General features: G+C 45.9%; 1 protein-coding gene and 1 long non-coding RNA gene across 3 annotated transcripts in view; one reads left to right on the top strand and one right to left on the bottom strand.

The window, feature by feature from the left end:
• Window positions 1–6142, top strand: part of LOC138791216 (uncharacterized) — a 9225-nt gene extending 3083 nt beyond the window's left edge. The window contains exons 2-3 of the long non-coding RNA XR_011363104.1: window positions 4802–4887; window positions 5474–6142. This is a non-coding gene — a long non-coding RNA (uncharacterized lncRNA). The remainder of the gene's footprint in view (window positions 1–4801; window positions 4888–5473) is intronic.
• A 13644-nt stretch (window positions 6143–19786) lies between these two features.
• LOC138767820 (G protein-coupled receptor kinase 5-like) lies at window positions 19787–65528 on the bottom strand. 2 transcript variants are annotated; one of them, XM_069945637.1, is made up of 16 exons: window positions 65019–65528; window positions 40538–40633; window positions 36924–37036; window positions 36603–36680; window positions 34306–34406; window positions 32719–32811; window positions 31675–31738; window positions 31356–31496; window positions 30978–31168; window positions 28344–28381; window positions 24797–24886; window positions 24510–24718; window positions 24010–24147; window positions 22745–22882; window positions 21323–21454; window positions 19787–20133 (listed from the first exon to the last, which is right to left on the bottom strand). In XM_069945637.1, the coding sequence occupies exons 1-16, from the start codon at window positions 65068–65070 to the stop codon at window positions 20029–20031; spliced, it is 1779 nt and encodes a 592-aa protein (XP_069801738.1). In that variant the 5' UTR covers window positions 65071–65528; the 3' UTR covers window positions 19787–20028. The 2 variants fall into 2 exon arrangements, with proteins under 2 accessions (XP_069801738.1, XP_069801732.1); XM_069945631.1 differs by lacking the exons at window positions 31675–31738; window positions 32719–32811; window positions 34306–34406; ... (2 more) ...; window positions 40538–40633; window positions 65019–65528 and having other exon boundaries at window positions 19787–20130; window positions 31356–31541.
• Between the last annotated feature and the right edge of the window lie 6561 nt (window positions 65529–72089).

The raw sequence follows: 72089 nt of genomic DNA, 5'->3' as shown, positions 1-72089 counted from the left end.
AATCCAGTGCATCGGTAACCCCTTAAAGGGATATTCCCTTTAAGGGGTTAACTTTTCATACATTGCTGTCCATAGTGAGACTAACAATTCATTCTATACTTATTATCTATTCAGTCTCCTTCCCCTAGTTCTCAACTGCTGCTTTCTGCTGAAGACACAAAAAACTGTTTCATTACGTCTCCCCCTCCCCCTCCCTTCTGAGATCACTAGTACTATGCGGAGCATTTTTTTTTTTTTTTTTACAGTTACACTTTAAATTCATCTCTGTATATTCCTCAGCCAGGATTCAGTCATTTATAGCGAATATCTTTTTGATATACAGTATACTATTGTAGAGTATGTTTGATTATCCACCAGCTGCCTCCATTACTGGTGATTGTGACTATCTAGTAATACCAGCAGCCCATAGCCCCACCCCCACCTTACCGCAAACCACGTAGATGGGAGCCCAAACCCAAACAAAGCCTTGTTATCTGTGTACGGCCGCCTGGCCTAATGCGCTCCATCCAGTTCTCAGAATTCATCCTGCTGCAGCAGAACATTCCTCACATTACAGAATAACCCAGAACCGTCACATTATTTGCCTGGAGAGAAGACTGAGCGGGTTATCAGGCTATATAATGTAAGTGCGCTGCCATAGGAAGGGGAGGGAGGATTTATTATTCCTTGTGCAAGTGGAGAGCCACAATATTATAAACTAGAGAGTAGTGCTGCAGGCTGAGGGAATCCCGGCCGGAGTGTATACACATGATATATACTCCGGCCGGGATCCCTAGCGGTGCTGTAGAAAACTGACATATCAGTTTTCTGCAGCCGCTATTCAGTGAATGGCGGACGCAGAAAACCCACGGGTCACGGAACGGCGGGTCTCATACTACATGTGGCCATAGCCTAAAGGAGTAAACATACAGGCCCCCTTTCTGGGGAGTTTTATACATGGCAATACAGGTGTAAGGTAATTAACTAGTTAACTAGTGTGCTCACACCAAATACTATGAAGTGCAAACCATGCATATAAGCAGGGCCGCCATCAGGGCAGTATTGGCAGTACAGCTATAAGGGGCCCAGGGACAAACCAGAATCCAGGGGGCCCTCTGAAGCTGACAGCTGTACTGCACACACACACTGCTCTTTCCTGCCGGTCAGCCTGCTCACTGTGACAAGCAGGGCCCCCTCCTCACTCCCCCGGGCCCCTCCCCAGTCACCTCACTACCTTCTCTGGCTGCTTTCTCCCTGTTGGGACAAAAGGGGAGGGTGAGGTTCTCCCTGCAAAGAGTGTACTGGTGTGTGTGTTTTAGTGAGTTAAGACCCTGTTCCACCGGACGATTATCGTTCGCATAATCGTTAACGATCTCAAACGACCGCTATTGCGAAAGACCTGAAAACGTTCACTCATTTCCATGGAACGATAATCGTTACTTATGATCGTATTTGCAATCGTTTTGTCTTCGCTATTTCTTCGCTATTGCGTTTGGTCGATACTGCCAACGACCAAACGATGTCTTATTCAATGCGAACAATTTGCAAACGTTTTGCGAACGAGCAACGATAAAAATAGGTCCAGGTCTTATAAAGCGATCAACGATTTCTCGTTCGGTCGTTAATCGTTAACTGCATTTCAACCGAACGATTATCGTTTAGATTCAAACGATTTAACGATAATCTGAACGATAATCGTCCGGTGGAATAGGGCCCTTAGGTTGGGGTGTCGACAATTAGGAGCATCGTCTGGCGAGGATTGCAGAAAATTGGAGGGGGGGGGGAGTAGTCTGGAGTGGGGGGCAGGCTGCCACCCTGTGCACACCAGGTAGTAATGGACACAGCTCTGGATCCAGCTTTCAGCCCCTCTGTGCTATATGCTGGAACTTGTAGTACAATTACAGTTAAAAGATGATGTCTGGTTCTTTATAAAGTAACCTTATGAGGTTCTGCAGCAGCTGAGGTGTATATCGAGGTTCTGCAGCAGCTCCTAGGTGCTATCTGCAGCTGGGGAGCGCTTCTATTTGCCGACGTGGGTCCCGTTGCCGCATCGGCTAATTAAGCATTTAAATGCAGCTGTCAAACCTAACAGCTGCATTTAAATGGTCTCTCCTGCATGTTTCCCGTTAGCTGGGGATATTACAAACATAAACACAACGGGCTGGCCGCTTCAGTACAGAGAGGTGTTTGCTGCTGTCCTTGCTCCATTTCTGCTCACAGCACCGTGTTATTACATAAAAGGTGGCGGCATCTAAGTGTATTGCTCCTCAGAGATGCATCATTTGTATAGACAGATTGAAGAACACTGCGGGAGGCGGCACCGAGCACAAAATGAAAAAGTACGGACTCCAGCAGCGCAAAGCCGGCACAGCTAGATTACCACTAAAAGGAGCAAAGATTTAGTGTGCGGCGTAGTAATGTATGGATTATGTAACGCTGCGATCATCAATGTAATACAAAGAGCTCATCCTGCCGTGTGGGATTCTGCAGACATTGCTTCTTAGTTCATGCGGAATCCTATGGGGAAGCTTTCCTTCTGCTAGAGTCCATAGAGTACAATAAAAGAACCACCATAAACAAGGGGCTCCAGGAACCCTCTTATGTAAGGAGGGAACCCGACAGCTGCAGAGGGACATGCTCTTGGTCTGGTTGTGATTTGATGTGTGTTATACTATTGTGCCTTTCATTGCAGGTTGGCGAGCATGTGGTGAGGTCGATGATGATGGATATATATATATATAGTAAAATGAAGAAGGTAGACGGCACTCCAATAAAGTAAATAAGTGCAGGTTTATTCACCCGTATACGTACAGCGACGTTTCGACTCACCAGTTGAGTCTTTCTCAACTGGTGAGTCGAAACGTCGCTGTACGTATACGGGTGAATAAACCTGCACTTATTTACTTTATTGGAGTGCCGTCTACCTTCTTCATTTTACTGCATTATCTGTGGAGTCGGGGGTCGACTGCCAAGGACGTGCACCCATCGGCTGGAAGCCATTTGACTTTAAGTCTGCACAGTGCCGTTCAACCCAATCATTTTTCTTTTATATATATATATATATATGGTACCGCTCAGCCAGACATGGTTTTGTTGTGATGCCAGTGCTTGTCCAGCACCAGGTGTGATGTTGGTACCTGCTTTGTGTTGTGGCTGGCTGTAATCCCCAGAAATGGTCTTTGACCTGCTGGGTTGTGATGGGTGCCTTGGGCTCTTGTCACAGTAGTCCTTAGTGACAATTGACCCAGCCGGACTATCGGTACCGCCATCCACAGAAAGGGGAAAAATAATCCAAGGTGTGCAGTTAGTGTGTATAGGTGCTGGTGCGTATAAAGGATGACTGAGTCCCAGTGATATCAAAAATAGAACGGCTACACTGTGCAGTCTTTTAGTAGTACAATACACTTTGGTAGAATAGACTTTAGTCCTTAATTCGGTTGTGCTTGAGGAGGTGCTTGAAGTAGTAGAGGAGAGGTAGCTGTATCAGTGCTTGAAGAATTGATAGAAGCGTAGAGAAGAGTTTGTTGAGGGAGTCCCAACCCAATGTAGCAATGTACTCTGCTGGAACTTTAGAGAATACTTGTGGAGTGAGAAGTTTACTTGTACATGTGTTTAGACTGTGTCTGACCACCTTGTGCCCTACAGTGTTAAGTGACCCGTCCTAATAGGGTGATACAAGCCCCAGTCATGGTTATCTGGGTGAAGCTACGTTTTTGGGGGTGTCCCAGTTACCTGCACTGTGAGATAGGAGATACGAAGACCTTCCTGGGTAGCTTTGTCTTATCCAGGCTAATTCCTCTGGTGTTTAGGATACTGCCCTGCACTTTTTAGACTGGTTCACTGTGTGGGTTAGGATGTTCCTAGACTGTTCTCTCTTTTTAGTTCAAATCAAAAGAAGAGACGACACACAGGAAGTCCAACTTCTTTGCCTTCACACAAGGAAAGTCACCTGTTTAGTTATACACAACCTGCATGGCAATTAACTTAGGCTAATTATGTTTGAGTGGAATACCTCTTTCATAATATAATGTTTGATATGTTGCTGCCCATTGTAAGACTAACAATTCCTTCCATACTTGTTATTATCTATTTAGTCTCCTTCCCCCAGTTCTCTGCTGCTTTCTAATGAAGCCAAAAAATCTGTGTATGAGCTTTTCTCTCTGTCTCCCCCTCCTCCCTCCTGAGACAGCTGATGTAAACAAGCTGATGTAAACAAGCCCTGACTGGCTTTATCTGCAACTTTGTAGCTTCTTTGTAATGCTGAGAGGATTATTCTGAGGTCAAGTTGCCAGCAAACTCACTGATTAATCCTCCCAGCATTGCAAAGAAGCTACAATGTTGCAGATAAAGCTAGTCAGGGGCTTGTTTACATCAGCTGTTTCAGAACGAGTGGGAGACAAAGAGAAGGGCTGACACACATATTTGTGTCTTCAGCAAAAAAGCAGTAGCTCAGAACTGGGGGAAGAAGACTGAATAGATAATAACATCTATGGAAGGAATTGTTAATCTTAACATGGGCAGCAACATATCAAGTTATATTTGAAGCAACATATCAAGTTATATTTGAGTGGAATACCCCTTTAATAATAAAATTAGCCTAACAATTTCATCACTGTCACACTGGAAAAAATACATCACTTCCTGCAAGACATACAGCAGCTGATAAGCATTGGAAGAATGTAGATTTTTGTATAGAAATAAATTACAAATCTATATAACTTTCTGAAACCAGTTGATTTGAAAGAAAAAAAAAAATAGCCGGAGTTCCCCTTTAAGTTTGTATCTATTCTAACCTATGCTTGTCTTTTTCACTATTTTTCAGGCATCAGTTTAGACTGAACAGCTACAGATGGAGGAAGAGAAAGAGACACAGCTGAAGGGATATGAGTGAAGAGAGAAGCATGACTGGTAAGATGGAGCTGACTCCCAGCAATACAGAACTTATCTCCGTTAAGGTTTACATGGTTGCTGAGTCATGAGGGCGGTCCCTGGTGTCTTCTCCCCAACCTACCAGCCTTGATTATGAAGCTCCTTTGCCCAAATAGAGAGAGAGCAATCACATCGTCTTAAAGGAGTTGTCCAGTGGAAAACTTTTTCTTTCAAATCAACTGGTGTCAGAAAGTTATATAGATTTGTAATTTACTTCTATTAAAAAATCTCAAGTATTCCCATACTTATTAGCTGCTGTATGTCATGCAGGAAATGTTGTTTTATTTTCAGTCTGACACAGTGCTCTCTGCTGCCACCTCTGTCTGTGTCAGGAACTGTCCTGAGCAGTAGAGGTTTTCCATGGGGATTTGCCACTGCTCTGGACAGTTCCTGACATGAACAGAGGTGGCAGCAGAGAGCACTGTGTCAGCCTGGGAAGAATACACCACTTCCTGCAGGACATACATCAGCTAATAAGTACTGGAAGACATGCGAGGCACTGTTACATACTGATTGTGAGATACTTTGTTCCTCACTGCTCACACGTGGATATCTGTCTTCTCAGGACGCATCATTAACAGACGAATTTCACGTTTTTAAGCTTTATCATCGATATGAATTTCCCACCTGCCAACCATGTGACCAGGGGAAACGTTACCCTCCTGCCAATGGAGGAGGCCGCAGCCCCCGAGCTATGGGAGCCGCACACAGTCATTGTTGTGGTCATCTTCGGACTTGTCTGTGTCCTTCACCTGACGGCGTTCCTGTACACGGTCTGCCTGCAGAGTTACGTCAATGCCGGCGTCCACGCCTTCCCACACCCCGTCCACTGCGGAAGAGAGGAGAAGAGGAGCAACAGGTTTTATGGATTCGTGTCCCCGTTATTTCTTGACCACAAAGTCGTTCAACAAAAAGAGAGAGCCCCAATAATGATCGACATGTGATACCGAAATCATCCACAGGACTGAAGATCTGGACCTTCAAAAAGAAGACACACCTGAAAAATGGGGGTTTGTGGGCTAAACTGGGTTTTGATCTGATAATTAACGAAAAAAATATTGATGACCTGAAGTCCAGTATCCCAACTGGTCGGCTGTTATACAGAGGCACAGCGAACAGAGCCAGAAGCACACAGCGCCATACACTGTGCAGTGGCCATGTTGGGTTACTGCAGCTCAGCCCACATTCACTACACTTGTAGCAGACAAGCACCGTGCATAGTGTAGTGGCTGAAAAGGGGGCAAAAAAAAAACAAAAAAAAACCTTTAATGTTTAATTTTTATAACTTTGATCAAAATGAACAACCCCTTTCGAGGTTTGAATTGTGATTGATCATACTTATGTTTGGACAGAGATGATCATGTTCCGCTCATCAAGCCGCCGCCTTTCAGCGCTCGTCCGCTCCCTGCTGCTTCACCCCGAGTGCTGGGAAAAGCTGGATCCAATCTTGGAAAACTGGGAGAAATTTCCCAGGATTGGATCCAGCTTTCCTCGGCATCCTGGGAGGAGCGTCAGGGAGCGGAGCAGTGCTGAAAGGCCGTCGGCTTAATGAGCCGAGTGCAGATCAAACGAAGTGCTTCAATGAGCGATTCACTCATCTCTAATATCAAAATATCTTAGAGCTGATCATTGGAGATCGCAAGATTCAAAGGGATTTCCAGGAATAGAATAATCTTTCTTGCAAAAACAGCGCCACCCCTGTCCTCAGGTTGTGTGCAGTATTACAATTCAGCTTCATTCACTACAATGGAACTGAGCTGCAAAATCCCACACCTAAACCATTGTTTCTGGAGAAAAGCAGCCATGTTTTTATAAGCCCAGATAACCCCTTTAAGCTGTGGAACTTAGAAGCAAAGGTGCGACTCCATCTTTAAAGGTAGTTCTTCAGTTTGTGTTTGGAATTACAACTCCACTCCATTTACTTTAATGGAACTGAAATACCACACAGACACTGAAGGAACCATCCCATCAGGACACCTATTTATAAATAGATGACCGTGTGTAGCTATCTTATGATGTGTTGCAGCCAAGTATATATTGTAAGGTGTACCGGGTCTTCTCTTTATATGCTTTAATAACAACCCCCCACCACCACCACCAAAAAAAAAAGATACTGTTTTTGCCATGTGACTGAGGACTGTTCATTGTATCTCTGATTGTGAAGCTGTGAGTGGAGTTTGTTCTTTAACGCTATTTGCCATTGACTGTTTTGCTTCCTTTGATTCTTGTCTCTGTAGATATGACCCCACTATATGGCCATGGCCGCCATGTGCTATGACTAAAGGGAATCTGTAATAGAGGGAACTGGGGCAAGAAGGCCAAAACCTGTAATAAAGCTTTTCATACGTCATACTTACCAGTCACTTATACTGACTAAGGGTGGGTTCACACTACAGAATTCTTGCGGATAAACTCAGAGGAATTCCTCGGCTGTCCGCGCGCCTTTCCGCCGGCTCCATAGACACCATTCTATAGGCCGGCGTATGCCGCTATCCGCCGAAAGAAGTGACATGTCACTTCTTTCGGCGGATAGCAGAATACGCCGGCCCATAGAATGGTGTCTATGGATCCAGCGGAAAGGCGCGCGGATAGACAGCAGAATTCCGTGGACATTTTCCGCGAGAATTCCGTAGTGTGAACCCACCCTAGAGGCCCTATTACACGGAACGATTATCGGCCTTTACGGCTGAATTCCAGGCAGTACTCAGGCCATCACCTCCTTCCCCAAGGACCGGGAATCAAATGCGGAAGGTTCAATTTCGATAGAGCTTAAGATTTTCCGCTGTTTGATCATCTCTAGTGGTGACATCACCTTGTTATGCAGTAGTAAGTGCAGGGAAAAAAGCCCTTTATAAGCATTTCCCGTAATAAGTGTATAATGGGGATTTGTATGACTTTTAGGGGGCAATACAATACTTTATAAAAAAAATTTCGCCAGACTTCTCCTTTAATAGTCTTCTGGTTGTAGGTGACCTCCTGAAAGACCAAAGTTCTCATTGGTTAAATCGTCTTCTGGTTGTAGGTGACCTCCTGAAAGACCAAAGTTCTCATTGGTTAAATCAGAGACACAGTAGGAGCACCGCACACTTCTATGGGACTCTCATAACCAAAAGTTTTGAGAATGCAAAAATTAATATTTGTATCAAAGTCTACTGGTTCAGTTTTTAAAATGGCAATTTGCATTTACTCCAGAATGCTATAAAGAGTGATCAGCTTAACAGCAATTACTTGCAAAGTCAATATGTGCCTAGAAAATGAAGGCTGCAATGATGTTGAAATGTGTTTTGGGGGATAAAGTTCAAAGGACCAGCTAACATCGTTTCAGTGATTGCTCCATTAACACAGGTGTGGGTGTTGATGAGGACAGGGCTAGAGATCAATCTGTCATGATTAAGTAAGAATGACACCACTGGACACTTTAAAAGCAGACTGGTGCTTGGCATCATTGTTTCTCTTCTGTTAACCATGGTTATCTGTAAAGAAACACGTGGAGTCATCATTTCCCTGTTAGATTGTTGACTGAGGTGCAATCTTTCTAGCTGCGATACTCTGCACTGCACAAAAATGGCCTATCGCATCATCAAAAACTGCAAGGAGAGAGGTTCCATTGTTGCCAAAAAGGCTCCAGGGCGCCCAAGAAAGACCATGAAGCGCCAGGACCATCTCTTAAAAGTGTTTCATCTGTGGGATCGGGCTACCAGCAGTGCAGAGCTTGCTCAGTAATGGCAGCAGGCAGGTGTGAGTGCATCTGCACGCAATGTGAGGCGGAGACTCTTGGAGCAAGGCCTGGTCTCAAGGAGGGCAGCAAAGAAGCCACTTCTCTCCAGAAAAAAACATCAGGGACAGACTGATATTCTGCAAAAGGTACAGGGAGTGGACTGCTGAGGATTGGGGTAAAGTCGTTTTCTCTGATGAATCCCCTTTCCGATTGTTTGGGAAATCTGGACAACAGCTTATTCGGAGAAGAGGAGGTGAGCGCTACCACCAGTCTTGTCTCATGCCAACTGTAAAGCATCCTGAAACCATTCATGTGCGGGGTTGCTTCTCAGCCAAGGGAATCGGCTCTCTCACAGTCTTGCCTAAAAACACAGCCATAAATAAAGAATGGTACCAGAATGTCCTCCAAGAGCAACTTCTCCCAACCGTCCAAGAGCAGTTTGGCGATCAACAATGCCTTTTCCAGCATGATGGAGCACCTTGCCATAAAGCAAAGGTGATAACTAAATGGCCCAGGAACAAAACATAGAAATTTTGGGTCCATGGCCTGGAAGCTCCCCAGACCTTAATCCCATTGAGAACTTGTGGTCAATCATCAAGAGACGGGTGAACAAACAAAAACCAACAAATTCTGACAAAATGCAAGCATTGATTGTGCAAGAATGGACGGCTATCAGTCAGGATTTGGCCCAGAAGTTGATTGCAGAGGTCCTGAAGAAGAAGGGTCAACGCTGCAAATATTGACAAATATTTGAAATCCCAGAAATAGGGTGTGTCTTTTTTTTTTAAAGGGAAAATAGCAGCAGGTTAGAAGTTTCTAACCACCTACCTACTAGGTCTCTATAGCACAATGGGAGCTGAGGATGAAGGTAAATGTCATACTTTAATCCTCAAGGCCATTTCTTTGTACTTTATAGTTTAATCCATATGCTAATGAGGTGGTTTGTTGCAGTGGGGGCGGGGCTACCACTCCTCGGGCACAGGTTAAACTACAGTACACAAAACCAGTACCAAGGATAACAGGTAGGAAACTTACCTTAAAGGGGTTTATCCAACAAATCAACTGGTTTTAGAAAGTTATATAAAAGTAAATTACAAGTCAGCTGCTGTATGTCCTGCAGGAAGTAGTGAATTCTTTCCAGTATGACACAGTGCTCTCTGCTGCCACCTCTGTCCATGGCAGGAACTGTCCAGAGCAGCAGCAAATCCCCATAGAAAACCTCTCCTGCTCTAGACAGAGGTGGCAGCAGAGAGCACTGCATCAGACTGAAAAGAATACACCTCTTCCTGCAGGACATACAGCAGCTGATAAGTACTGGGAGATTGTAGTTTACTACTTTTTGAAAATCTCCAAATAACTTTCTGAGTCAATTTGAAAAGAGGTTTTTGCCAGAGTACACCTTTAATGGTCAGTATGTTAGATGCTTTTAACCTGCTTTTAACCTGCAGATAGTTTCCCTTTAAGTGTAGTCACAATAGGGCAGCACCATGTCAGAAGTCTGCTACTATGTTTTTACAGTTGACAATAACCTAATCAATGTACTTATGGAGATACTTAGCAGTCCAAGCAAGCTGTGTCCTAACCTCCTTCCCAAGGTGTGATACAGCTAAAAATACTTCTCTGAAGGATTTATCGGAACATTGGGTTATTCTGAGGCGAGATCCATGTGAATCTGTGGTCTGACAAGCTAAATGTGACCAAGATGACCTGTCTGACTCCAATGGAGGCCTCAGTGTCTTACCCTCATATTATAGACACACCATGGGTCTCCAAACTGCGGCCCCCCAGCTGTTTGCTATACTACATTTCCCATCATGCCTGGACAGCCAAATCCAAAGCTTTACCTGTCCGAGAATGATGGGAATTATGGTTTTTCATGGTTTAGAGACTCGTGCCATACACAGTAGGGCCTTATTCACACGATCCGGAGAAGGATGGCGGCACGGATCTCCCACCAGCAGATATGACAGATGCAATGATGAGCGCACATCATACACTCCTACTACTCACCTATTGCTGCCGTGCAGGCCACTTACACACACTCCAGGCCAGTTCTGGTGAACATGAAGCCGGCCAGCCGGGGGGGGATAGGCGAGTAGTAGATACAATAACAGGAGCGCACACCATGCTGTCCTGCCGGGCAGCGGGGGGTGATCCGTGCAGTGATCCGCACTAGGACTTGTCCTATTTTTGCAGCACGGATCATGTTATTGGCTTCATTCACTTCAATGGTCCCTAAATTGTCTGTGGTCGCGGATCCAGACAATTTCACGGGGCGTATGAATGCAGCCTAAAAGTATTTTATCTCCACTTCAGGAGGGAACCCAGAGCCAGGATGCATGGAGAGACTTTAAAATATTCCACAAATAAGCCCTCATTACAGTAAAATATAAAAAATAAAGCATACAAGCAGCTATACATGTAATAGTATATAGCAAGACATAGACCCCTTATCAAGTAGAGCAAAGACCCCCAAAAGAACCAGTATATAGCAAGACATAGACCCCTTACAAAGACCTAGGTTCAGGGACACATGTAAGCAGCACTATCACGAGGTGCATAGAGAAGATGCAGGTGATGTCTACTGTCCAGAGAGGAGATCACATGTCCTGTGACTACAAAGTAAGGGGGGGGGGGGGGGGAGGGAGCAGTGTGGTGTCAGAGTGGACACAGAAGAGGATTTTAGACATCCAGAGCGGGGAAGCAAAAAAAAAAAAAAAACATGGCACAAAATAGGTTATACGTGTATATTAGGCTGGGTTCACACTACATTTTTCCTGTCCATTTAACATATCCGTTTTTATTTGGTTACTTTTAACGGACAGAAAAACCAGAATTACTTACGGTAATGATGTTTCCGTAAGCCCATGACAGCACCCCTGGAGAGGACCTCCTACCGCATGACAGGAAACCTGAGAAGATAAAAGAAGACACACCTCTCCACACCTTCAAGACACACCTCTCCACACCTTCAGTTCATACAAGTACTCCAGCGGAGAAAAAGGGAGAAAGAAAAATTTGAACAAAAGAAGAGAGAAAAAATAGTGTAGGGTGGGTATACCGGAGGGGTGCTGTGATGGGCTTATGGGCTCATTACCGTAAGTAATTCTGGTTTTACCCAGACGCCCTATGACAGCACCCCTGGAGGATAACCGAGTAATTGTACTAGGGAGGGACAACAGCTGAAAGGACCTTGTGGCCGAAGGACAGGTCAGAAAGAGGGTTCAGTTGAAGCCTATAGTGACGGAGAAATGTATGAGGGGAAGACCATGTTGCAGCCCTACACATCTAGTCTAGTGATGCATCTGCCTTCTCGGCCCAAGATGTAGCTACTGTCCTAGTAGAGTGTGCCGAGAAGTATGTAGGCGGGTCTTTCCCCTGAGAAGTGTAAGCTAAACTGAGAAGTGTAAGCTAAACAGATTGCAAGCTGAACTAAGAGATTTTCTGATTTCCTAAAGTCTTTGGTGGAATCTAAATATTAGCATCTCCTCACATCTAAGTTTCCTTATCGTTTTTAGGGTTGTTACAAAAGGAAGGAAGGATAATACTCTGGTTTTTGTGGAACTCAGAGACAACCTTTGGAAGAAAGGATGGCAACCTTTGGAAGAAAGGATGGCAAAGTCTTCATTACCACCCTATCCTCCAAGATAATGGTATGAGGAGGGAAGGCCAATAACGCCTGAAGCTCACTCACTCTCCTTGCCGAGGTAATGGCTAGTAAGAAGGTGAGCTTAATGGTCAGCATCTTTAGGGATAGCAAGTCTAAGGGTTCAAAAGGAGGTTTGGTTAACGCCTCCAGGACCAGATTTAAATCCCAGGGGGGTATAGTGACTCTAACTGCCCCGGTGATAATCTTCTTGGATTATCTGCTAGCTTTACATTTAGGGTACCCTATATTGGGCTTTAGATTTTTATCCAACCCGGCCTGTAAAAAACTGAGAATTAGCGGGATATTTGGTTCTCCCAGGGGGTTCAGCTGTCCCTGCGAGAATCTCAGGAAGGCCCTTCAAGTTCTTAGATAGAGGAGGTGACCTCCTTCCTACTTGCTATCTAACATTGTATTAATGACATCGTCTGAAAGACCCCTACCTCTTAGGATCAGCCTCTCAGCATCCATGCAGTCAAGTGCAAGTGTGGACAAACTGGGTGCTGTACTGGGCCCTGGAATAGGGGATCTTTCTCTGGCAGGATCCACGGCTGGGAGACTGACAGTCTTTTCAGTAGCGTGAACCACGGTCTCTTTGGCCAGAACGGAGCTATGAGGATTACTCGAGCCTTGTCTTCCATTATTTTCCTCAGAACTCTGGGAATCAGAGGGAGAGGAGGAAAGGCATAACCCAGTCCTCCCTTCCAATTCTGGGACAGGGCGTCCACTGCTGCTGGATAGTCGTTTGGATTGAGAGAGTAGAATTTGTTCACCTTCCTGTTGGCTCTGGTTGCGAACATGTCTACTGCGGGTATGCCGAATCTCCTCACTATCTGTAAGAACACCCCATTGTTGAGGGTCCATTCTGACTGGCTTATCTTCGTTCTGCTCAAGAAGTCTGCCTTGATGTTCATGTCTCCTTTGAGATGAACTGCTGGTAGAGAGAGAAGGTGTTGTTTGGCATACAAAAAGATTTGAGTCGATAGTTGGAGAAGGGAATGGCAGCATGTCCACCTCACTCCCTTTAAATTTTTGCGATCCATCCACCACAGCAGACTTAGGGCCCTATTCCACCGGACGATTATCGTTAGCATAATCGTTAACGATTAACGATCTCAAACGTCCGCTATTGCGAAAGACCTGAAAACGTTCACTCATTTCCATGGAACGATAATCGTTACTTATGATCATAATTGCGATCGTTTCTTCTTCCGTATTTCTTCGCTATTGCGTTCGTATCTATTGCGAACGACCGAACGATGTCTTATTCAATGCGAACGATTTGCGAACGAGCAACGATAAAAATAGGTCCAGGTAATATAAAGTGATCAACGATTTCTCGTTCGGTCGTTAATCATTACTGCATTTCAACCGAACGATTATCGTTTAGATTCGAACGATTTACCGATAATTTGAACGATAATCGTCCGGTGGAATAGGGCCCTTACTCTGGCCCTTGAAGACAACTGAACACTGTGGTGTAAAGGTTGTCTGCCACCTGACCAGGCTTGAAGGATGTCCCATTGCAAGGCTCTGGATCTGGACTGGGCCCAGCTGATGGATTGGATGCAGGAGGTGAGGAGACCTAACACTGACATAGTCTCTCTTAACACTGGTTGGTGGCAGTGAAACAGGTCTCGCGTTCTTTGGATAACCACTTCCCTCTTTAGTCTCTCTTAACACTGGTTGGTGGCAGTGAAACAGGTCTCGCGTTCTTTGGATAACCACTTCCCTCTTTAGATGAGGAAGTAGCGACAGCTGCTTTTCTGAGTCCAAGAGAGTACTCAGGAAGATGCACTGCTTGGAAGGGCATAGATTCGACTTTTTTTGATTTATGTTCCACCCCAGCCTGTTGATTATGTCTGTCACCAAATGGATCTGGGCCTGAAGACGATGCACCAAATGGATCTGGGCCTGAAGACGATGCACTGAGTCGGCTATGAGCAGGAAATCGTCCAGGTATGGCACTAACAGAATATCCTGTTTCCTGATGTATGAGGCCATATCCGCTACTATTTTGGTGAAGGCTCTGGGAGCCTGGGAAACCCCAAAGGGCAGAGCCTTGTATTGTAAGTGGGACCATTTTCCTGCTATGCATACAGCCACTCTCAGGAATTTTTGATGCATCGGGTGGATGGGAACATGATAATATGCATCCTCCAGGTCTATGGAGGCCATGACACAGTGAGGGAAGAGAAGATTTATCATGGATTTTAACGTTTCCATGCGGAATCTTTTGTATTGCAAATATTTGTTGAGACCCTTCAAATTTATTATGACTCGGTAGGAGCCGTTTAGCTTCTTTACAGGAAATAGAAGCAGAAGTTTTGTCTATGATAAAGAAAGATGTTTTAGTTCCAGTTCCCCCATCACAACATCAGCAGGGGTTCTACTCCCCTCTATCACTGACTGTTTTGTCTGATCTGACAGGATCCTGGTAGGGAAAAAACCTGTCCCCCGGAGTGGATTTGAACTCCAGGAGCAGGCCAAAGGTAATGGATTTCAGAACCCAGGGACTGGGGGAAATTTCTTCCCAAGCCTGGGCAAAGGAGGACAGGCGACCTCCCACCGGGATGCCGTCATCTTTATGAACGGGGGGGGGGGGGGGGGGGGTTGGGAACTTCAGTGTTGGACTCCCTTTTAGAAAAGGCGTCCGATAAAAAGGACTGAATAATATTGCGGCAAAAGGGAAGCTTTGTGCCTTACCCTGTACTGGCGACTTATCTCCTTTCCAAGCCTTGAGCCAGAGAGCTCTTCTTGAGGAATTGGAAAGTGCCATGGCCTTTGCCGACATCTTTGTCCGCAGAGGCATCAGCCAAGAAATCAGCTGCTTTAGCTACTACCGGCCAATCTTCAAGGATCTTAGTTGGGTCCTGATTGTTAGATAGCTTGGTTTTTAGCTTTGACAACCATAGCCGCATGGATCTTGCTTGCAACACGGGAGGCAACAACAGGGGCCTTGAGAACCAATGTGGCAGCAACCTAAGTCCTTTTGAGTAGTAGTCCGCCTTTCTGTCCATGGGATCAGAAAGAGAACCAGCATCCCCTTTGAGGATCTTGGAACCTTTTAGCTATCTTGGATACAGAAGCATCGATAGCAGGGGCCTTCTTCCTGAAAAGGATACTTCCTCTTGAAATAACGGGGAATGAAGAACTTGCAGTCAGGATTCTGCCATTTGTTATTAATAAGGGTTTTAATGCTTTTAAGCAATGAAAAGGTGCGCCCATTTTTGGGGGTTAGCCTCATACAAAGCATCCTCAGCCGACAATGAAACTCTCTTCTTCTAAATTCATGGAAGCTCTAATAGCCTTAATTAGTTCTTCAGTGTCCTCTGTGGGAAAGAGGGCCTTTGAAAGTAGAGGCTGGTGCTTGCTCTTCTTTATTAGAAGAAACAAGCGGAATTCCTTCACCTGTTTGATCCTCATCAAAGGTAACAGGTGGCCCCGAGGAAAAGGAAAAAATTGGAGCGGAGATTGTAAATTCTGCCACTGTTGTAGCCACCGCTTATAATATTGAAGGTGTTATCCGGGTAACAAAAAAACAACACTCTGTGTGGGGACGAGAGAGTACACTGTCCCCACACATACACAGCTCTGCTACAAAAAGACACAGGCAAAAGACAGATTGTCCCTACCTAGAATATCTGTACCACTTCTCACAGTCATGTGACTAATCACATGACAGCCAGAACAGAGCTGAAGGACCTTCATTGAAGTTCGGGGGGCTTTCACTTTCTAGAAGTGATGCACATCAGGGGCCTATTCCACGGAGCGTTAATCGGACGATTATCGCTCCGTGGAATAGAGAGAACGATCAGCCGATGAACCTAGAATCATCGATTACAAAAAAATCATACATTACCTGTCCAGGCGCAGGTCTTCTCCTGCTTCGGAGCGGCCTGTCGGAGCTGACAGACTGCTCAGCCAATCACTGGCCAGGACTGCTGCGGCCAGTGATTGGCTGAGCAGTTTGTCAGTTCAGACAGGCCGCTCCGAAGCGGGACCGGGAGAAGACCTTCTTGCTACCCTTGTTTCATACATTACCTGTCCGGGCGCAGGACATTGGTAACGATGTCCCTGCAGCCCTCGCTAACTATTGTCAGGCTGTGGAATAGGCCCCGTAAACGAGCGCCAATGTAGCAGATCGGCGCTCGTTGATCAGGCCCTCCTAGGCTCATGGAATAGGAGGACCCTTACTCTCCTGGCCGACACTAATCTCATTGATCACCCAGCAGTCGGGCACATCGCTAACCCAGCCCTGTGACGACCCATTAGGAAATCAGTCAGGGTGGTCACTGTCTGTTTTCTTGCTAAAAAAGTGCAATTTAAGAATTTTTTGTGACATTTCTCATTTTCCATAACATAATCCAGAGTGCTTGCAGTTTCGATTCTCGCCTCTAGGCCTTAACCTAAGCTGAGAGAGAGTCTGTCTATGGGAAAGAGAAGACGGATAGAAAGTGATCTGAAAGTATGGTATTACAACAAAAGGCCACACCAGTAGATTGTGATTATATTAAAGTCACAGCTCAGCTCGGAATGAACTTTGTATGGGACACACTTGTGGGCATGCTCTATGATCTGTGCAAAGAATAGGGCCAGGAGATGTTCATTGTGTCTAAGTGTCAAGAGGTTTGCTGTAAAGCATATCAATCACCAAATGCTGTTAAAAACAAGCAAGATGGCTGCCCCCATAATGTACTAATAAGAAAATGCAGAAAATAGTAACAGATTAAAAAAAACAACCTGGATCTAAATCTGTAAAAACAACAACCTGGATCTAAATCTGTAAAAACAAATCTAGGCCCAACCCCTTTAAGGAAATAAAAAGCCCCTGTAATGGATCCACAATCTGACTATAGCAGTGACGGGGAACCTTCGGTCCTTCAGCTGTTGTGAAACTACAATTCCCATCATACCTGGACAGCCAAAGCTTTAGCCATCCAGCATGATGAAAATTTTACTTTTACAACAGCTGAAGGGCTGCAAGTTTAACACCTTAATGGTGTGTTCACACCTACAGGATCTGCAGCTGATTTTCTGCAGCAGATTTCATTTAAATAACTGAACACAGCATCAAATCTGCTGCAGATCCTGTAGGTGTGAACGCACCCTAAGGCTGCATTCCCATGTTCCGTGATCCTGACTCATCACGGACGTGGAATGCATGTACCGGAGTCCCCCCGCGCCCGGACAGTATCTGTAATTAGATGCTGGGAGCGGGGGAGACTGTATTCATAAGCGCCGCGCTTTAGTAACAGCACCGCGCGGCTGATTCATTACAGCGCGGCGCTTATGAATACAGTCTCCCCCGCTCCCAGCATCTAATTACAGATACTGCCCGGGCGCGGGGGGGGGGTCCCGGTACATTCCACGTCTGTGATCCGTTATGCAGCCTAAGAGTAAGTGGATCACTTAAGTCTCTTATCACTAACAATGGAAATCTTCCTAACCCCTCATCTTCTTTTCCAGCATTCCTTTTCAGTTCCAATATCCAGCTCCTTTGGCTGATGTGTTTTATGGAGTGCTATAGTGATGTCACGATACCTGAATTTTGAGTTCGATACCAATAACAACTTTATTTTTAAAGTAATAAAATGACAGGAACCTGACAGTGGGGGGGGGGGGGGAGCATTGAAAAAAAAAAAAAAAAAAGTCCCCATTATTTAAAATAAATGTTTTTTTAAAAATTGCCCTATTCTGACCTCAGCTATCAGGGGGGATAATGGGGGCTGTAGTTTTACTATTCCTGCTGTCAGGGAATGCAGACCGCTGACCTAGCAGGGTGACCTGGATTTGGGCGGCAGGGTAATCTGCTGGCTACAGCCCCCCTTCCTGGTCAGAATCAGGCCGACTGTTCACCCTCCGGCCCTACCTCACAGTCCCATCCAGATCTAGTGGCCGCATGTCCTCCTGCCTCCCCCTCCTCTCCCGGACCGCAGCGCTGCTCTTTTCCCTCTCTGCAGCCGCCGACCCTGCTCTGATCCCTGAGCTATGCAAGGCTATATATATTATTGCTATAGCATAGCATCAGTAAAATCAGGGCTCTACTAGTAGAATGTGGCTGAGCCAGACTCTATTAGCAAAGACACTGGGAGCGTGAGTGTGGACCTCGGGCTGTGAGGTGACCCATCAGCCCCCCACACTCACATTGTGGGGGTGCCGATCGGACACTTCAAAGCCACCTCAAGGAGAAAGACAGTACAGGGGAGGCGCAGAAGACATGACAGGCACTCGGCTCGCTGCCCGCCATGTCTCCTGCTGTGTACTCTATGATAAGCTGTGCGCTTATCATAAAGTATCGAATACCAGGAAATCCTGGTATCGAACCGAAAATATGCCTCTAAAATCGATAGTAGAATAGATTTTTTGGTGCATCGTGCATCCCTAGAGTGCAATGTATGATCGGTATGCTGTAAGTGCCCTCTAGTGGTGGGCTGCTGGTATCACGGTTATCTTTTGCTTCCCAGTGATGGGATTAACCCTCATTCATCAGGCCTTAGATACCGTTCACACAGAGTAAAACTGGCGGAATCCTGGGAATCTATGAGAGGCTTGCACGCCTACTCTCTCCGCAGACATGTCCATTTTTCAGCGCGCAGAGAGGGGGTGCATCTTCCATAGACTCCCACTATGACACGGAGGCTGGCAGGATTCCGCCAGTTTTACTCTGTGTGAACTGAGCCTTACACTAACCCCACAAGGACGGGTAACGGCATTATACAATTATTTTCTGCAGATGCAAATGAACTTGTAATAAAAATAAAAAGTAAATAACAGGCAAAGTGAGACCAGAATAAGATACAGAAGTTATATAATAACATTTGTTATTCCAACACGTTTCCTATATTCCTTTCCATCAGAATAACAGTAGAATAAAACAAAATGGATTTCAATGTATCCTGCACATCTGCCTATTGGTCGCCCGTCACATGCGCACAGTGAGGGAGGGGGGGGGGGGGGGGTCGTCTTCCTGGTTTACAGCCACATTTGTATAGTGTCTAGAATTTAAGGGACAGTACACATGAATAAAATACCAGTTTTCCTAGCCCCCTTGTATGGGGTTTCCTTGCCTGGTCTACAATGTATGAAGTCTAAGCAGCCTAGGCCCCTCCCCTTTCTCCCAAACTTTTGTTTCACATGCACTAGCACTGGAGGAGGGGGCCAAAGAGCACAAAGTAAGCCAACCCCACTGTGGGCAAGAGGCGGGTTCCCAATAGTACTCAGTAATAATGACCAATAATGAACACTGGTAAAAGAGGCAACTGAAGAGAATACATGTTACATAGTAATAGGAAAATATCGGGGAACGCTTCTTCTTGTTGGGGAGAATACGGCAGGATGGCTTCCCACTCATCCTGGTTTTTCTATACAATTCATTACCAAGTCAATAAAAAAAAATTATACAGAACATAAAAAATATTAAAAGAAAAAAAAAAAAAACACAGCTTGTATATTTCCATAATCTTAGCATAAAACAGTCCATCAGCAGCGATCCTCCGAGAATGAGAAGAAGAAAAAAAAAAAAAAAAAAAAGGTTGGAGATCTCACCACTGCCGGAAAGCAGTAATATAAACTTCCCATCAGTCCGTTTGGTCTTAAAGACCTAAAATATATATTTATATAGATTTTTTTATTTTTTTTCTGTAAAAAGTTTTGCACAGAGTCCGAGGCTAAACCTGAGAAAACGGGGAGGACGGAGGAGAGAGGCTTGTGGGAGGAGGAGGATGGCTTCTGGGGAATGGGCTCTTATAGTCCGTCAAGATGACACATCGGCCGTCGCCGTCCTGCTTTGGAGGTGGTGGTTTGTGGTGTTGGCGTTAGAAAGGGAAGAGTCATTTGGGGTGATACCATAGTCGGCCTGCTGGGGGGAGAAGAGAAAGAAAAAAAAACTAAGTGGCTGCAGTTTTACTGAACAGTATGTCTATTCTTAATAGGATTTTACAGTTTACAGATATCAGATATACAAGACATATACACACACTAATATCTCTATCTCTATCTCTATCTCCACACATATATTATTATATATAATATGTGTTTACACACACAGATTTTAAACACAGATTTATCTGAGGAGAAATCTCAGTCTTTCCTTTATGACCTGTTCTCTGTTTATAGTCTTTTCCAGGCTTTGGCTTCAAACATCTGTCAGATAAATCTCTGTAAATGCACCTGATACTCCAGAGCTGCACTCAATATTTTGCAGAAAGGGAGGGTTCAGACGATAGAATTCTCGCGGATAAATGCCGCCGAATTCCGTCTCAAGAACGCGCGCCTTTCCGCCGGCTCCATAGACACCATTCTATGGGCCAGCTGATTCCGTCCGCTATCCGCCGAAATAACTGACGTGTCAATTCTTTTGGCGGAATGTGGAATCCGCCCGTGCATAGAATGGTGTCTATGGCACTCGGCCATGAGCACGTACAGACAACGTAATTCGGCGGAATTTATCTGCGAGAATTTTGTAGACTGGAACCCGCCGAAAGTCGGCATTGTCATTAGAAATCAGCTGAGCTAAGCTTGAATGAAGTAATTTGCTATGAATCTTGAACAATAAAGCTCCTTTTGAGACTTCGGGTCCTTTTCCATGGCATGATAATCGGTCGAATCGGGCCGATTCAGCAGATTATCGCTCCGTGGAATAGAGACAACGATCAGCTGATGATCGAGTCATCGGCTGATCATTTATTTAGGTTCAAACCTAAAATCATCGAGCAGCCATGGCGCATCGGTACGTAGAATAATGATGCACGGTGGGCGACAGACGATTTCACACGCACCATACATTACCTAAACATGTTGCAGGGCTTCTCCTGCGCTCCTTCTTCCTCCCGGTCCCGCGAGCAGCAGAAGCTTCAGTGCTGCCTGTCTTAGCTGACAGACCGCTCATATACTGACTGATAATTAGGACGAGTAGCAAGACGCCCATTCTGCCATGTGCCCCCTCTCCTTTGCGTATGTCATTTAGATGGACCCCATAGACTTACATCTCTAATGAGCAGACAAATTATTTGTCCTGTTGCCAGGACAAACCATTGGGTTATACTTACATGTCTTCGGAAGATCCTTTGGAGCAGGCTACGTTTTGGCGGTTCGGGAAGCTGCCTCCAGTCAAGATCTGGGGAGCGAGTCCCATTTGGTCCGAAGATGTTGAGGTCCTTGAAGCATTCAGTCTCAATCATCTAATAAAAAAATAAAAAAAACACATAGATCAGCTTCAATCCTGATACAGCTGCGATCAGCTTAAAGGGGTAGTGTGGCGTTTAAATAACACACATTACAAAGTTATACAACTTTGTAATGTGTGTGTTATGTATGTGAATGGCCCCCTTCCCCATGTCCCCCCACCCGCGAAAGTGTGGTGCAGTATACTCACCAGATTTCTGTCGAGCCCGGGCCGCCATCTTGGGTCGAACGACGACATCTTCGGGAGGCCGTCCGAACCCCCTCTGCCGCGTCATCAGCCGCGATTGGTAAGTATACTGCACCACCCTTCTGGGGGTAGGGGACCACGGGGAAGGGGGCCATTCACTTACATAACACACACATTACAAAGTTGTATAACCACGCCCCACTACCCCTTTAAAGGGAAGCTTTAGCTGTCCAGGCACAATGGGAACTGTAGTTTTGTGACAGCTGGAGGGCCACAGTTTGACACAGCAATATAAAGCATTGAAATGGTGAACTCTGCCCTGGCTAACATAAGGGGGGTCCTGACCTCCCCCTTTTAACGCTGAAACCAGTTAATACCATTGGGCAATTCAGTTCAATGAGGCACTTCCATATACAGAAGTGCATTATGGGAAACTTTTTTTTAAATCCAGCAATACTGATACAGGGTAGCCAAGTATCATCTCAGCTGGACTGGACACTCATGAAGCCATAGGACAGATCCCCAACACTATAGGCTTCATATACATAGTTTCTTATGTAAAATCCATTGCAGGTTTAATGGAACTTCTTTTTTTCTTTCAAATCAACTGGTGTCAGAAAGTTATATAGATTTGTAAGTTACCTCTATTTAAAAAATCTCCAGTCTTCCAGTACTTATCAGCTGCTGTATGTCCTGCAGGAAGTGGTATATTCTTTCCAGTCTGACACAGTGCTCTCTGCTGCCACCTCTGTCCATGTCAGGAACTGTCCAGAGCAGGAGAGGTTTTCTTTGGGGATTTGCTACTGCTCTGGACAGTTCCTGACACGGACAGAGGTGGCAGCAGAGAGCAATGTGTCAGACCGGAAAGAATACACCACCACTTCCTGCAGGACATATAGCAGCTGATAAGTACTAGAAGACTGGAGATTCTAAACAGAAGTAAATTTCAAATCTATATAACTTTGACACCAGTTGAATTGAAAGAACAACATTTTTGCCCCTTTAACACCCCAGTTTTCAGTGTGCCATAGTTCACATGACGCAGATCTGAAATACACATTGCTGTTGTATTGAACCTTTAAAAAAAAAAAACCCTCACCTCATTTTGCCAGGGGATTGGCACACAGCCTGTGGCGAACTTGGCATAGAAATCATTGTCCGTCTTGTCCAAATTGACACCTTTTACAGTTGAAAACTGCTCTATATCCAGCACATCCTTACAATACACCGCCCGGGGCTATGGAGGGGAAGAACATACAACACAATGATATACAGCCGGTAACAGGTCATGTAAACAGCAGGACAGAGACACAGAGACGAGAGACAGACAGACGAGAGACAGACAGACGAGAGACAGACAGACGAGAGACAGACAGACGAGAGACAGACAGACGAGAGACAGGCAGACGAGAGACAGGCAGACGAGAGACAGGCAGACGAGAGACAGGCAGACGAGAGACAGGCAGACGAGAGACAGGCAGACGAGAGACAGGCAGACGAGAGACAGGCAGACGAGAGAGAGAGGAGTGACAGACAGACGAGAGAGAGAGGAGTGACAGACAGACGAGAGAGAGAGGAGTGACAGACAGACGAGAGAGAGAGGAGTGACAGACAGACGAGAGAGAGAGGAGTGACAGGCAGACGAGGGAGAGAGGAGTGACAGACAGACGAGAGAGAGAGGAGAGACAGACAGACGAGAGAGAGAGGAGAGACAGGCAGACAAGAGAGAGAGGAGAGACAGACAGACGAGAGACAGGAGAGACAGACAGACAGACGAGAGAGAGAGGAGAGACAGACAGACGAGAGAGAGGAGAGACAGACAGACGAGAGAGAGAGGAGAGACACACACACAAACGAGAGAGAGAGAGGAGAGACAGAGAAATAGATATATAAAGAGATGTTTGTTTTTTTTATAGGACCCTACACTGTATGGACAGAAGTATTGGTTGCCGCCAATGTTCCCTCCCTGCCTGCTGTAACATCCTGTAGTGGAGGGATACTACTATGGGGGTGTTATAGGGCTCGGCCTCTTCGCTCCAGTGCAGAATATTAATGCTTTACTATTCCACTAGTCACTTCCAGCTTTGTAGGCTTTTTAGGAACAGTTTGGGCTTGTCCCTTTCCCGTTCCACCATGATGGTTCCCCGGGTCCATAAAGATATAGAGGGGTAGTCTGGTGTGGGGGCTAGAACAGACAGGGCCTCGCTCACAGCCTCTGATCTCCATAGTAACATGTATGGACACAGAACGCTCCTATAACATGTCGGACGTCCTAATTCCACTATCCATACAGTATACAGTTGTTGAGGTGCAATAGTTTTGGATATCACAAGAATACATACACCCCACATACAAGCTACATACATCTGGCACAAAAGACGGCTTTGTGACTCCGGCCTCCAGCCTCTTGAAGTTGATGTTCCTGAGAAACGGATGCTGCTTCACTTGGCTGGCACCTTGGTCGTTGCACCCCAGCCGCTGCTTTGGGTCTTTGGCTAATAGCTGTAAAACAACAGAACAACACCGTCACTTCTCCCTGTTGACTCTTCAGGTTGAATACGTTTAGATTGGGCTGAGGTAACTCTATGGAGTCTATAATCTCCTGCAACCAGCTGTCTACTATTGGGATCTGACTGGTAGACTGTAGCTTGGATTATTTAGATAGGCTCCTGTGTACAAGCACCGGCCCAGCACCATCACATCACAATGTCAGTGCATGTAGAAAACATTTCTATTATTGAAAGATATATTACAACAGACTTACAGTTCACAGTATATGCGGGACAGGGGTGTATTGATCAACTACATGCACTAACCTCTTCCAGCCTATAGGGGCAGCGCAGCTGTTCCCATGAATCACTTACCATCTTACATATAGACTTTGCGTCTTCAGTGAACTTATCAGAATACGACTCTTGTTCTTCTTGAACTCGTTTTTCCACCTCTTCCCTTTTTACCCGCTCTTTCCGGGCGCGGAATGGAGACTGTCCCTCGATCATCTCGTATATGATGCAGCCTAGCCCCCACCAATCGGGGCTAAATGTATATCTCTCATTCTTAATAACTTCTGGAGCTGTAATAAGCAAAGGATGAGCTCAACAGCCCCAGTGTTATCCACCATAAGTAATACAGCGGATGTGAGGGCACTCACCCATGTAACCCACGGTCCCCACTCGTCCCCGGATACTCTCGCCATCGGGAATTTTGATGGCCAGACCCAGATCGGAGATTCGGATGTGACCTGTGAATCGGAAAAGATGATGAATCCTGAGCCTTCTGATTAGGTTCTATATATTAGAACATAATATATTATTAATTATATATATATATATATATATATATATATATATATATATATATATATATATATATATATATATATATATATATATATAATTAATAATATATAAATATATATATAATTAATATATAATAATATAATATATATATATATATATATATATATATATATATATATATATATATATTAGAGAGAGAGAGAGAGAGATTGATTCTATATATATCAGGGTGGTTTGGTGCTCTCCCCACTAGGAGGCACCCCTTGGCAAAGCGCTTCCTTCTCTGGAGAGAGGGATATCTGGCTAGTTCCGTGTTTTGAGACTCGTAACTGAGGCTCCACGAACCCCTTTTTTGCGGGCCGATGAATATATCAGTGACCGTTGTGTGTCAGTATGACATCAGAGCGCCCAGGTGCATCTCTAGAGAAGCAACAGGTGTGTTTAGTACAGAAGACAATGGCAGCATCACAGAGCAGTCAGCTCAAAGAAGTAATAACATAGATTTGTCCGCCCTTCCGGAAGATTCCGGTCCTATTTACTTACATTGACTGGATGCCCTATGAAAACCGAGGTCACAGAAGAGAACTATGAATGAGATTCCTGTCCGCACCGCTGACCTGATGATGGGTGTTACAGGGAAATTACAGATCTGGGCTGACCTGGTGATCGCCACCAATAGACTCAGTAGAAAGGCAAACCAATTTAATGTTGGCCGCAGTTCCAAATGATGATAACCACCCTCATTTTCCCCTTACAGGAATCATTGTGACGTACACAAATTGCAACCGTCTATCATTTCTGTGCACTCTCCCCAATCACTAAGGAATCTCTAAAGCTTAGGACTATTAAGGCCTGGAATGTTTAACGTAATCGTAGCCTCAACAACGTCCGGGAAGCGGAGGTATGGGGTGGTGATTGCAGAGCAAAGACCCCGACAGCATAGATACTAGCAAAAACAGCACCCCCCCCAGGTTGTGTGTGGTATTACAATTCGGCTAAATTCACTTCAATGGAACTGAGCTGCAATACCCATACACAAACTGAGGACAAGAGTGGTGCTGAAGAAAGCGGCCATAGGCTGTATCCATGTTTTCCAGGACTCCCTCGGGCGACATCTAACTTCTCCAGTCACAGAGTCAAACTCTGTTCAGGTTCGGAGAACGTTGCTGAACCCAAAAAGCTCAGCAAGTCCACTCAGCACTAGTCGCTAGCTGTGTATTATACTGACACCCTCCAAATGGTAGTGCCCAAATTAGGTATAACGCCAAACCTAGCTCTTTATCTTCCTAGATGCCGCAATCCACAGTGACTGAGGCACCTGGGCAGTTAACCCCTTGGAAGCATGTTATATTTAGCAGAAGTGCATTCTCGGAGTATGTTGTGCGCTCCACCATCAGAGTTACCCAGTCGCTTAACCTTATAGATCACAGGTGTCAAACTCAGGCCGTCCAGCTGCTACAAAACTACAATTCCCATCATGCCTGGACAGCTAAAGCTTTGGCTGTCCAGGCATGATGGGAATTGTAGTTTTGCAACAGCTGGAGGGCCGGAGTTTGACACCCCTGTACATAGATGCAACAACTGATCAACAACATGAGGAGTGCCTATCAGGCATTATGGCGGCCACGTTATAAATCCCGTTACAGCAGAACTAACAGGGAGGACAGGTCACTGCAATATATCAGTCTATGCAATAAATCATTTATAACAGACTTTCAGGTTAATGGACGGATGACGTCTGCCCAGTTCGGCCCACCCTCAACTTATACTTAAGAATTATATAATACCTGGTGCAGGGCCTGAGGGTGACACAGGGAGTCTTGAAATAGTCATGCAGGCCCTGCACTTGGTATAACAATGTTATTAGGCATCCTTGGCATGCTGCTTTAAGAGTTTCAAAGAAATCCAGTACTGTCCTATATATATCTGTAAACTAGACTCTCCAGCCTACACCTACGTATTAACCGCAGGTCTACAGGAGGGATTTAGGGAGAATTAAAAAAAAAAAAAAAAACACACTTCAGGACACTGCAGTTCCGAGAGTCGACCACTAGATGGCGTACAGGTACAACTTCTGAGTGCTTTCCCATGCAGCTAAGTGAGTACATCCAGTTTCTACAAACACGAATTGTCAGAATGATTGGAGCAATACTGACATGTCAGATGTATTAGTCATCTGGGGGCTCCGGATGCTGAGACAACAGCCAAGTGCCTGAACAAAGGAGAAGGGGCATTCAGCTGAGCTCTGGTATAGTAACTAAGGAGGGTCTTCGCAGCTGCACCCCCACTGGCCCAAACTCCTCAAATGTCAATATGACACCTCAATGGGTCATAAATGGGTTGCACAACTAAATATCACCTGTCCTGCATCCTGTAGAATGCCACCATAAAGTCATGTTGTAACTAGAGATGAGCGAACCGGGTTCAGGTCGATCCGAACCCCAACGTTCTGTATTTGATTAGCGGTGGCTGCTGAACTTGGATAAAGCTCTAAGGTTGTCTGGAAAACATGGATACAGCCAATGACTATATCCATGATTTCCACATAGCCTTAGGGCTTTATCCAAGTTCAGCAGCCACCACTAATCAACTGCCGAACGATCGGGTTTGGATGGACTCGAGCATGCTCCAGGTTCGCTCATCTCTAGTTGTAACCCCTTAAAGTGACAGAACAACAATCCAGCAGTCGCAAGAAATCCATCTCTTGTGTGGTTGCAATTGTGACCGCATTCCCTTACATTACATGCCGGTATCACAGCTGCGATGTGTGAGTCTCAGCTGCAGTCACAGTGTGAGGGTGATGTCAGCCCCTCTCCCCTTATCTAATCCTATTAGTCAGCTTTACATCAGATCTCCAGTGGACGCGGCTCAGGACAGAGGATGTATTCACCCCCAGAAGATGGGAAGTTATTAGTCACAGTCTGACAGACCTGAACCCATGATGTCTTATATAAAACCAATCACTAATCTATACAGAGATGATCTGGACTTTAGTATAAGCCTGATAGAATATATTCATGCCAAATCCATCCTGATGTGGTTACATAACCTGCTGGAGGATCCTATATACTTCTCCAGCAATCCGATAACCCAGATAACTCTGCCCAATACATCAGTGGTGCATCCAGACTCTCCATAAGGGTCAATACATGCTATAAGTCTATGGGGACGTTTACACCACAGGACTTCCAAAAATACAATTCCATCATGCCTGGACAGCCAAAGCTTGATGGGCATGATGGGAATTGTAGTTTTACAATACCTGGAGGGCTGTGAGTGACACCTGTGGAGACTGCTGCCATGCTCTGCCATCTGTCTACATGCAAGACACAGAATATAATCTGCCTCCTACAGGTTGTATGTGGATACGGACAGCGAATGATCCACGTGTAATCTTACCATCGTCATCTAAGAGAATGTTTTCTGGCTTCAAATCCCTAGAAAGGGAAAAAAAGGGAAAATATGAGACACTATGTTTAGTATACATATAGATAATATACATATAGATAAAAATATAAATATCATATATACACATTTTTTTTCCAATATTTTGTTGCGAATCCTTTGGAGGCAATCACTGCCTTAAGTCTGGAACCCATGGACATTACCAAACGCTGGGTTTCCTCCTTCTTAATGCTTTGCCAGGCCCTTACAGCCGCAGCCTTCAGGTCTTGCTTGTTTGTGGGTCTTTCCGTGTTAAGTCTGGATTTGAGCAAGTGAAATGCATGCTCAATTGGGTTAAGATCTGGTGATTGACTTGGCCATTGCAGAATGTTCCACTTTTTTGCACTCATGAACTCCTGGGTAGCTTTGGCTGTATGCTTGGGGTCATTGGCCATCTGTACTATGAAGCGCCGTCCGATCAACTTTGCAGCATTTGGCTGAATCTGGGCTGAAAGTATATCCCGGTACACTTCAGAATTCATCCGGCTACTCTTGTCTGCTGTTATGTCATCAATAAACACAAGTGACCCAGTGCCATTGAGAGCCATGCATGCCCATGCCATCACGTTGCCTCCACCATGTTTTACAGAGGATGTGGTGTGCCTTGGATCATGTGCCGTTCCCTTTCTTCTCCAAACTTTTTTCTTCCCATCATTCTGGTCCAGGTTGATCTTTGTCTCATCTGTCCATAGAATACTTTTCCAGAACTGAGTTGGCTTCTTGAGGTGTTTTTCGGCAAATGTAACTCTGGCCTGTCTATTTTTGGAATTGATGAATGGTTTGCATCTAGATGTGAACCCTTTGTATTTCATGGAGTCTTCTCTTTACTGTTGACTTAGAGACAGATACACCTACTTCCCTGAGAGTGTTCTGGACTTCAGTTGATGTTGTGAACGGGTTCTTCTTCACCAAAGAAAGTATGCGGCGATCATCCACCACTGTTGTCTTCCGTGGACGTCCAGGCCTTTTTGAGTTCCCAAGCTCACCAGTCAATTCCTTTTTTCTCAGAATGTACCCGACTGTTGATTTTGCTACTCCAAGCATGTCTGCTATCTCTCTGATGGATTTTTCTTTTTTTCAGCCTCAGGATGTTCTGCTTCACCTCAATTGAGAGTTCCTTTGACCGCATGTTGTCTGGTCACAGCAACAGTTTCCAAATGCAAAACCACACACCTGTATTTATTGCTGCGTTTTTATCGCTGCGTGTTTGGTGCGATTTTTACATGCGAGTTTTGATTTTCGCATGATTTTCATGTGAATATCAAAACTCACATGTAAAAATCGCACCAAACACACAGCGTTAAATACGCAGCAATACGGTAAGTGTGAAGCTACCCTTAATAAAAGTTCTAGAACTTTGAAATATAAACTTCATTAAAAGGGGAAAACTGAGCAGGTTAGTCAAACCTAAGCTGCTGATCTCTCCCTAGTGCGCATGGGCCCCTGAGGATGAAGGTATGTCCGTTACCTTCATCCTTATGCTTTTTATTCTAAAAACTTCTGGCCAGTAAGCCGCTAGGAGTACTGGAGGCGCGTCACTGATCAGGCCCACCCCCGATGCCCTGCATTGTTGATCACTTGGGGGGGGGGGGGGGGAGTCGCCGTGTGGGGAGCAGGGAAACAGACCTCATCGGGCCCCTTTTAAAGGATCATCAATGATGGGGGCGGCCGAATCAGTGCTCGGTGTGCGGTAGCCCAGCTCCCAGTGCTCCTAAAAGCTGGCAGAGGATTTCAGAATAAAACAGCACGGGAACAGCGCCGAGGATGGAGGTCAGAGACTTACCTTCATCCTCAGAGCCCTGTGCGCTATTGTGATTTGTCTAACCTGCCACTTTAAAGATTTTTTTTTGTCTAACCTGCCACTTTAAAGATTTTTTTTTACATTACTCCCCTACACCCTTTTTTTCATTTATTTATTTTCCACATAACCTGGTTGGAGCCGGCATTTTTCTATGCCAGTTTCTTGATATGCAAATCAGCCCGCTCTATGCAGTGGAGGTGGGCACAGTCCCCCAAGTGTACCAGCCAGACTTTATTCAGAAGGAGGCATGTCAGTGAGGGGTGGGGATATTGGCACACTGGGGGCGCTTGCAGGCCTATGGCACCAACCAGGTCATGTAAAAGAAATTAAAAATTTAATGTAGGGATGTGATACATTACGTTCGTGCAGCTCAGCAGTATCCAACAAAGCCACTGGTGGCAGCAGAGAGGCCGTGTCGCCCTCTTACCTTATGCCACCCAATGAAAAATATCAAAGAAAAGAAAATATTTAATATATAAAACTTAGGGAAACGTAAAAAAATAAATTATTTTTCCTTGCCAGAACACCCCTTTAAGAACTAATATGATGGAACCTAAGGGTTTTCCCATCAAAGTTTGGTGAGGTCTGGATCCCCCTAATAATCATGGCTTATGGTTCTGTGATGCAGGTGATGCCTCTGCCACGTCTGCAGTCACGGCTTTAGGTTGTGTTCACACACACACACAGTGTAAACTCAATACAAATAACAAACAAACAAAAAAAAAAAAGAGCTAAACACAGCATCAAATCTGCAGTATAAACCATATGGTAAAAGTGGCGGCGCTCACCTGTAGACGATGCCCTCCTGGTGCAGGTGCTCCAGACCACAACAGATCTCAGCAGCATAGAAGACCACCCGCTCCTCCTCAAAGCCGGGATTGCCCATATTGTAGATGTGGAACTTCAGGTCTCCGCCATTCATGATGGTGAGCACCAGGCATAAAGCGTCTTTTGTTTCATACGCGTACGCCAAGTTTACCTGCCCAAAGACAGCAACAGGTCAGCGAGGACTATAGATGGGATAGATAGATAGATAGATAGATAGATAGATAGATAGATAGATAGATAGATAGATAGGAGATAGATAGATAGATGGATAGATAGATAGATAGATAGATGGATAGATAGGAGATGGATAGATAGATAGATATCAAATCGGTCAGTACCACAAAGCGACTGTTCACTTTTTCCAGGATCTGCTTCTCATTTAAAGCCATGGATTCCCCTTTCCTCTTCTTGATCCTCTTCTTCTCTAGCTTTTTACATGCATACATCTTCCCTGTGGCCCGGACCTGGCAGGCGCACACCTGGAGACAAAAGGGGAGAACTCTGGTCATCCAGGAGGGATACAGGAGGAGGAAGACACAGCAATGAGTAAACCAGAAAAGGGGGGGGGGGCATCGAGGTAGAGGAACAGCACATAGTTACATGGGGCAGGCAACTGGCATCATCACACTATACCCCATACTACTAGTAAGCACTTACCTCCCCAAAGCCTCCTTTTCCTAGCACCCGATACTGCCTGAAGGTATCCTTTGTAACGGCTAGTCTGGAAAACAGGAAAGAGGAAAAAAAAATAAAATAAAACATAAAAAGTATATAAAATATATAAGGTTGGTCTTACAAGTGCACAGTACAAAAAGTTTTAATAGAGTTCCTCTTAAAGGTGTACTCCGGCGGAAAAAATATTTTTTATCACCTTCTGTCAGAAAGTCATACAGATTTGTAAATCACTTCCACTTTAGAATCTCCAGTCTTCCAGTACTTATCAGCTGCTGTATGTCCTGCAGGAAGTGATGTAGTTCTTTCCAGTCTGACATAGTGCTCTTTGCTGCCACCTCTGTCCATGTCAGGAACTGTCCAGAGCAGGAACAAATCTTTATACAGCACTTTGTCAGACTGGAATGAATACACCACTTCTTGCAGGACGTACAGCAGCTGATAAGTACTGGAAGACTGGAGATTTTAAAATAGAAATAAATTACAACTTAAAAAAATGTAAATCCTGTACTCTGGACAAATGTAAATAGGGTGGTGGGAAAATAATCAGAATACTTACCCATCCCCCTGCCCTGCATGGGTCATGGTCCCCAGACGGTCTCCTGAATCTACCAGTCCTGACAACACAATCTGGCTCAGAAATGCCCGCTCAGCCAGTCAGTAAGGCGGGACACCACTGTAGTCACTGACTGACTAGCTGAGCGCGCAGTTTCTGCCAGGTTGTGACAACATAGGAAGCCAGGAGAAACAGGAGACCGTGGCACAGGGACAGGTAAGTATCCCTCCATTGTTATGTCCCCACCATCCCCTGCCCTCAATGACTTCTTACATTTGCTCAGTGTCTCTGATTTAGTGACCGGGACAATTAAAGGAGAACTCCATCAGTGACCACAAGGTTTCCTCCAAATCCCTCAGAACATACAATGAGGTTGTATAAAGATAACCCAGCCCTCTCGCAGGTCAGATGATCTATTTTAGACGTGTCACTACTGTATACTCTGGTCATATATTTTTTGTCTAACTTCTTACCTTTCAAGGCTTTTCCACTGTAGGAAGCGGTCGAAGTACATACTCTCCTGGTACTCTCTGAAAGGAGACCCCCGCAGGAACTCATGGAGCAGGCTGGAGAAAGAGAGACACTCACTCATCTATATACGGTTACTTAGTCAACATGGCCGCTCTATATAGGTGTCATGTAAAGCGCTTGTGTGTGCCTGACATATCATCTGTACAGTCATAGGGGGAGATTTATCAAACATGATGTAAACCTGGAGACAAGAGTGGTGCTGTCTCTGGAAGAAAGTGGTCATGTTTTTAAACAGTGGATAACCCCTTTAAGATGTTGGAGGTCCCAGCAGTTGCAGCCAGTCTGAATACAGGATAGGAAATAAGTGAAGATGGAGGCAAAGTCCTTAAAACGAGTTGTGCAGAATAAGAAAGCACAGCTACCTTCCTGCAAAAACAGCCCCCTCCTTAGGTTGTGTGTGGTATTACAATACAGCACCTTCCACTTCAATGGAACTAAGCTGCTAAACCCCACACCCAACCCGAGCACAAGAGAGGTGCTGTTTCTGGAAGGAAGCAGCCACATTTTTCCGATACTAGATAACCCCTTTAAAAGGAAACCAGTCAGCAAGAACATGGAAGTCATAGCGGTGGCTTTCAGCCAGGTTTGTGTGACGGCTGCTCTGCTTGCTGATATCACTACATATGACAGGTCTCACCCTATTAATGTACAGGGAGAGACCGGTCAATCTTATGGAGTAAGACGTGGGAAGATGTTCAGCGCTCACTTCTCAAGCCTGGTACATAACACTCACCATAACCCAAAGTTAAAGGGAATCTGTCACAAGGTTTATGGTGCCTTAAATGAGGGCAGCATAAACTAGTGACAGAAATGTTGAACAGATCGGTGTATTACTTGCATCATTCTGTTCAGCCGTTCTCCTAATATGCAGGAGAATAGGATTCTTGCCACACCCCTTCCCCTGTCCTCCAGCTGCTGATTGACAGGTGACTGCCTATACACAGCATGGATAGATAATTCCTGATCAGCAACTGGTGGGTGGAGTTTTCTGCTTCTCATGAATATCCAGGACTACTGAGCTCATGCACATAAAAGAGGACTACTTATCCTCCTAAACAACATGGACAATATCTTAGTCAGCTGCACAGAGCAATGTAAGTGATACATCATTCTGTTCAACTTCTCTGTCACTAGTTTATGCTACCCTGAGATAGGACAGCAGAAACCCATCGACAGTCTTTAAAGTTATGTTCTCTGTAATCTTAAATGGATTATCCAGGCTTAAAATATGTCCTCTTTCTTCTAGAAACAGCTCCTCTCTTGTCTTCCGTTTGGGTGTGATGTTTTGCAGCTCAGTTCCAGCGAAGTGAATGGGGCCATATTGTAATACCACACACAACCTGAGGACAGGGGTGGTGCTGTTTTAAAAAGAAATAAGCAGATTTCTAACCCTGGATTACTAACCCCTTTAAGGGTTAAGCACAGCTCATATGGATAGAGGGAGAATATCCTGCAGAGTCCCTGTAGGACTTTAGGGACAATGAACTGTTCCTTGAAGGTAGAATCCCCCTTTACACTTACACACCTACCTGATACAACTGCTGAAGATCTCCTTGCTGGGGTTCTTTTCAAAGTTTAATATACATTCTTCCATTTGTGAATCTGGGATTTCTGGCACATAATCGGGAGACTGGACGTCATAGAAGAGGGAAGAACGGAAGAGGATATTAGGGGAATTAGTGACCCGTCCCATCTAAACATCACATTCTATAGCCTGAAGAAAGCCGCTTTGTGTCAGGGAGCTCGGCTGAGGTATCATGGGAGGAAAATTACTGCTCTCCAGATGGGGTAATAATATCTGACGTGGAGCTGAGGAATGGACCCAAACATGGCAGGTCATACATACACTAACAACTAGTCATGTGACTACGAGTACATGGGAAAAAGAACTGGTGGTACTATCTGGAGTCTATGTACAAGAATGTTACCGCACACTGGGTAACAATGCTATGGGGGTTTATTAAAATTCACAAAAAAAGTTTTTAAAATCCCACAGTCATCGCAAACAACTTCTCTCCATTTTTTATGTATCTATAAATAAACTTAAATTTACCAAAAATTACTCCTTACCCCAGAAAAGTCCTAAACCCATAGCAACTAGGTGGCTCCCTTCCCTATTGTTCTCTGCCTGTTGTTGGGGGAAGTCTGTCTTTAGTAACAGAAAGAGCAAGACTGAACACAGGAAGTGTGTGTATGTAGGGGGGGGGGGGCGGAAAAGCAAGCAAGCTAAAAAAGCAACAAAAAACAAAAAAAAACAAAAACAAAACACAGGGCCTGTGCTTTCACCAGCATGGTATAGAGAGTAACAACTTAAAGGGGTAGTGTGGTGTAAGACGTTTTTTCACAAAAAAAAAAAAAAAAAAACATCACACTTCCGGGTCTGCGGTCAGGGGAGGGAAACAGTCACTTAAATAACACACATTACAATATTGTATAACTTTGTAATGTGTGTTATTTAGACCGCACTACCCTTTTAAGTGTTGTGATTGGTTAGAGAACGGAGGAAGTAATGGTGTGCTTATACAGAGATTATCCGACAGATGATTTTTGAAGCCAAAGCCAGGAATGGATTTGAAAAGGAGAAATCTCAGTCTTTCCTTTATGAACTTATCCCTGTTTATAGTATGTTCCTGGCTTTGGCTTCAATAATCTGTCAGATAAATCTGTGTAACCACACCCTAGCTGGGTACTACTGGCAAACAACCCCCTGAAATACAGTAAAGGAAATATCTTTACAACATGGAACGCAAAGGTGTCAAACACACGGCCCTCCAGCTGTTGGAAAAACTACAATTCCCATCATGCCTGGACAGCCAAAGCTTTAGCTTATAGTTTTTGCAAGAGGTGGAGGGCCGAGAGTTGGACACCCCTGACGTACAGGACTCTGAGGGGGTTCAGTACCAGCAATGAGGACATAACCCCCCCTTAGGATAGGCGGAGGCTATAGCTCCTTTATTTTCAGGATGGGTGCAGCTCCCACAAGTAACATCCCCACTGATCTAAAGTCTGACACTTAGAGTGATCAAATATCCTAGAAAAGATGAGAACTCTGTAAAAGCCAAGAGAAAAAAAATCATTGTATATTTTTACAAAGTAAAAATAACTTTATTCTTAGAAATTGGAACGAAAAGTGCTGATGGAAAAAAATGAATAAATCCATTTATCCCAGGCGGCTATTCAGATCTAAGACTGAAGCGACCGGAAATATACACAGAATCCGCAATCCTGCAGGCTCCATATGCCGCCGGGAAAGTAGGCCACAGGCTCAGCGATGGAGTCACTGGGAATCTGTACACCCTGTCCTCATGTCATCTGCTCATATAGGGGGAGATTTATCAAACATGGTGTAAAGTGAAACTGGCTCAGTTGCCCCTAGCAACCAATCAGATTCCACCTTTCATTTTCCAAAGAGTCTGTGGAATGAAAGGTGGAATCTGATTGGTTGCTAGGGGCAACTGCGCCAGTCTCACTTTACACCATGTCTGATAAATCTCCCCCATAGAATAAGAGCTGCTACAGACCTGCTCCTGGATTATGGACCAAACATGTAATATTTGCCTGTATCACTATGCATCCATGTGGTGTCTACACAATGACTGTGTTCAGGACGTACTCTTTTACTCACAACTGCACGGACACATTGATGCCACAGGGTCCTATTTGTCCACAGTCATAGGAATATCACTAGACTGCACAACATAGTGTCACTGCCAATGTCCTCCCGACATGTTTCACTCCAAAGACATAGCGTCTTCAGGGGGCAGGACATAATGACAAGATAAAACAAGAGTAAAGGCATAGGTAACATAGGTATGAGCGGACTTACCTTAGAGGTAAAGAACCTATTGATGATCTCCTCTCCTGTCTCTTTCCTCTTTTCATCTGAGGACAATTCATAATTTGACTATAAAAAAGGGAAGAGAAAGATCAGTAAATGCGCAATACATGGACAGTGCGTTTCTGGGTCTGGACATGGGAGGGGGGGGGGTGGGGGATTTTCACCATCCAGCATTACGTATCTTGTACACAGTGTGCATCGCAACCAGGTCCAACTATAATCTGCTAGCCAACAGGTTTGGCTAGCGATCTAGGGTGCCTCTTCTCCATATTCCGCCCATGCCGCTATGCCATGAATCGGCCTCCTTACCACTGCATCCAGGAAGAGGATGATTTTGAGAAGATGTTCCCTTGTTTCACAGAATTGGCGGAAAAGTAGGCGTCCTATGGGCTGTTTTTCACAAATGCTGGTGTAGTCCCTGTCTGTAAGGAAGAGAGAGTCAGAAAAGCTGTAGTCTCAATTCTGGACATTTAGATTCCTAATTCCTTCTGTTTAAAGGGGTAATCCCATGAAAAGATTTTCTTTCAGAACTAAGTTACATAGATGTCAAAAGTTACATAGTAATTACATAGTAAACTCCATTCTTTCGGTACTTATAAGCTGCTGTATGTCCTGCAGACAGTGGTGTATTCTTTCCAGTATGACACAGTGCTCTCTGCTGCCACCTCTGTCCATGACAGGAACTGCCCATAGCAGTAGCAAATCCCCATAGAAAACCTCTCCTGCTCTGGACAGTTCCTGACATGGACAGAGGTGGCAGCAGAGAGCACTGTGTCAGACTGGAAATAATACACCACTTCCTGCAGGACCTACAGCAGCGGATAAGTACTGGAAGACTGGAGATTTTAAACAAAAGATTTGAGAGACACCAGTTGATTTAAAAAAAAAAAAAAAAAAAAAGGTGCTCTCTGGTGTACCCTTTTAATATATGGTTTAAATAAAATTCTATGAATAGTTGATCAGAATGGTGCAGACATCCCAGCATCCAACCAATCAGCTGTTCAGAGAATGGGGCTGGAAGCAGTTGGCTCCATACTGGGCCTAGTGGCAGCACTGGGTTACTGAAATCTTGGTTCCTATTCACCTCAATAGGAACTGTGGCTACTGTACAGCGGCCACATTTTGTGTGTGGTATTGCGTCTCCGTTCCGTTGAAGTGAATTATAATACCACACTGAAAACAGATGTGGTGCTGCTTTTGGTAGAAAGCAGCAATTTTTTTCTCATTTTAACCCAATCCCTTTAAGAAAACTATCTGCAGCAGGAGCCTCTCCCCTCTGCAGTAGCACATACAGATGGCCAAGCACCGCCCTCTTGACTAAACCACACCTCCTCAGCCAATCACTAGGCAGAAATGAGTCGTAGAAATTCTGCAGATCATGTTCCCTCTGCAGAATCTCTACATTACTCTAGAAACACGTAGAAGGATCCGGCAGACTGAAAGTGACAGTTCACAGACTGATGTAATGTGTACGGACACCCACACAAAAGTACTGTCACATTTCTAATATAACACACTGTTAAGCAGATTCAACACACAAAGCAAAATTGCAAAATTGCAAAATATGGGGGGGGGGGGGGGGGGGGGAATTATAAAAATGGTGTGTGTGTGTGTGTGTGTGTGTGTGTAATTATATATATATACACATATATATACATACACACATACATATATACATTATATATATATATATATATATACACACATACATATACATACATACATACACACACGCACTAAAAGTACAGTCTTATTATAGAGAGTACCTAGACTAACATTACGGAAACAAGTTATTTATGACCCCATACTAAGTGACCCCGTGTTATCTGCAATGCCCAGACAGCTAAAAATAGTAGCGTTATAAAACAATGATCCATACGTGACAGGGAATGCAGAGTGACTCAGTGACTACAGAGCGCGGACTGAGAGCCCTACGAGGAAGAGTGCAGGGCAGTGTGTGAGAGAACACGTGGGACAGGAGAGTCTATGTGGATGCCAAGGGCTATGTGCCCCTCCTCCCGACACAATCATGCCTATCCGAGACAGAAATGTTTGTACGTGTATGACCTCCTTAAAAGTTTGTATGATATTATACTAGTCCTCTTGGTTAAGTCCAAAAAGATTTACAGTATTATAGGAAGCAATCAATAAATATACCATACACTGAAGGGGTCATCTAACGCCAAGGTACCTGGTCCTGACATACACCTTCAATAGACATTGGCTGAGCATTCAATCCGCCTCCTTCTTCCTGACCTCCCTATACATGCAGCGGACTGCCATCACTTTATCTCTTGCCATACACATAAGCCCGCCTATACATATGAACACTCATTGTGGACAAGTGTATAATTAGTGTCAGAGGGAACACACACCTGGTGATGCCTTAAAGGGGTTATCCAGCGCTACAAAAACACGGCCACTTTTTCCCCTCTCTTGTCTCCAGATTGGGTGGGGTTTGGAACTCTGTTCCATTGAAGTAAATGGAGCTTAACTGCAAACCACACTTGAACTGGCGACGAGAGAGGGAAAAATGGTCATGTTTTGTAGCGCTGGATAACCCCTTTAAGTCACTTAACAGATAGGTATGTTAAAATTCAATGTGCCCAAACATCCCCCCCAACGTTTATGAAATATGGCAAGCAGACGTCAACTAAACACCTTGGAAAAATGGTCAACTGGTGGCACTGAAATTGGGCAACCTATACCTACGGCCAAGGCCCACCTTTACTCAACGAGACCCGGTAATTTGGCTTGCCACGTTTGGGCAGCTGATGGGGATAGGTAGTGTTGAGCAGACTTGCCTGAACCCGAACAGTTCTCCAAACCCGAAGGCTCGGCATTTGACTCCCGCGGTTGAACAAGAACAGTTTGGCAAGTCCACTCAACACTAGTGATGGACAGCTTAATAAGTAACCCTTCCCCCTGCCTCCTCACAAAAAAAAGGAACAAAAAGGTAAAATTATAAAAAGGGGATCTTCAACCAATGAATGCAAGTAGCAAGCTAATAGCTTTATAAAAAGGTCTAGAAATAATACCCTAAAGAATTAGCTCTTGAATCATACTTAATAAAAAAAAAAAAACAGCTATCTATAGTGCCTGGGCTAGATGCCAGCTCCGAGCACACAAGGGAACGTCTAATAAGAGCTTTGAAGATAATCAAATGCGTCTGGGCTACAGATTCCCAGGAACTCGAGGATGATGAGAGTCTCTCGAGAGTCCACAGAGGACACAAGGGTCTGCGCAGCTCAGAGGGTTGATCTGGATGACCCTTCCCCACCACAATACAAGTAAGCATCTCTAAGGCGAGGAGAATGGGAACACCAGACGCCACCGTAAAGCTACGCCTCAGCCTCTCATCGTGGAAACCTGCTTTGTTCTTCACGTTGATGGGTTTGATATCCTAATATCTTTACCCAAATTTAAATGTTGACAACTGCCTACTGTATCCACAAGAGCCTCAATAAAGAGAGTTCTTCTCTTGGTGACTGTCTTCCAGACACGTCAGTCATATAAAAGATTAAACTTTTTTTTTTTCCTTAGTTTTTATTTTGCTGGTCCTTCATACCCCTATATCCCCGACTACGGGAGGGAAGTATAAGAACTATTCTCTCACATACTAGACATTCCAGCATTACCCCATAATGCCCAGAGTTTATAGCTTATACCTGAAACTTTTTAGCCTTGGTATTTGATGGATAGCCGCCATGTTGTATGGGAACAACATATAAATACACTGTAGATAAAGAGCCCTATCGTTTAAAGAAGTTTTGAAAGATTTAGCACAATTGGAGTGATTCCTCTTTGAAGCAATAGGTGGGGAGCCATGGGATGGGTCAGTGACGATCCTCTCCACATTCACTCCCTAGGCAGGAGAGACGCTCTGTGTGTATGACACATAGGGACACCAAGCAGGCACTCACCCAGCTGCTTGCGTAGTTCTTCACACTGGCTGATATGTGGAAACTTTAGGATTTCCTTCCACTTTTTACTCCTCCCTTTCCTTTTTCCTCCTCCACCTGCAAAGAGAAATGAAAGGTTACAAGACTTGAAGGCCACCGGTGGTCCTCCAGCTATAAGGGGTGACAGATAATTGTATATTTGCTATATTTTAGCATATCCACAGCTCATCTGTTCCTATAACTCGTAGTGGCTAATCTGGGTATCTAGATGTATACAGTATCCATATAGGTAGCCACAAGACAAGGAAGCCACAGCTCCCACCCTTGGAATGAGATTCTCCTGGCAAGTAGGAAAACTTTCCACTATTATGATTTGGTATGGATGGATTTTTGGGGATCATTTAATATCCAGTCAGATTGCGGGTCAGTTCCTATTTACTTTAATAGCAATTGAGCTGAAGCAACCCAGTACCACCACTACGCAATGTAAAGAGTTGAGACTTCCAGCTAATACAAGTTGCACCATGGCCCATCCCAACAGCACATCATCCGGCACCCTGCAGGTCAGATATTGAAGGTCTACTCTGAGGATAGGCCACCAATATCTAAAACTGGACAAAAAGAGGTAGTCTAACCAGAGATGATCCTCTTGAACTGCAGCCCCCTTGATGGAAGTCATCTATGGTAACATGCAGTATTTTTTGGTCACTATTTGTTGCGAAACCAAAAGTTTTCACTGTCTGTTACACTTCCAGTTCAGTGTCTACATCTAAACATAGCCTTACATAGGAGGGACCCTCAATCTTGGGCGGAGATTCCAAACTGTTCAGGTTTGATATCCTTTCCGAACCCCCTATGGCGGTATCCAAGTTTTCCAGGACTCCCTAGAGCATCAAACTTCGTCAGCTGCCAGGAGTCAAATGCAGAACATTTGGATTCAAAGAACGTTGCCATACGCGAACAGTTTGACATCTCCGCTCAACACTTGCCCTCATCGACAACATCCACATCGTCTAACATGGTCATACCGACATGAGCTATCCTTACAATAAAACCTCTAAAACCTCTCTGAAAGGTTTTTTACAAGACTGTGTCAGGAAAATGCTGAAGATTGTGCAAAGTTCACCTCCCGATCTCGTCCATCTTTCGTCGCTAGGTTTAGCGTTACTTAAATATAACTACGCTAAGAGTTAATCCCTTGTTTAAAGTGTAGATTTTCTTTAAGCTTCTGAAATCCTGGAAATTTTCCACAGTTACAAGGTGTTGTCCACTACAACATCTCCTTATATAAACACCCTTCGGACCGCGAGAGGGTCACATTGCTGGGACCACCCATTATGCATGAAGGATCCAATGATTATACACTGGAATTCTACCTATATAACCATGTACTAAAGCTTGCATTGTAACTCTGTAACGCTCACTTTAGTTGAGGAGAACAGAGTTTCTGGAGTTTGTCTGGGTCTTAGCTCCGCTCAGAGGAAGCCGCAGCTAGCCAGGCATGACTTCTCCATGGAAAATGTAGTATCACATCACTCAGAAGGGAAGCCATATATGTCTACTACTAGGACAGCCCAAGTCCACCGATAAAAAACAGTTATCCAGGGTGTGGTGATCATCGAGCAAGGGACGTAACTCTACGATATCTATGTTCCGTATGGCATATGGTCATGGTTGTCTAGGTAAGACTACTACACTGTATAGTCTCTTTTTGGGTAGCTCAAGTAATATCTGGGATCCATCAACAAAGAAGAATCGCCTCATTCCATCAGTGTTACATACATGGTCTATTATTTCCATCCCCCAGATCCCATTGTCTATAAAAGAGTCAGCAGTATGAGCCGTAGCAAAGCAGATCCTGGGACATTGGGACCATGAGGAATTGGCAGAGCTCCGCAGTGATCAAAGTTATCTTGAGGAAACATGCTGAATATAGACCCGTGACGAAAGGAAAGAGGAATTCACAGCCTGATATTAAGAAATAATAATAATCTGTAGACTGAAATTCCTTGATATAAGAGGAAATGTCTAACCTTTCTGAATCACCACCATTATACCAATACTGTTAGATGACATAGCTTCAAGGCAATGGTTGTCACCTCAGCTCAATCCTATACTCTAATGGTGCGTTTACACGTAACGATCGTACGAATTTGCGCGATAACGATCGAATTCGAACAATAATCGTATGTGTAAACGCAGCGAACGATCATACGACGAACGATACATCGCGCATTTTGATCTTTCAACATGTTATCAAATCGTCGTTTGTAAAAAATTCGCAAATCGTTCCGTGTGAACAGCCGTTCGCCGATTTAACCAATGCGTGAGATAGGCTTAAGCAATCGCAAAACGATTGCACAACGAATTTTCCGTACGATATATCGTACCGTCTAAACGCTGCTTGTTATGAAAAAAAAATTTTTACTCCGACATCGTTAATCGTACGATCGGGCCAATTATCGTTACGTGTAAACGCACCATAAGGCTCCTAAGCGACCAGGCCGCACAAACATCATTGTATCGTACGTGTGGCCATTTAAATATACTGTTGTCGGACAGCCTCTGTTTACACAGGGAGATATGCAGCTGTGTTAACAGGGCCAATTAGCGGCTAAACAAGACGTTTTTCATCCAGAAGGAAAAACAAAAACAATCACCTCTAGCTGTGTCACCGTAACAGTAGATTGTCACTCCAAGATCTCCTGCACAGCCGACATCACGACCCAGTTGATGGATTGTCCGGTCAGCCAGTCAGTGACTGGGGAGGGACAACACTGCAGTCACCGATTGGCTGAGTGGGCAATCGATCAGCCAGGATAGACATTTCTTTCTCCCCCCCCCCCCCAACTTAAAGTCGCGCCTTCCAGACGGGGGTCCCGGAGCCTGTGAACCGGCGCTTTGTGGGCAGGGGGAGAGGGAAGTAATGACTGTTTATTATGTTTTCCCCAGCCGGCTGTGAATTTTTCAAATCACCCTACTTCTCCTTTAAAGAGGTATTCCACTGAAATTAAGCTTTTTACTATGTTGGTGCCCTGGCACAAAACATAAAAAACCCGCTCTTACCATTCTGAGCTCCCCCGATTTTACTCCATCTCGGCAGTGACGGCCTGCTCAGCCACTCAGTGGCCACTGTGCTGTTCTGTCTAAGGGTCCTATTCCATGGGCCGACCAGGGCCCGATCAATGATGTAAACGAACACCCATCTGCTAAATTGGTGCTCGCTTACTGGGCCTATTCCACAGCCCGACAATAGTTAGCGAGGGCCGCAGGGACATCGTAACCGATGTCCTTGCAGCCCTTGTTTCATACATACATTACCTGTCCAGGCGCAGGTCTTCTCCCGATCCCGCGAGACAGCTTCGGAGCTGCCTGTCTGAACTGACAGTCCCGGCCAGTGATTGGCTGAGCAGTCTGCCAGCTCAGACAGGCCGCTCCGAAGCTGATGCTGCCGCGCGGGACCAGGAGAAGGAGAAGACCTGCAGCCTGGACAGGTAATGTATGAGATGTGTGAAATCGTCGGTCGCCCTCCGCGCACCGCTATTCCACGTAGCGTTGTGCGGGTGGCGACAGATGATTTTAGGTTTGAACCTAAATGAACGATCAGCTGATGACACGATCGGCTGATCGTTCTCTCTATTCCACGGAGTGACAACAGTGCCGCTTATCGCTCCGTGGAATAGGCCCTTAAGTCATTGATTGGCTGAGCGGAGTCCGTCTGGGAGGTGGAATCTTTCAGATGGGACCCAAGGATGAAACAGGATGACATTGCGGAGAGGTAGGAATAGCCCGTTTGTTATGTTCTGCGTCATGGCATCAGCAAAAGTTTCAGTTGAGCGGAATACCCCTTTAAAAAGGTAAGAAATGAGTGACCGACACTTCAGAATTGGTTGTAAAATTTAGAGCAAATCAAGTAGCTATTAGAAGACTATGACAACTAATTCACTAAATAGCGATTCTGTCCATGAAAGTCTCCCATACACTACTAAACACACGACCGTTGGGTATGGGATATGGGGAGATCGGGAGGGATAACCAGCAGCTGACCAAATGGTCGTTCGAAGGCTATTAGGAGTGAATGGTCGCCTTTACAGGGGTACTCTGAAAAATAAAGTTGTACCCCTTTAAGATGACAAAATGCTAGGCTCCAACCACCCAAGCCATATGGCACCTGGCAGAAGTCCAGGCCTAGTTTTATCAATATGTAGCCTATTTTGTTTAGAGGACTGAACTTTATGTAAAGTTAGATAGCACAGGGCTATAGATGCAAATAGAAAGCCATAAAACAAGACAACAATCAATAGAAAACCAAATGTAATGGACGTGCAACAACATCTACGTAGACTCTGTCCACATATATACACGTTCCTTTTTCCATCAAGGTAACAACAAGGTTGTGTTCACACGACCATCGGAAATTTAGAGCTTGAGAATTTCCTCCAATCTGATAATTTCTGGTCCGTCCCATTTGGAGCCAAAATCTGAGCGATAAAACCACATCAGAGCTGCCCGTGGCGGATCCGCAACCTGCCACCATGCATGCCCTGAATGCTAGGAATTAACGGCCGGGGATTTGTATGGTCGTCGGACTGGTTAGACGCTGGTTGCTATTTTGACACTGCAATTTCACTTTCATGTCTTCCAAGAGATCAAAATGAGGTTACAAGTCAGCGTTGTGCGGTGCGGGGCAGGTAGTCTGTATACTGTGTGTATACAGCCCTCTACATACAGGCTATAAATATCTCCTATTTACACAGTGCTCTAGAGACTCTCAACACAAAAGATCATGAGAGGAATACACATATCTACAGGACTAGATGCAAACGTACACAAGTACTGGGTCGCAGTTCTAAACCAGTGAATACAGGTGTTACATACAGTCCCATTGCCACAAGTATATAACAACCAGTCGCTATCACTAACATTAGTCATTGAATGGGTTGATACCAGCGCGGTGCTGTGATAGGAGCTACACTGAAAGAAGTCAGTTCTTGATGTTTCTTCCCTCCTAGATCTCATCCCCTCTCCCCCAATCTGCTGTGAGGCATTACCGAGAGGCGTATGGGAACCACAAAGTGGAGACCATGTAAAGTTACAGAGCGGGGTCACAGAGTGCTGAGGAAACACTCTGATGACTACTTAACTGCAGAGATCAAACCTCATCTGGTAATAAACTCAGCATGAGAACTGTGTTTACCTGGAGCTTTAGGGCTGAGCAGCTGCATGCATCCTTACATCACCAGTTTAATGCAGAGGGTGACATGAAGAGGGGTAAAGCCGCCGCCACCACTAGACTGTGGAGCAGAGGAAACATGTACTGTGCAGTGAAGGATCACACTTCTCTATCCGCATCTGATGAATGTCAGGAGAGAATTACCTGCCTGACTGTATTGTACCAGCTGTAATGTCTGGTGGAGGAGGGATATTACGAATGGAAGTGTTATTACGGGGTCAGCCCTTATTCATAAAGGAATTTAGATCCAGTGAAGAGAAATCTTTAAGACATCTTGGACAATTGCCACTTCCAGCTTTGTGGGAACAGTTTTGGTTCGGCCCTTTCTTGTCCCACCATGACTGCTCCCCCAGTGCACACAGCGAGCTCCATAAAGACAAAGAACATGACCGCACAAAGTCCTGATGAACTAGAATGAGGACTATGAGCACTGGCCGTCTCCTCAACATCCGTGTTTGACCTCACAATGGTCTTCTGGATGGATGGAAGAAAAGGTCCCACAGACAAAGAAAAGTTGGCAGCAGGGCTGAATGACTGACTTAACATGTATGGTCACTGCCCATCTCCCCCTTCCCCCCAGATGTTGGTGGAAAGGATCATCATCCATGTTGAACTCCAGCTGCCCAATACTATTGTTCTTGGGGAGAACAATAATGCAGTTTCTTCATTGAAAACAGAAGAACTCTTGGCCAAATAGAGTGTTCCTGTGTACCAAATCAGCCAACCCTTACCCTGTGTATGGCCACTTTAAGATTACTTGGCCTCCACTGCATACACCGCAAGGGGGGAGCTTTCTGTCCAGAAAGCTACCTCTCTGCATATGGTGATGGAAGACCTTAACACCTTCTACCATGATGGAGTAAGTGTAATATAGTAGTGTTGCCCATAATGTCTTTATTAGATACAATGGTAATTGTAAAGTGCTCTACATCCCATGGTACCGTATGAGCGGGGAGAAGTTTACCATCTAAACGAATGTGGATCTGAAGCTACGGGAAGGGCATGGGTCCAGAGCTTTGTATGCTCATGGCACCTCTCGCGGTAACCTTGGCACGGCTCTTGGCTACATTGTTTATTTTCATTTAATTGCCCTACCGAAAGTAAATATTAAATGTAGAAATCCAATTCAACAGCAGGTACCAGGTCTGATTGTGTTATCATAGCACAAATGTTTCCTTCTGGAAAGAAGTCAGAGCTCACGACACAAACCTGGGGATGTGCCAAAGTCAGCAGCGCGGCAAGGAGCAGGACATAACACAGCCCAGACGTACGCCACAATACATAATAACAGGCCGCGGGGTGGGGCCATATCCCACAGTGGGTAACAGAGGTCAGACCATGGCAGACAATGGCCCGGGGGATATGCCACAACATGGAAAGCGTAGGCCGAGGCTTTACCACCGTGTCAACACATTGTAGGCAGGGGATGGGGGGGGGGGGTATGAGCATTTCTATGGCTACAGAAGGAATGTATGATCGCAACTCCCCTACTTTCCCTAAAGGAAATTTTCACTTTAATAGCAGATAGAGATATCACACTGTATTTTGGGGCGTATTAGAACACTTTTTAACCACAACAAATCTTCTTAGAAGTCGGGGGTTGTCTTATACGCCGGGGGAGCTCAAAAATGGCTGCATCCTCACCGTATGGGGCGACCACTATAAAAAAAAAAAAACAGTTAACTCACCTGGGGCCTGTCTCCTTCCGTTTCCGGTGCAGGCAGTGTGACGTACACTCCCTGCGCCGCAGATCCCCGAACCTCTCCCGAGCAGCAAAGCGTCTCATCGGAGAAGCTCGGCTGCCGGGAGAGCTTCAGAATGAGGGTGAGCCAGAAGTTCCCAAAGCCTCTCTCATCCTCCTGAAGCTCTCCCAGGAGCAGAGCATCTCCGAGCTTCTCCGATGAGACGCTCGGCTGCTCGGGAGAGGTTCGGGGATCTCCGGTGCAGACAGTGTACGTCACATTGCGTGCACCAGGATAGGGAGAGGAGGCGCACGGCTGCCGGGAACGAGAACCAAACCCCAACTGTTGGGCAAGTTCACTCAACACTAGTCTCAACCCATCTAGGCCTTGATGGGGAAGCCATTGGTGACATGAGGGGAAACTGCACAAGAGTAGACAAGTGGCCTAATGGCTGATGGGTGGCCAACGTAGCAGTGGTCAGGCCCTTATAGCAGTTCAGTATCAGCCCCTCTGCAGGAAGGGTAGGTGGGGCACGTGAGGTTGGGTCATCAGAATCTCACCCATGCTCACAACCTAAGAGGTTACCCATCAAACCACAGCGGTGAGCCTATTATATATTGGTGAGGACACAGTGTTGTTCTCGCTCTGGGATTAGGGACATTTGGATATATGTAAATCAGTAAATATCTCTCGCTGCTACTGCCTACTGTGCGGTTTTCTCCAACCACTCTTGATGGGTTTATTAAAAAGCATTCAAATAAGGGTGACGAGCCGATCCCTTACAGAGAGCGTGTCCACAGGCTGTTCAACCCACAATAGCAAGCTCGCCAATTCATTGTCTCTCCTTAAAGGGGGTTTTACAGGATTTTACAATTATAGGGGGAGATTTATCAGACATGGTGTAAAGTAAACTGGCTCAGTTGCCCCTAGCAACCAATCAGATTCCACCTTTCATTTTCCAAAGAGTCTGGTGGAACCTGATTGGTTGCTAGGGGCAACTGAGCCAGTTTCACTTTACACCATGTCTGATAAATCTCCCCCATAGTCTTTTTTTTTAGGATAAGCCAGCAATGTGTGACCAGTGGGAACCCAATTCCCAGGACCACCACCTATGAGCAGATTGTCCTGGTGTCCACAAGATCGGGCAGCAATCTCATGAGTAAGGGTCCTCCTACACAGACAGATGTATCTGACAGATTTTTGAAGCCAAAGCCACAAATTGATTTTAAAAGAAATCTGTCTCTCCTTTATGACCTGTTCGGTTTAGGCCGTTCCAGGCTTTGGCTTCAAAAATCTGTCAGATAATCTTGTCTGTGTAAAAGGACCTTAAGGAAGATGAGCTGATGTCAGAGAGGCTTAATCCTCTCCACTGTAATCTTGTACTATAAGCAGAACGTGGAAAATAGCTGTAGACCAATGGAAGGATAGGACATCAATGCAATGTCTTAGGTTGTAGGACAAGAGTTAAAAGATAACCCTGATGAAGGCCTGTGATCCAATCCTTAACCCCTTCAAGACCAAGCCTATTTGGGCCTTAATGACCAGGCTTTTTTCAAAATCTGACCTGTCTCACTTTATGCGCTTATAGCTCAGTGATGCTTTAACGTATGCTAGCGATTCTGAGATTGTTTTTTCGCCACATATGACACTTTATATTAGTGGCAAAATTTGGTCACTACTTTGTGTGTTTTTTGTGAAAAACATCAAATCATGAAAAATTCTCTGCTTCTAAAAAAAAAGAACGTCGTAGCACATAAATTAGTTACTAAGTCACATTACCGATATGTCCTTTATTCTAACTTCATTTCATAAACATATTTTACTTTTTTAGGGTGTTACTACACACTGGAAACTAGACACCTTAACCTCTTAAGGACATAGGACGTACCGGTACGTCCTATGTCCTCACTTGCACTTCAAAGCGGGGCCGCGCGGCGGCCCCGCTTTGAAGTGCCGCGATCCCGGGTGCCGCGTGTAGCCCGGGACCGCCGCTATTAGCGGGCACGGTCTGATCGCCGTGCCCGCTAATTAGCTAATCGGAGGCAGCTGTCAAAGTTGACAGCTGCCTCCGATTACCGGAGGCAACGTTTCCCTGGTGTCTAGTGGGGGAGATCGCTCCTCCGGGACCTTGTCCCGGAGGAGCGATCTCCGTTACTGATGCCGGCCGGGGACGCGTCCAAGATGGCGCCGTCCTCGGCTCGGCACTCGTTTACTTCCGGCTGCAGCAGCCGAAAGCAAACGAGTGCCGATCTCATGGATCTCTGCAGCATATCTATGCTGCAGAGATCTCAATGAGAGATCCAAGTGTATATACTAGAAGTCCCCTAGGGGGGCTTCTAGTATATGTGTAAAAAAAAAAAAAAAGTGTTGTTAATAGTAAAAAGCCCCCTCCCCTAATAAAAGTCTGAATCACCCCCCTTTTCCCAGGTTTTAAATAAAAGTAAACAAATAAATAAATAAATAAACATGTTTGGTATCGCCGCGTGCGTAATCGCCCGAACTATTAATTAATCACATTCCTGATCTCGTACGGTAAACGGCGTCAGCGCAAAAAAATCCCAAAGTGCAAAATTGCGCATTTTTGGTCGCATCAAATCCAGAAAAAATGTAATAAAAAGCGATCAAAAAGACGTATATGGGCAATCAAGGTACCGATAGAAAGATCAAATCATGGCGCAAAAAATGACACCTCGCACAGCCCCATAGACCAAAGGATAAAAGCGCTATAAGCCTGGGAATGGAGCGATTTTAAGGAACGTATATTGGTTAACAACGGTTTGAATTTTTTACAGGCCATCAGATACAATATAAGTTATACATGTTATATATCGTTTTAATCGTAACGACTTGAGGAACATGCATAACAAGTCAGTTTTACCCCAGGGTGAATGGCGTAAAAACACATTTCCCCCAAATAAAAGAAATGCGTTTTTTTTTTTCAATTTCACCACACTTCGAATTTTTTTCTGGTTTCGCAGTGTACTTTATGCAAAAATTCAGCCTGTAATTGCAAAGTACAATTAGTGACACAAAAAATAAGGGGTCATGGGGGTTTCTAGGTGGAAAAATGCAAGTGCTATGACCTTTTAAACACAAGGAGGAAAAACCGAAAACGTAAAAACGAAAATGGGCCATGTCCTTAAAGGGTTAAAGAATTAATCTAGGGGTATAATGAGCATTTTAACCCTACAGGGGCTGGAGTAAAGTATTCACAATTAGGACATAAAAAAATTTTAAATTAAAATTTTCCAATAATATATACATTTAGATTAACGTTTCTCATTTTCAGACGAACATGAGAGAAAAAGCACCCCAAAATTTGTAACACAGGTTCTCTTGAGTACAACGGTACCCCAGATGTGGGCGTAAACCACTGTATGGGCACACAGCGGGACTCAGAAGGAAGGGAGCGCCAATTAGCTTTTCCATTGCAGATTTTGCTAAAGAAGTTTCTGAGCGCCAGGTGCATTTGCAGAGCCCCTGTAGTGTCAGCAGAGAGAAAAACCCCCATAAGTTACCCCATTTTGGAAAGTGCGCCCCTCAAAGAATTCATCTTGGGGTAGGATGAGCATTTTGACCCCACAGGTGTTAGAGGAAAGTATTCAAAATTAGACAGTAAAAATGAAAAAATAGAATTTTTCCAATATTATGTTCGTTTAGTTTGAAATTTCTCAATTTCACGAGGAACAAGAGAAAAAAAGCACCCCAAAATCTGTAACGCAGGTTCTCCTGAGTAAAAAGGTACCTCATATGTCGATATAAACCACTGCATGGGCACACAGCGGGGAACAGAAGGAAAGAGCCAATTCGCTTTTTCAATGCAGATTTTGCTGAAGAAGTTTCCGAGCGCCAGGTGCGTTTGCAGTGCCCCTGTAGTGCCAGCGGAGTAAAATCTCGCCATAAGTCACCCCATTTTGGAAAGTACACCCCTCAAAGAATTCATCTTGGGGTAGGATGAGCATTTTGGCCCCACAGGTATTAGAGGAAAGTACTCAAAATTGGCCAGTAAAAATGAAAAACTTGAATTTTTCCAATAATATGTTCGTTTAGTTTGAAATTTCTTAATTTCACGAGGAATGGGAGAAAAAAATGTACCCCAAAATCTGTAACTGAGGTTCTCCTGAGTACAACGGTACCCCATATGTGGGCATAAACCACTGTATGGGCACACAGCAGGGCTCAGAAGGGAAGGAGCGCCAATTTGCTGGAGCAAAACCGCAGCTAGTAATAGTTATTAGAATAGCGCAGTTACTAAAATACAATAAAACAGGCAACGTGCGGCGGTCAGGGGCAACGTGCGGCGGTCAGGGGCAACGTGCGGCGGTCAGGGGCAACGTGCGGCGGTCAGGGGCAACGTGCGGCGGTCAGGGGCAACGTGCGGCGGTCAGGGGCAACGTGCGGCGGTCAGGGGCAACGTGCGGCGGTCAGGGGCAACGTGCGGCGGTTGCGTGCAATCTGGCATGATTACGGGCAACCTGGGGTGGTTATGCGCAACCTGGAGGGGTTACAGACAATCTAGAATTGTTACGGATAGACTGAAGTGCTTATAGGTAATCTGGGGTGGGTACATGTAATTTGGGGTGGTTACAGGCAATCTGGGGTGATTACGGACAATCTGGACGGGGTCACGGGCAACGTGCAGAGGTTACGGGTAACGTGCAATCTGGGGGGTTACGTGCAATCTGGCGTGATTACGGACAACCTGGGGTGGTTAGGGGTAATTTGGGAGTAAACTGCAATTATTACTATAATGAAAAGTGTGTGTTTTATTTTGTGTATGTTTTCACTTTTTGCACTTTTACACATTTATTTTCACTATATTACTATGATTACTGTGATACTGTGATATTTTCTATCACAGTAATCATATTTCAGTGACAGAGACCAAATTGGTCTCTGTCACCTAAAATTTTCAGAGTTGGCTGGTTCTGGAGCGCATGTGCACTTCACAACCAGCCAGGACGCCGAGGAGAAAGGACCTCCCTGGATCAGGTGAGTATATGGGGTGGGGGGGGGGGGGGGGACACACTTCACTTTTTATCCCCTGTCAATCATTCATGGTGACAGGGGATAAAAAGTGCCGGTGGCACATGGTACAAGCGATCAGCGGTATATAGTATATACAGCTGATCGCTTGTACCGGGACCCCACAGGGGGGACCCCGGTCACTGCCCCATGCTCTCAGCTACCTCCGGTGGCGGAGAGCATGGGGCTTTCATTCATTTTAACATTTTGATCACTGTGAACAGACATTAGTCTGTTCACAGTGATGGCGGCAGCCATCTTGGATCTGATGGCCGCCGCGGGGAGGGGGGCTGATCTAGGGTCTGATTTTACTTATTTCATCTCCCCCCACCGTGGATTCACGGTGGGGGGAGATGAAATACAGCGGTGGCATCGGCCGATTAGTGACTGCCGTATCGGCGGTCACTAAGGGGTTAATGGGTGTCAGCTGCAGGATCGCAGCTGATTCTCATTATCTCCGGTGCTGCAGTCAGATGAGAGCGGGATCGCTATCTCTGCAGCGATCCCGCTCTCATCATAAAACCCCCTGAAGTCAGGAACGTATATATACATTCCTACTGCACGGGGTGTGCAATAGGAACGTGTATATATACACGTTACTGACGTGAAGGGGTTAAATAGGGAAGCTGATGGTGCGTTTTACACAAAGCGACAATTCGCCCAATCAATCGTTTAACGATTTTGAAGCAATAATTTGGTTTTTATAACGATCAGCGTGTAGATGAATAAATTGTTAGAAAAATCCTTACAAAATGCTTAAAGCGTAACTGTCATTTCAGGGCCATTTTTCTGAAAACATTAAAAATCAACAGTACAAGCGATTTTAAGAAACTCTGTAATAGGTTTTATGTACTAAAAGAGTTTCCTTCTGTAGTGAAAAAGCAATCTCCCAGCCTCCCCCCTCACATCAGATGAAGCAGGATTTCTGTCTCCATTATGTGGCTATGGAGAGGGGAGGGGCTGAGAGGAGTGAGTGAGCACAGAGCAGTCCTGCACAGCACAACACCCTGCAATCTTCTCTCAGTAAGTTCATAGATAAGCACTGACCTTTCTGACCCCTGACTTTAGCGTTTTAGGTGACCAGAGAGTCTACAAACAGCTGACCTTCATGTCACCTCTTCCTGCTCCCTCATCTCCCTCAGCCCCTCCCCCCTTTATAGACTTACAATGGAGAGAGCAGAGCCCGTCTTCACTGGCTTCTCTGTAATGAAGACGTGTTTGCCTGATAATGCACAGATAAGAAGTCAGGGGGGGAGGCTGGGAAATTGCTTCTTGAGTACAGAAGGAGGCTTTTTTGGCTGATGAAACCTATTACAGAGTTTCTTAAAATCGCTTATACTACGGATTTCTGCAATAAAAAAAAACATGACAGTTACGCTTTAAGAAAAATCGTTATTGTGATTGTTTTTAAGATTGCCATCTCACACACCGGGTGAATTTGTGAAAGACTGTTTACACGAAGCGATGTGCGAATTTTTAGCGAACGACCAACGACGATTTGAGAACATGTTGAAAGATCAAAATAAACGATTTCTCGCTCGTCGCTTGATCGTTTGCCGTGTTTACACAGAACGATTATCGCTCAAATGCAATAGTTATTGCGGAAATTCTAACGATAATCGTTCCGTGTAAACGCAGCATGACCCAAAGCAGTATTATTACAGAATAAACAAATAATCCCCCTGCGTAAATCGGCTGACTAAGGAAAAAACATTTTACGGGTAGCTTCACACGTACCGGATTCGTGCTGCAAGTTTGCAGCGAAATCCGCTGAGAATCCTGGTAGTTGATTTTCAATGGGGTTACATACCCGCAAGTATGCAACCTGGCCCCTTTAACACAGCCACAAAATACAGAACAAAGACCCTCAAAACAAATGGATTTTTGGTAGTTTCAAAACTGGGATAGATGGGTAAGGAATGCTATAAGCTTCTGCAGCAGGTTTATTTTTTTTTACCTCTACCTGGATTTCCCCTTTAAGACCAGCAAAGTTCCCCGATCTATGGCTGTATCCATGTTTTCCCAGACCCCCGGGCTGCATCACACTTCAGCCACTGGTATCCAAATGCCGCACGACTGGACTTGAGCACGCATGAGTATGGAGTACAAGTTGCGCTAATCTCTAATAAACACGCAAATTCATCGTTTTTTTTTAGGCCAAGGCCTCATGATCTCATTCCATCCAAAATCCTCGACGTATAATGGCCCACAGTGCACAATCAGTTTTGATCTAAATCTTTTAGTGGCAATTCAGGAATCACAAGCCGACCACAAGAAAGGACCGAGCTCCTCTAACATTACGCAATACGCCATATATGCAAACATTACAATTCAACTCATTTGGCTTCAATATGCAGTCACAAAGTTAAGCGCTCCAAGCAGCTTGTTCTCCTGTATCCAATCATTGCCCGCCACCCTATTACCGTGACCAGAGGATTCCAGATGAAATCACAGATGTTGCGATAAAGCTTCAACTAAAACCCTTAAGCCGAAGATAAGGCGCTCCAAGACTGGATTAAGATGCAGAAGGTTTAACTAGACTTTTTCACTTATTTCGGCCCCAGAGTCAGAAACATCAGCAGTAGCGTTCCTATAAGACGACCAGCGTCCACGTGTCATAATCCGAGGCTCCTATCCACCATAACTATCAGTGCAGTGCCTGAAGCAATGCATTCTGGTAAATGGGTCTGGTCCTAGTGCCCTATGCCAAGGAGGGAGAACCTTCAGCCCTCCAGCTCTTGCAAAACTGCAATCCCCATTTTGCCTGGAAAGCCAAAGCAAAGCTTTGGCTGTCCAGGCATGATGGGAATTGTAGTTTTGCAACAGCTGGAAGGCTGAAGGTTCCCCCACCCTGCCCTATGCAGTTCAAATGAATTTGGAATATACATCTGGTCCATAGGCATTTCCACAGTGACGTAAAAACCGAAAGGGCAACTACATACTCCCCCACTCACCAAATATTTTGTTAAAGGGGTAGTTCACAAAAAAATGTTTCTATTAAATCAACTGGTACCAGAAAGTGCAAGAGAATTGTTATATACTTCTATTAAAAACACAAAGCCTTCCAGTACTTATCAGCTGCTGTATGTCTTGCAGGAAGAGGTGTATTCTTTCCTGTCTGGAGAGCAGTAGAGGTTTTCTATGGGGATTTGCTACTGCTCTGGATAGTTCCTAACATGGACAGAGGTGTCAACAGAGAGCTCCGTGCCAGACAGTGAAAGAATACACCACTTCCTGCAGGACTTAAAGCAGCTGATATGTACGAATCTCTGGTACCAGAGAAAATGTATTCATGACCTATCCTCAGGATAGATCGGATTGGTGGTATGACTTCACTCATGGGGATCAGCATTGAAGAAGAGTCCGAAGGACCCATTTTCATTCGATGGTTGACCGGTTCTTCAGAAAGCGGGGTTAATTTGTATGTCTATACAGGCAATTTTGACCACAGCCCCCCATAAAAAAAATAAAAATAAAAAAAGGCAGACATACCAAAAAAAAATAAAAATAAATTATATATATATATATATATATATATATACACACACACACACACACACAGTATATAACATTTCTGCCCCATTTACTTCAACAAAAAGACATGACCTCTATACAATCAAACTGCAAAACAAAAAATAAAAGTATATAATTTTATAGAAGGACCTTACAGCTCAACTCCGACTATCCAGAGAAATAAGCAGCTTTTTATGCTGCAAATATCAGACAGATGAGATTAAAGGGCGATAGGACAAGTGAATTTAGAGGGATAAACTGCTGGGTGAAATCAGATTTCATTTGGCACGAGATGTGATGCCAGATGGTACAGAAGCCACCACACAACCCGCTGCAGGACAGCACGAGGAGGCCAGCCACACAGGGCTACAACAACTGAGGGAAGGGAAGATCAATGCTACCTGCATTTCATTTAAATATATTATATATATATATATATATATATATATATATATATATATATATTCAGGGTGGTCTAAAAGTAGGTGGACAGTATGTGTAATAGGGTTATGAAGAGGTAGATTTATCAAACTGCAGTAAAGTGAAACTGGCTCAGTTGCCCCTAGCAACCAATCAGATTCCACCTTTCATTCCTCACAGACTCTTTGGAAAATGAAAGGTGGAATCTGATTGGTTGCTAGGGGCAACTGAGCCAGTTTCACTTTACACCATGTTTGATAAATCTACCTCTTCATAACCCTATTACACATACTGTCCACCTACTTTTGGACCACCCTGTAGACAGACTATAATAAAATATATATTATATATACACAGTATATGAAAAATTAAATTTATACATATTCTGTCACAAATTGTTTAGCAACCTTAAAAACAAAAATTGGTTTAAATCAGAAAAATAAATAAATTTAAAAGCCCCACAAATATTTCTGATATTTAAACAATGAGATGAATGATTAGGCCTCTGTAAATGTATGCGACATCAAAAGGCAGCGCTGCGCTATTCATAGGGGGAGGTTTATTTTAACTTAAAAGAGCAGATATTACCATATCCCTAATGTGTTTCTATAATGCTGCATCCACGTCAATCTGACGCCATAAGCGGATGGTGTTCTATCATAAGGAGAATGGGGGAAACTAAGGCCACGTGTAACACACAGCAAGCTAAAATGATGGAAGGTGGCGACAGATTAGAGAATCTCTATCACCCATGTTCAGCGGTCTTACCTGGAGGGAAATGTTATATGCAGGAAGCTGGATGCACTGCATCCAGCAGTCTGTCTGGTGCTTCATAGGATAAAATGGGAAACTGCACCAGACCTGTACAATTTTCTGGATCAATTGCAGTCAATGATTCTGGATCCAATACATCCACATCGGAGGTAAGCCTTTAAAGGGGTACTCTGGCGAAAATCTGTTTCTTTTCAAATCAACTGGTTTCAGAAAGTTAGATTTGTAATTTACTTCTATTTAAAAAATCTCCAGTCTTCCAGTAGTTTTCAGCTGCTGTATGTCCTGCAGGCATTTTTTCCAGGCTGACACAGTGCTCTCTGCTGTCACCTGTCCAGAGCAGGAGAGGTTTTCTATGGGGATTTGCTGCTGCTCTGGACAGTTCCTGACATGGACAGAGGGGGTAGCAGAGAGCACTGGGTCAGACTGGAAAGAATACACCAATTCCTGCAGGACATACAGCAGCTGATAAGTACTGGAATATTGGAGATTTTTAAATAGAAGTAAATTACACATCTATATAACTTTCTGAAACCAGTTAATGTGAAAGAAGAAAATTTTCGCCAAAGTTCCCCTCCCCTTTAAGTTGATCAATGTGTTATCCATAACGATCGGCCATGGTCTGTAGTGATGCTAGACAAGCATTCCATTACCCTGCAGCACCACCGCAGGTGACAAGTAGTATTACACAGATCCTCATTGAAATCAATGTACTGTTCCTATAAAGGATGAGCTGGGTCCTCCATGGGGAGACACTCTTGGTTATTTGTCAATGGGTTTTATAAACCAGAGCCCGTACACCACACAATGACATCAGACGCTTTCGGGAACTGTCACTGTCTCGGGGCTAGTCTTAACTTTTCCAGGAGCGCGTCTGCTTGGCGGACTCTCTTTACTATATATTTCATGGAAGGTATTCCCAGATCTAAACTGTTGTGACAACAAGTCTAAACTTCATCCTTTGTCTTTTTATTACAACCATGGAAAGCGCAAGTACCTGACTCATCTACACGGGGAAGGAGGAAGTAGGTAGATATCATCCAGGAAATAGATGGCGAAACACTCACCGTCCCATCCGAGAACTGGACGGTCTGGAAGCTTCTAGGCACTTGCGGCAGTATGAGGCACCATGTTGGAAAACCTCCCAGCCTGCCATGGTAGATCTTATAGTTCAGCAGGTACCAGCAATAGCGTAGTAGTGATAATGACAATAATAATAAGATCTTAGGGGACTTAAACTACGTATTAAAAAAAGAAAGTATTTTAAGGATAGGTTCACATTATGTAAAAACAACGGGTGTATTTCATAACAACGACCGTTGTTGTGCAAACAACAGCTGTTATTTCTCAAATAACGTCCGTTGTTATGAAATGCAGCTGTTTTTACATGGTGAGAACCAAGCCTAAGAATGGAACCCCCTGACCAATAATAAAAACCTAAGTTACCCCCCCCCCCTTCCCAGTTTTCATGTAAATAAGGCCGGGTTCACACTACGTTTTGCATTTGTGTGCATCCTTTTTGATCAGTTTTTCCATTGATTATAAAAAATAAATAAATTAAAAAAAAAAGGATCGAAACGCATCCTTTTTAACACACACAAATGCTTCAATTTTTACCATTTTTTGTAAAAACAGAATGGAAAAAAAACCTTAGAGGGTTGAAAGGTGTTATACGGGCAGGAGGCAAAAAAATGCATTATAAAGGGCTTAAAGGGATTATCAAGGAAGGATTAGAAAAAGCATTGCTACTTTCCTGCAAAAACAGCGCCACCTCTGTCTTTAGGTTGTGTGTGGTATTGCAGCTCAGTCTCATTTACTTTGATAGGAGACCTGTGGACAGGTGTGGCTTACGGAAGGTAGCAGCCATATTTTTCCAATCTACCCAAGGATGCTGTAAGGAATAGTAATGAGTTATATGGGAGACTTCCCTGGATATGTGGTAGGTTCATGTACATGGGGGGAGATTTATCAAACATGGTGTAAAGTGAAACTGGCTCAGTTGCCCCTAGCAACCAATCAGATTCCACCTTCCATTCCTCACAGACTCTTTGGAAAATGAAAGGTGGAATCTGATTGGTTGCTAGGGGCAACTGAGCCAGTTTCACTTTACACCATGTTTGATAAATCTCCCTCATGGAGTCTGGCTCTATAGACACGCCATGTAACTTCCTATAACACCATCTACAATATGAAGTACAACACAATGTTATCTATCATCATTCTGGGACTTGTAGTCCAACACCTATCCCCCCCCCCCCCGCCACCATACCCTATGTGCAGACCACACACCAGCTCCTTCCTCTGACTCCGATCCTGTGAGGTGACAAGGTGGCTGTTTATACAATGGATTCTAGCAATCTTATCTCCGGAGATTGGGGACACAGTCCAAATACCACACACGGTAAAAATAACCGGACTGACGGCACAAAACAGACAGCGCGATGACGGACGGAGCAAATAATCCGCCCAATGCGGGAAACGTATACACGGCTGCACCAGAGAGCCCCTGCCTGGAGCATAACATACAGCAGAGAAAGGGAGAGTGCCACACACTGCTTAGAGGAGAGAAAAAAAACACACACACACACGTCCACTTTAAAGGGGAACTCCGCAAAAAAAAAAAAAAAAAATCATTCAACTGGTGTCAGAAAGTTATATAGATTTGTAATTTACTTCTATAAAAAAAAAATTCTCCAGTCTTCCAGTACTTATCAGCTGCCGTATGTCCTGCAGGAAGTGGTATATTCTTTCCAGTATGACACGGTGCTCTCTGCTGCCACCACTGTCCAGAGCGGCAGCAAATCCCCATAGAAAACCTCTACTGCTCTGGACAGTTCCTGACATGGACAGAGGTGGCAGCAGAGAGCGCTGGGTCAGAATGGAAAGAATACAACTCTTCCTGATATGACATATTGACTTCTATAGAGAGGGAGTGCTGTAATACAGACCCACTCCTCCTTATAACCCTCAGCTGCAGCAGAACCTCTTTCTAAGACAGACATTCTATAAAGAGGATAGCTGACCTCAGGTCCGGGTGGTTGGGGGGGGGTCCAAACAAATGGCTACAGAAATCCCTAAGAAGAACACTGAAGTAAAGTAAGTGGCGTTAAGCTGCAATACCAGACTTCACCTGCAGACAGATGGGGCGCAGTTTTGCCAATGTTTTTCTAATCCTGACTATTATACATCTAGGCTCTCTATAAGATGTGTTACTAAATACAGATGAACATTACACAGGAATTCACCACAATAATCAGGTACCAGAGGGGAGGGGGCCCCCCGCCAACCGAGGAACCGGAGGGGAGGGGGCCCCCCGCCAACCGAGGAACCGGAGGGGAGGGGGCCCCCCGCCAACCGAGGAACCGGAGGGGAGGGGGCCCCCCGCCAACCGAGGAACCGGAGGGGAGGGCCCCCCGCCAACCGAGGAACCAGAGGGGAGGGCCCCCCGCCAACCGAGGAACCAGAGGGGAGGGCCCCCCGCCAACCGAGGAACCAGAGGGGAGGGCCCCCCGCCAACCGAGGAACCAGAGGGGAGGGCCCCCCGCCAACCGAGGAACCAGAGGGGAGGGCCCCCCGCCAACCGAGGAACCAGAGGGGAGGGCCCCCCGCCAACCAAGGAACCAGAGGGGAGGGCCCCCCGCCAACCAAGGAACCAGAGGGGAGGGCCCCCCGCCAACCAAGGAACCAGAGGGGAGGGCCCCCCGCCAACCAAGGAACCAGAGGGGAGGGCCCCCCGCCAACCGAGGAACCAGAGGGGAGGGCCCCCCGCCTACCAAGGAACCAGAGGGGAGGGCCCCCCGCCAACCAAGGAACCAGAGGGGAGGGCCCCCCGCCAACCAAGGAACCAGAGGGGAGGGCCCCCCGCCAACCAAGGAACCAGAGGGGAGGGCCCCCCGCCAACCAAGGAACCAGAGGGGAGGGCCCCCCGCCAACCAAGGAACCAGAGGGGAGGGCCCCCCGCCAACCAAGGAACCAGAGGGGAGGGCCCCCCGCCAACCAAGGAACCAGAGGGGAGGGCCCCCCGCCAACCAAGGAACCAGAGGGGAGGGCCCCCCGCCAACCAAGGAACCAGAGGGGAGGGCCCCCCGCCAACCAAGGAACCAGAGGGGAGGGCCCCCCGCCAACCAAGGAACCAGAGGGGAGGGCCCCCCGCCAACCAAGGAACCAGAGGGGAGGGCCCCCCGCCAACCAAGGAACCAGAGGGGAGGGCCCCCCGCCAACCAAGGAACCAGAGGGGAGGGCCCCCCGCCAACCAAGGAACCAGAGGGGAGGGCCCCCCGCCAAGCAAGGAACCAGAGGGGAGGGCCCCCCGCCAACCAAGGAACCAGAGGGGAGGGCCCCCCGCCAACCAAGGAACCAGAGGGGAGGGCCCCCCGCCAACCAAGGAACCAGAGGGGAGGGCCCCCCGCCAACCAAGGAACCAGAGGGGAGGGCCCCCCGCCAACCAAGGAACCAGAGGGGAGGGCCCCCCGCCAACCAAGGAACCAGAGGGGAGGGCCCCCCGCCAACCAAGGAACCAGAGGGGAGGGCCCCCCGCCAACCAAGGAACCAGAGGGGAGGGCCCCCCGCCAACCAAGGAACCAGAGGGGAGGGCCCCCCGCCAACCAAGGAACCAGAGGGGAGGGCTACCCTTACCATTAAAGGAAAACTCTGGTGAAAATTTTATTAAAGTATTGTATTGTCCCCCAAAAGTTATACAAATCCCCAATATACACTTATTACGGGAAATTCTTATAAAGGGCTTTTTTCCTGCACTTACTGCTGCATCAAGGATTCACTTCCTGGATAACATGGTGATGTCACTTCCTGGATAACATGGTGATGTCACTTCCTGGATAACATGGTGATGTCACTTCCTGGATAACATGGTGATGTCACTTCCTGGATAACATGGTGATGTCACTTCCTGGATAACATGGTGATGTCACTTCCTGGATAACATGGTGATGTCACTTCCTGGATAACATGGTGATGTCACTTCCTGGATAACATGGTGATGTCACGACCCGACTCCCAGAGCTGTGCGGGCTGTGACTGCTGGAGAGGATGATGGCAGGGGGACACAGGGCACTGGAGGGACACTGAACATCCCCCTGCCATCATCCTCTCCAGCACCCACAGTCCACACAGCTCTGGAAATCGGGTTGTGACATCACCATGTTATCCAGGAAGTGAAGCCTTGATGCAGTAGTAATCCCCAGTGTATATTGGGGATTTGTATAACTTTTGTGGGACAATACAATACTTTAATTAAAATTTTCACTGGACTTCTCCTTTAAGGAAGCAGAGTAGAAGGCTTAGGTACCCGAACTGCTGGGAGACTAGAGGGAGTCGCACTGACTACACAGACAGCATTAGCTCCAGAACAAGTAGGGGGCACTGCAAGAATTAGAGGGGGTGCTCCTGGGAGAGTGGGTGAGCACTGCCCTGTAATACATCAATGTACTGGATATAAAGAGCGGTTCTTCTCCATGACTGTATCTGGTACCGCAGTGCAGCCTTACTAAAAGAAACACTGCAATACCAGACACCGCCTAGGGGCAAACGTGGCGCCATTTCTCCATGAAAGCAGCCAGGTTCCTAGAGTCATACTCCTTAGAGAGGCCGTGAGCAGGTCTCCCCCTCCAGGAAGTCTCCTATGTCCTCAGACACCCAGATACAGGAGAGAAGACCTATGATTATAGCCGCCATCTACAATTATCCCGCCTCACAGACACAACCTTCAATTGCCACCTGTAACCAGACTACAAGAAGATGCAGAGGCTGCCGGTGCCAGCCGCCTGCCTGCCAATGCCCACATTCCTCACAACCACAAGATTCAGGAAAAAAAAGGCAAATTTCTAATATTTCATATGGAGGAAGCTTACCATTTATAGCGTACACAGTCCAGCTCTTAAAGGGGTTGTTCACCAAATTTAAAAAAAATAATTACTTCAAATCAACTAGTCCCAGCAAGTACCAGAGATTTAAAACGCCAGTCTTTCAGTACTTATCAGCTGCTGTATGTCCTGCAGGAAGTGGTGTATTATCTCCAGTCTGACACAGGGCTCTCTGCTGCCACCTCTGTCCATGTCAGGAACTGCCCAGAGCAGTAGCAAATCCCCATAGAAACCTCTCCTGCTCTCCAGACAGGACAAATACGCCACTTCCTGCAGGACATACAGCAGCTGATAAGTACTGGCTGACTGGAGATTTTTTTTTTTTTTTGCTGGAGTACCCCTTTAACAACCATCAGCTGTGAGTTTCCATAGTGAGGGTTATGCGAACATGTGACTGTAGTAAATTCCAGCTCAAGTTAAAGTGGACATTTAAGGGGCAGTAAAAAAAAAAAAAAAAATCTGAGTTGCCAAATTTTTCGTTTGGTCAGTGTCAAGTGCCTGCGATCTCCATCACGTGAACAATCTAATATTATAAGTCAATGGACCAGTCTCCTGCAATGAGATGGATCAAGTGCCAAGAGTGAAGTGCATTACCGGGCGCTTCTCCTGGGTGCAGCTAGGAAATCAGTGAGGGGTTCTTAAAACTCTTAACGTGCAGGACGCGTATCTAAAGTTTTTCTTTCAGTCATAGTCAGAGGCTCACAACAAACGTACTGGGGATGCAGATGCTCCTGGTTGTGAAGTGAGAAGGAATGGGGCCCCTTGATCTAAGTGATCAGCAACAAAGCGGTCCCTCAACTGCTGCAAAGCTACAATTCCCAGCATACCTTAATAGTTTGTGCCCGATGGGAGTTGTAGATTCACAATAAGTACAGCAAGGAGGGGCGGAGATCTGTGTCCTGAAGCAGCGATAGGGAATCTGTAGCCGCTGCAGAACTACAACTCCCATCATGCCTGGACAGCCAAAGCTACTTTTTTTTTTTTTTTTAACTACACCATAGGACCTGATGTTTGAGAGACGGTCTATAAGTGAGTGGTCGGTGTGTACCTGTGCTGGACGCCCACGAGTGGTCGGCGTGTACCTGTGCTGGACGCCCACGAGTGGTCGGCGTATACCTGTGCTGGATACAGGCGAGTGGTCGGCGTATACCTGAGCTGTGTACAGGCGAATGGTCGGCGTATACCTGTGCTGGGTACAGGAGAGTGGTCGGCATATATCTGAGCTGTGTACAGGCGAGTGGTCGGCGTATACCTGTGCTGGGTACAGGTGAGTGGTCGGTGTATACCTGTGCTGGGTACAGGTGAGTGGTCGGTGTATACCTGTGCTGGGTACAGGTGAGTGGTCGGTGTATACCTGTGCTGGGTACAGGTGAGTGGTCGGTGTATACCTGTGCTGGGTACAGGTGAGTGGTCGGTGTATACCTGTGCTGGGTACAGGTGAGTGGTCGGTGTATACCTGTGCTGGGTACAGGTGAGTGGTCGGTGTATACCTGTGCTGGGTACAGGTGAGTGGTCGGTATATACTTGTGCTGGGTACAGGTGAGTGGTCGGTGTATACCTGTGCTGGGTACAGGTGAGTGGTCGGTATATACTTGTGCTGGGTACAGGTGAGTGGTCGGTGTATACCTGTGCTGGGTACAGGTGAGTGGTCGGTGTATACCTGAGCTGTGTACAGGTGAGTGGTCGGTGTATACCTGTGCTGGGTACAGGTGAGTGGTCGGTGTGTACCTGTGCTGGGTACAGGTGAGTGGTCAGTATATACCTGAGCTGTGTACAGGTGAGTGGTCGGTGTATACCTGTGCTGGGTACAGGTGAGTGGTCGGTGTGTACCTGTGCTGGGTACAGGTGAGTGGTCAGTATATACCTGAGCTGTGTACAGGTGAGTGGTCGGTGTATACCTGTGCTGGGTACAGGTGAGTGGTCGGCATACACCTGCACCTATATAACATCCCATAATCCCATCCGGTGGGGGCGCTCACCTTCCCGGGCTTTCAGCAGGACGGTGTTGGCCACGATATTTTCCAGTTCCATGGTGGTCGGCGGTCACACGGGCTCAGTCAGCGGACGATCACCATGGGGCAGAGCGATGCCGGATCACACATGGACGCCTCCAATCATCCAGAATATCCCGCAGTCAGGAAGAGTCCGGGGGGCGGAGACTAGTGACACTACGATGTATACTGGACAGCACTGAGAGGTGACAGCCTCGGGGACAGCCGGGTGACAGCGCTCGGTACCGGGGAGCGGGAGCCTCAGAGCCCGGGGATCCTAGTCAGAGAACCTGCAGGGGAAGAGGCGCCCCATACCCGGAGCGGCGGGGGGTCACAGGGATGTGCAGGCGGCGGCGGCAGGGCGCGGATCCTCCCCGGTGCTGCTCCCTGACCGGGGGGTGAGGATCCCCGGGGCAGGAGGAAGTAACATGGAACTGGAGGCGGCGAATCTACAAGCGAGATGCTGGATCCTAGTGGCTAAAGGACCTTTGATGAGGTCATGACCATGTGATCAGTCACGTGTGAGGGGGAGGAGTCAGGCTGCGGGGCTCTGCTGAGTAGTGGCCTGTGCAGAGCGGAGTGTGTGTGATGTCCAGAGCGGAGTGTGTGTGATGTCCAGAGCGGAGTGTGTGTGATGTACATGGTGCAGAGCGGAGTGTGTGTGATGTACATGGTGCAGAGCGGAGTGTGTGTGATGTACATGGTGCAGAGCGGAGTGTGTGTGATGTACATGGTGCAGAGCGGAGTGTGTGTGATGTACATGGTGCAGAGCGGAGTGTGTGTGATGTACATGGTGCAGAGCGGAGTGTGTGTGATGTACATGGTGCAGAGCGGAGTGTGTGTGATGTACATGGTGCAGAGCGGAGTGTGTGTGATGTACATGGTGCAGAGCGGAGTGTGTGATGACATGTACATCACACACACTCCGCTCTGCACCATGTACATCACACACACTCCGCTCTGCACCATGTACATCACACACACTCCGCTCTGCACCATGTACATCACACACACTCCGCTCTGCACCATGTACATCACACACACTCCGCTCTGCACCATGTACATCACACACACTCCGCTCTGCACCATGTACATCACACACACTCCGCACTGCACCATGTACATCACACACACTCCGCTTTGCACCATGTACATCACACACACTCCGCTCTGCACCATGTACATCACACACACTCCGCTCTGCATCATGTACATCACACACACTCCGCACTGCACCATGTACATCACACACACTCCGCTCTGCACCATGTACATCACACACACTCCGCTCTGCACCATGTACATCACACACAGCTCTGCACCATGTACATCACACACACTCCGCTCTGCACATCACACACACTCCGCTCTGCACCATGTACATCACACACACTCCGCTCTGCACCATGTACATCACATACTCCGCTCTGCATCATGTACATCACACACACTCCGCACTGCACCATGTACATCACACACTCCGCTCTGCACCATGTACATCACACACACTCCGCTCTGCACCATGTACATCACACACAGCTCTGCACCATGTACATCACACACACTCCGCTCTGCACCATATACATCACACACTCCGCTCTGCACCATGTACATCACATACTCCGCTCTGCACGTACATCACATACAATCTGCACAATCCACACTGCAGCATATACATCACACAAAAGCAGTTCTCCTTTTTTCCTCATGGAGCATATTTTGGGCTGTCTATGGCAAGAAAACAGTCCAAAAAAGGGTCTCAAGCTTAAAGGGGTAGTCCGGCGCTAAAAAATTATTCACAGAATAACACACATTACAAAGTTATACAACTTTGTAATGTATGTTATGTCTGTGAATGGCCCCCTTCCCCGTGTCCCACCACCCCCACCCGTGTACCCGGAAGTGTGGTGCGCTATACATACCTGTCACGTGCCGACCACGGTCTCCGATCCTCAGCAGTGACGTCTTCTTCGGGAGGCCAGCGGATCTTCCCGAGTGCCGGCCGCCCTCTGCAGCGTCACGTCATCAGCTGCGATTGGCTGAGCACAGTTATGCTCAGCCAATCGCGGTTGAGCTTCGGATGACGCTACAGAGGGCGGCTGGCACTCGGGAAGATCCGCCGGCCTCCCGAAGAAGACGTCACTGCTGAGGATCGGAGACCGTGGTCGGCACGTGACAGGTATGTATAGCGCACCACACTTCCGGGTACACGGGTGGGGGTGGTGGGACACGGGGAAGGGGGCCATTCACAGACATAACATACATTACAAAGTTGTATAACTTTGTAATGTGTGTTATTCTGTGAATAATTTTTTAGCGCCGGACAACCCCTTTAAAGGGTTTATCCAGCAATAGAAAAACATGGCCACTTTCTTCCAAAGGGTATGTGCACACTGAGGAATTCTCGAGGAATTGAAGCAGAAAGTTTTCAGGCAGAATTCAAGCAGAATTTAAGCCCCCCATTGACTTCTATGTGATTCCTCTAGCAGATCTACAGCAGAAAATTCTGCTTGGAAATTCTGCAGTGTGAACAACAGAGCAGAAAACCCATTGAACACAATGGGACTTTGCTCTGTACATATTTTACGGGAGGAATTTCAAGCTGAATTTCTAGCTGAATTCCTCGCCTTTTCCTCAGTGTGCACATAGCCCAAGAGAGCACGGCTCTTGTCTCCAGTTTAGGCGTGGTTTGCAAGTAAGCTTCATTCACAGAGTGGTGCTGTCTCTGAAAGAAAGTGGCCATAATTTTCTAATGCTGGGTAACCCCTTTAAATAGTCACTTTGTTATTTCAACAAACCTTGCACAGTCAATTGTAAAAGCTTTGTAATATATCTTATCAGACAAAATGCTTCCTTCTATTGTCACGCATCTTCCCTCTCCCCTACTCCCTGCGAAATTATCATCCACTCTAAAAAATGAGCTCAGTACTGTCCTGTAGCTAGATCAGGGATCAATTTACAAGTAAGTTCTCTATGGAGATGGGAGAGGGAGTGTCTGGGTACATGGGCTGAGAGAGACAGCTCTTTATATAAGAGATCTCACACCAGGGATTGATTGTCTAATCCTAGATAACAGCTTTAAAGCAGTAAAAAGAAATGAGAGCAAGGATAAACTGTTTACATTGAAATGCTTTTTTGGTAAAAAGTGGCCATAAAACAATGCAAATAATTGGTTTCCTCTAAAATAAAACAACCTGCAGAATAAAGTTATAGGGAGCTCAATAAAACAAAGCTAACCCCAATTTATTGTATTCAAAATGATAGCTTTCCGACCCCCTAAAATATGTCCAAAATTTCTGCCACTTCCACTGAAATTGCAGTTGACTGCCTGTTGTTGGGTTCAGTCTGTCTCTAGTAACAGAAGACAGGAAGGAGGTGTGGCTTAGCTTGGGTCATGTGCAGGTGAGAGTATGGACTGTGTTCATGCAATGTGAGCCTGTCTGCCTCCTCCACAGGATCCATACTGGAAAGTAGAATCAAGGCTTCCCTGTGATATCTGATTACCCTGCTGCTGCTGCTGTTATTGTGATGCAGTCTCTGCTTTGCTGTCATGTTCTTCCTTCCTGGGTCCTTGTATTGCTATTGATCTCCTGCACTCAGCCTTGGTTCCTGACTACCTTCCTGCTTTGTTGTTTGTATACCATACCTGGTACTTGTAGTACTACTCCTGGTCCTGACTATGCTCCTGCCTTGTCCTTTCGATACCATACCTGGTACTTGTAGTATTACTCCTGGTCCTGACTATGCTCCTGCCTTGTCCTTTCGATACCATACCTGGTACTTGTAGTACTACTCCTGGTCCTGACTATGCTTCTGCCTTGTCCTTTCGATACCATACCTGGTACTTGTAGTACTACTCCTGGTCCTGACTATTCTCCTGCCTCGTCCTTTGATCACATATCTGGTACTTGTAGTACTACTCCTACTACTACTCCTACTACTACTAGTAGTACTACTCCTCGTCCTGACTATTCTCCTGCCTCGTCCTTTCGATCACATACCTGGTATTTGTAGTACTACTCCTGGTCCTGACTATGCTCCTTCCTCGTCCTTTCGATCACATATCTGGTACTTGTAGTACTACTCATGGTCCTGACTATGCTCCTGCCTCGTCCTTTCGATACTATACGTGGTACTTGTAGTACTACTCCTGGTCCTGACTATGCTCCTGCCTCGTCCTTTCGATACCATACCTGGTACTTGTAGTACTACTCCTGGTCCTGACTATGCTCCTTCCTCGTCCTTTCGATCACATATCTGGTACTTGTAGTACTACTCCTGGTCCTGACTATGCTCCTGCCTCGTCCTTTCGATCACATACCTGGTACTTGTAGTACTACTCCTGGTCCTGACTATGCTCCTTCCTCGTCCTTTCGATCACATATCTGGTACTTGTAGTACTACTCCTGGTCCTGACTATGCTCCTGCCTCGTCCTTTCGATACTATACGTGGTACTTGTAGTACTACTCCTGGTCCTGACTATGCTCCTGCCTCGTCCTTTCGATACCATACCTGGTACTTGTAGTACTACTCCTGGTCCTGACTATGCTCCTTCCTCGTCCTTTCGATCACATATCTGGTACTTGTAGTACTACTCCTGGTCCTGACTATGCTCCTGCCTCGTCCTTTCGATACTATACGTGGTACTTGTAGTACTACTCCTGGTCCTGACTATGCTCCTGCCTCGTCCTTTCGATACCATATCTGGTACTTGTAGTACTACTCCTGGTCCTGACTATGCTCCTTCCTCGTCCTTTCGATCACATATCTGGTACTTGTAGTACTACTCCTGGTCCTGACTATGCTCCTGCCTCGTCCTTTCGATACCATACCTGGTACTTGTAGTACTACTCCTGGTCCTGACTATGCTCCTTCCTCGTCCTTTCGATTACATACCTGGTACTTGTAGTACTACTTCTGGCCCTGACTATGCTCCTGCCTCGTCCTTTCGATCACATATCTGGTACTTGTAGTACTACTCCTGGTCCTGACTATGCTCCTGCCTCGTCCTTTCGATCACATATCTGGTACTTGTAGTACTACTTCTGGTCCTGACTATGCTCCTGCCTCGTCCTTTCGATCACATATCTGGTACTTGTAGTACTACTCCTGTTTCTGACTATGCTCCTGCCTCGTCCTTTCGATTACATACCTGGTACTTGTAGTACCATACTACTTCTATTTCCTGTACTTCCCTCCTGGCAATGACACATTGATCCATTGCTGACCATGACTTGTTCTGACACCGATCCATAACTATTCCTGGGAATCCTCTTGCAGACAAGTCCCCCCTCCATGCAGCCCCCTCTCTATTCAGCGCTGGATAGATAGCGTTCCACATTTTAGTACATGACCGTGAAATCACATCGCTCCCAGGAGATATAAATATGAATTCTTAAAGGGCATTTCCACCCCAGGGTTACTTTTACATGCGTCACTTTGTCCAGCCTCCCTGCCCACTACACAAGGGGGAAAACCAGACTGCATTGTAGCACTGCCAACAATGGGGGAGATTTATCAAACATGGTGTAAAGTGAAACTGGCTCAGTTGCCCCTAGCAACCAATCAGATTCCACCTTTCATTTTTTTTTTAAATCTGTGAGGAATGAAAGGTGGAATCTGATTGGTTGCTAGGGGCAACTGAGCCAGTTTTACTTTACACCATGTTTGATAAATCTCCCCCATAATTTGTACACTTTGTACAATTGCCGTCCTGAAACTTGAACCTATTTGAAATTAGTTGTACTGTATAATTATTAGTAGGCTTAAAGGGATTACAATATGGGATGTCCGCTTGACCTTACTTGACCTGTACCTACCTGACGGATCTCAGGTGTGTGACCATAATTTACCCTATTTACTCACCTGTCCTGTCCATGCCAATATACCATGTCCTCACAGATGATAGGGACATATTATAAGTTTGTCAGAACGTGGACTGACAGACGCGGGAAAATGGGAGAGGCGCCATATGGTCAGTATTGTCATTTGGAGGAACTTGTGATGTGTCATAGAGACAGGTGGAAAGTTGAGGCCTTGATACTCACACATCTGCCAGTCCTTAAAGGGGTTATCCAGCGCTACAAAAACATGGCCACTTTCCCCCTCTCTTGTCTCCAGTTTGGGTGTTAGTTTTGAAACTCAGTTCTATTGAAGTAAATGGAGCTTAATTGCAAACCGCACCTGAACTGGAGACAACAGCGGGGGGAAGTGGCCATGTTTTTGTAGCGCTGGATAACCCCTTTAAAGGGGTACTCCAGCGGGGGGGGGGCACTTTTTCGCCGGGATCGGGGACGAGGTGGCTGAGGGAAAAGACGTCCACTCACCTCCCCGGTTCCAGCGGCGGGTCCCGCATCGCACCGCTCCGATGCCCGGTTCCCGGCCGCTTCCTGGTGTCTAACGCAGGCCAGGGACGTGACATCTCAGGTCCGCTCAGCCAGTCAGTGAAGGAGGCGGGATCCATTTCAAGTCCGCTCAGATCCTGCCTCCTTCACTGACTGGCTGAGCGGACCTGAGACGTCTCGTCTGGAATCAGGGAGGTGAGTGGACGTCTTTTCCCTCAGCCACCTCATCCCCGGTCCCAGAGAACCCCCCCCGCCTGCTGGAGTACCCCTTTAAGGAATGAAAGTAGATGTAAAAAAATGTAAACAAAATAGCAAATCAAATTTTAAAATAATGGTAGAGGTCTTTTTTTTTTATAATTAAGACCTTTGGGATGCCTGGTGTCTAACCGGTAAATTATCTCTGCCTCCTTATAGTAACATAGTAAATAAGGTTGAAAGAAGACAAGAGTCCATCAGGCTCAACCTAGGAGAATCCCACTGTGTTGATCCAGGAAGGCGAAAAACCCCTATGGGGCAGAAGACAACCGCCCCACCACAGGGAGAAACTCCCCCCCGACTGCAATGGCAACCAGAACAATCCCCGGATCAACGTATCACCAGAAATCTAATGCCCATAACTTGTAATATTATATTGTTCAAGAGAAGTATCAAGGCCTCCCTTGAACTTATTTAATGAATCGGCCATGACAACATCATGTGGCAGAGAGTTCCACA

This window comes from Dendropsophus ebraccatus, chromosome 1 (genome assembly GCF_027789765.1).
Source record: "Dendropsophus ebraccatus isolate aDenEbr1 chromosome 1, aDenEbr1.pat, whole genome shotgun sequence".
Classification (NCBI taxonomy): domain Eukaryota; kingdom Metazoa; phylum Chordata; class Amphibia; order Anura; family Hylidae; genus Dendropsophus; species Dendropsophus ebraccatus.
The sequence above is the reverse complement of the archived record's forward strand: the minus strand, read 5'-3'. Positions and strand labels throughout refer to the sequence as shown.

Excerpts from the sequence above, each read along its gene's own strand:
- LOC138767820 (XM_069945637.1), bottom strand. The coding sequence starts at position 65,070 with ATGGAACTGGAAAATATCGTGGCCAACACCGTCCTGCTGAAAGCCCGG. Across the intron at positions 28,382-30,977 it reads CAGGAGGGCATCGTCTACAG|GGATTTGAAGCCAGAAAACA; the intron begins GTGAGCGCCGCC and ends TTCCCTTTCTAG. Across the intron at positions 24,887-28,343 it reads CATTCTCTTAGATGACGATG|GTCACATCCGAATCTCCGAT; the intron begins GTAAGATTACAC and ends TCCGATTCACAG.